This window comes from Emydura macquarii, unplaced genomic scaffold (genome assembly GCF_026122565.2).
Source record: "Emydura macquarii macquarii isolate MOO-44397 ecotype Brisbane River unplaced genomic scaffold, CSIRO-AGI_Emac_v2 contig_2834, whole genome shotgun sequence".
Lineage (NCBI taxonomy): Eukaryota > Metazoa > Chordata > Testudines > Chelidae > Emydura > Emydura macquarii.
Window position 1 is genome coordinate 748947 of NW_027132971.1, and position 72089 is coordinate 821035.

Genomic DNA, 72089 nt, shown 5'->3' on the forward strand with positions numbered 1-72089 from the left:
TTGGGCCTATTCATTTCTAGTCCAACTCCATTGACTTCTGTAGTGCTGCATCAGCAATGAATTTGTTTCCCTTAACTGGAAAATCTTGTGAATACAAACACTCCACGTTATCCAGTCAGACCTCATATAACCAAACCATTTCACATAGCCCAATTCCCAGTCATCTTGGATGCAGGTTGCATATTCCTATTCCTGGGGGCACAATTAAGTTATTTCAGAAACACGTACATTTATAAAACAGCAGAGTCCTCTCAAATAGATACCAGTTTAGAAACAGTTATGCTTAAAAACAATAACAACATATCCACATAGTGGGTATGACTCTGCTATTAATTACACTGATTTTTCAGTTGCATTAACTACCACAAAGTTACTCCTGATTTTCCCTGATGTGTACATTGGTAGTATGAGAGTCAATGTTTTTGTACTGCTTACATAGAGTCTGAATCTTGTCTCCAACCAGTGAAAATTAAATGTAAAACCACTAAAGCCAGAAGAATTACAATGGTGTAAAATGAGCATGGGGGGAGAAACACATGAACAGATAAGAAACAAAAGAGAGGTTTAGAATGATGTAAACCTTGAGACAGGGTGTAATGATTAGTTTAGATATGACTTGCCAAGAAAATGTCCACCATCTGCTGCTACCCACAGGTGCCCTGAATATATATCCAGTCTGCTAGTATTTGCTGAAACCAGAACTAGATTATGCTTTCAATTTCGTTTTGTAAGGGAGTCACATAATTTTGTGTGAGATCCAGTCTGCATAGAATTGCAGGTCCTGAAGTCTGAAAGGTTTCACATTCAAACCAAACTATTTTTCCCTATACATTTTCTTATAAACCAATAGACAAAATTTAGCACTGCTAGCTTCATGCCATTTGGCATTCATGCTGGTTTACTGAATCCAGAGAGGACTGAAATAACTGATGGAACAAGTCTGACCTCAAGGCAACCATTTTTTCCATGTAAAATTAGGATATAATTATTTTTAAAATATAAAGAATAATTACCCAATAAGTGGGGAATTTCAGGAATATATAGTGCTCTGTTAGGATTACACTGGGGCTGTGCCTTTAAGGGCTGAACTTCCCAGCCAGACAGTCTGTGTGGAGCACTGCAAAGTTCTTGATGTAATGCACAGTCAATTGGTGCCAGATACAGAATATACCAGATTTCTTGCAAGCATCTTAGGCAGATTGATCATTGAACACCACATACACAGAAAATATCCCTCAGTAAGAAGTGGAGCATCATAAAGATATTGTCATACAGCTTACTGAAGTGAGTGGAGTTACACTTGAAAGGAATGACCTAGAAAAAGTAGATTAGGCAATGCCATTAATCCTTTCTTATAGTACAAGAGCTAAGACACATTACATGAAATTGAAAGTGAGAAATTTTAAAACTAATTGAAGGAAATCACAGCATGGAAATTCCTATGTTCCTATGAATTCTGATACAGCAATAAGATTGTAACCTCACATAAGTATTTCCTTCTAAAATGAGCATATGATTCAAAATATAAAATAGTGGCTAAGTACCAATAACCAGAGAAACCACAGAAGATATTAAGATATTAGGCCACTGCCAGAACTAGACGCATGCAAAATTTAGAAGAATTTTTTTTTCTGACTTTTCCAGTTTGTATCAGATCTCCATTAAAATTAAAACTTGCTCTCAAAGACATCAAATGAAAATGGCTTTTGCTGAGTTCATTTACTCTTTCTTGATCACATGGGATAAATTCAGGCAGGAATGTGGGATACAGCAAGACTATTAGATTACCTGTCCAGGAAGGAGGGAAGAGGTCTAGCTGACCCTCATCTGTAGCTTCATACAGACAGGGCTTTGAGGGTACACAATACAAGCAGCACCAAAAGGTTTCATCTTCACAGACTGAAGAGCACCTATAATGTCAGCAGTTCCAGAATATGTGGTGTTGTGAGACTGACTGAGAGGTATTGTAAGGGGAATAATTGAGTAGAGGGGTGATAATGGGCAGGTCCTGGCAGCACTTTAAAAGCCTTAGACAGCAGTGACATCAGGACATATTTGCAAAATTCACTTTCTGCTTCCTGGCACCTGATGCCTGCAGGGATGTACCTCTCTTTCTTTAGCAGCACCAGAGTGAGTGAGAGAACATTTAGAACCTTGGTGGACTCAAGTAGTACCTGCTATGAGAGGGCTCTGATTCTGATGAGGGACTTTGGGTGCTACTGTAACAGTAATAATAATAAATATAATATAACAAAAGGGTGGTCCTGGGATTACACTGCCAAAGTCCATTAGGACAGAGGAGCTTAGCTGTAATTGTTATGTATGACAGGATCCAGCTAAATGTATCTAGGACTCCTATGTGTGACTCAAGATGCAGGTGACTTGAACTGATTTCCATGCCAACCTGAATAGTTACAGATCTAGCACATTCTCCTGGATTTCAGTGCAGCATTCCTGTTTCCCACCAAGCACAATTAGAAACTGAGTAGGAGTAGTTTAAAAAAAAGAATTATTCTGTGGGCTGTGTGATAAAGTCTACTTAAATGTTATAATATCTACTTAATTGCCAACCCAAAGCAACACTGCTGGCATTATAAGAGATTTAAATGCAAACAGTGAAGGTGTAAGACATGGTATCAGGAAATCTCGTATCCATTTCTTTCTCTGGCACAGGCTTCCTATTTGACCTATTGTGCAAATCATGGATATATGCCCCAGTTTATCAATCTGCAAAATAAATATTATACCTATTTTTCAAGGATAGTGTGAGACTTAATTTATTAATTTTGTGAAAGTGCCTTGAGAGTTTTTGATTGAAGATGCTGTATAGTTGGAAAATATTATTATAAGAAGAATAACAGTAATAGAAACTGCACACATATTTTCCACCTTGTCACACTAGAAATCTAGCCCCATGTGTAAACAAGCAGTCACAATGAGTCACATACGGAAGCCACCTTTTAATGTATATTGTATTGGGAGCTCCCATGCTTAAGGGAGTAGAATAGCGGAACTTTCCTGCAACTCCCTTTCCTACCTTGCTGACTCATTTACTGTCAGACACACAAGGTTTCTCAACTCTCTTGGGATCAGTGTGGAAAATACTGCAGATCATACTCAAGGAAGACACAGCAGTTGCCAGTAGCAGCACCAGGAAGAGGATGCAGTAGCAGCAGAAGGAGAAGGATGGAATAACTGCTATGATTTTTAGTTTCTTTCTTTGTCTCCTCCCTCCCCTCCACCTTCTAACTTTCAAGGCCTTTGTTCTGCTGCTAATGGAGTGAAATAATCCATGAATTTGACAACGCTTCTGAGGTGTGATCTTAACTCTATTTTTACTTTGTTGCCTTTAGTGGAGTTACTCCTGATCTGTGTTGACAGAAGTGAGATGAGAATCAAACCTTCTGAAAGCCTCTTGTGGGAATCAATACAGATACAAAAGCACCTAAATTCACATAATGGTATATAATTTAGGTGCACAGTTAGAATTATAACATATACAAGGATGAGTATGTAACCTGATTTATCGAGAATTCACTATAACATATTCCAGATTCTGCCTTTGCCCTGTAGTTAATACGTATAAGGCTGTTCTAATACTTCATAGCTGTGTAGTCAAAGAATAGTGTAATACATTTATCATTACATCACTCAAGTGGAATCATCAAAAGAAAGCTTGGGATCCTAACCTCACAAGTTGTATAAATGATAAATGTATTATAATACTCCCTACCATTATGTATTCCTCCTTGATATGTGCTGTGTAAGAAGACCAGTTTCTTAAGATCTCTCCTAAGACATTCTATAAGATAGTTTAAAGTTACATGGATTATTGAATTATACTTTTCAATATGTTCAGTGAATCAACATAGTAAATGAAGATGCCCAAATAATCTTTGCTTACCTTCAAGTTGCACTGCATCATTACAGTATCATTTGATGTGCCCAGGCCTGATAATATTTCTTGTTTGGAATCTGCAGCCATCAGACTTGAAAACAAAACAATTAAAATTAAATTACACCTCAGTGTCTAAAAACTAAGGAGACAGATAAAAATAGCTGTGTGAGAGGGAGGTCAATACAGGGAGATTTGTTTACAGCGTTATGAAGACCTCAAAGGGATTTGTACATACCGTCTGCCTGCAGTGATGTGTGTGAGAAATTCCATGTCAGACTGTTTAGTTTCGCAAACAGAATTCCAAGTAATAATTTCTGAAAAATGTGGGCACCCAGGGGTATAGAGCATTTGCCAATAACTGGAACCATTCTGACAGAAACTTGGCCTTTTTTTTTTTTTTTTCTTTCCAGTCTGTAATATTTTTTGTAGTGTATAAGATGTAGTACTCAATATATTGAGGGAGACTGTATGACCTTTTAACACAGCTGCCCGTCAGTTCATATATATATATCTCCTAAAAGGCTTGCCACTTTTTTCGGATGGTGACGAGCAAACCTCATCCCGTCATTTCGCGTCACAGCTTCTTTTTGTTTTCCTTTTCCGTTTTGTTTTGTTTATGAATGTCCTCAGTAGTAAGTGACTATAGCTCAAAAGCACAAGAGCCTGAGTTTTATCCCCACTGATTGCTGTGATACACAAACACTTCCAGTGTGCTGTATAGCTGGTGTCCGTGAAATCTCTCGCAGCCATGGAATCATTACAAACAACCAGAAATTCCCATCTCAGGGTAGGCCATTTTCTTTCAGTCTTTCTCTGTATTTTCATGTCTATTTATTGGTGCACAGTGTTTCTCGAGAAGAAGCTGACTGGGGTGATGTATGAAAAACCAGGGACGAATTTAAAAAAGGAAAGCATGATGTGCCAGGTGGTCTTTTCCTGTATTTAATATGCCGTATGTTCTTGTTATCTCTAAGGCCATCAGTCTGTGGCAATCTATCTATTTCTCACCACTCTGCAGCTCCTGCACTGCAGCTGGAAAAGGACACACCGAGTCTTATAGCCTTTATACGCATACAGGGCTTCTAATCTCTTTGCCCATCTTGCTAAAAGTGCAGGGTATATAGATGTGACAGGGAAAAAGAGGGTGGTCTGCCATAATTTAACAGCACAGATGGAGAGCAGAAAAATAGTCATTTAATGGAAGCACTCATGTTGGAATTTCTGGTTATAAAAAAATTCAAGTGGCAATTGATGTCACTGTTTCAGAAGTATGCTAGATGGACTAAAAATTCATTCTACCTATGCAACCTATGAAGTATCTTTGTTCAAAGGTACCTGATGTTTGTCAAGCTACATCAGCTCAAATCCTATAAATATTACTGAAGATGTGTTAAGGTACCAGAGGCCAGATTTTGAGAGGTCCCTCACTGGGTGTAAGGTGAGGGGTTGTGCACGGAAAGAGGAGGACAATTCACTGTTGTTTTGTGGCCTCTGTGCAAGCTAGGCTGTTCAGCCACTGCAAAGAAGTGTACGGCAGACATAAAGTATCTTTTCTCCCCCACCTTTGTACAGCTTCTCCTGGAGCTCCTGGTGCGTAGTCTGGGGGTGAAATAGGAGTGTGCAAAAGGAAGGAAATGGAGGGGAAGTTTCCATTTAAAACACCTGATAACATCTGGTATTTAGTTTTTGGAATGCAGAAAGAATTCGGTTGATTTTTGATGATGCAAAAAGGTTTGTGCTTATTTATGATTCTTCTGAGCTGATTCACTCACCTCTTAAACTGATGCCTGCAAATGAGTTTTGTGTGGAATTTTTAGGTGCAGTATTTGTATTTGAAGATGTAGATGGTATTTTATTGTTTGACAATTTCTCCAATTGATCTTTAGCAAGAATTATTATTGCAGGGTTAGCTGCTATATTAACTTGATTTTTGTTGTTTTGTCTTGTTTTAGTTATAAATTACAGCGTCACAGTTTCTATGAGCTGTAGCCATCTTCAGGAACTATGCCTGCCTATCTTGCACCTGATAGCTTTGTGGTTAAGGTACAGGACTGCAAGTCAAGACATTTGGTGCCAGAGTCAAAACTGGCATAAATCAGCAAATCTCCTTTGCCTCCCATGGAACTGTACCAATTTACATCAGATGAGGATCTGGTCCTTGCATTCTGTTTCCTAGGTCTTCCACAGATATTCCTGCATGATCTTGAACAAGACATCTATCTGCACTGTGACTCAGTTTCATCCTTTGTAATATAGAAATATTAATAATTACATACTTCATTGGGGCAATGTAAGGTTAAAATTCATTAATGTGCAAAAAAGGCTTTGAGATCCTTAGATAGAAACCGCTATAAAAATAGAAAATATCATATCTACCTATCTAGTCAGGAAAAAACAAAACAGGAAAACAAAATATAACCACAGCTTACAGAAGCAATTTGACTTTGATTATAACAGCAAAGTCCAATTTTGTTTTCCTATAGTTTGTCAATTTTCACCCTATCTACAAACTTCTCCCTCCACCCAAGCTTTTATTATTGTTATGTTAACCATCTAATTTAGATTACAAAATCTTTGGGGCTAGATTTTTTCCCCTCCTCATTTCCTGTACAACACTGTGCATATTGAAGGGGCAACATAAATAGGAATATGGTATGTTACTTACCATGTGCAAACTCATCCAGATGTAAATTTACTGTGCGGCTTTTGGTTTTACTTGGTATACTATTGTAGAAATCAGAGGTTATTTCAGTGCTAAAAATTGGTGATGCTGTCTTTCATTGTACTGAGCATGGGTTGTTTTTCATGCAGTGCAGTGGCTAAGAAAGGTGAGAGAGCTGTCTATTTTGTAAAGAAAAAAGCTGAGATCGTCCATTTCATGTCACTTAGGACCAATTACAGCAGAATAATTTCATCATTTAGAATTTTAGATTAAAGTATAAATAGTCTAAAGCTACACTGCATCCCAGAGGTGAGAGGATGGATTCTATTTGCCATCATAATGCCAGATGTTTAGCCCCTGCTATGAACCAAAAATAAATAAATAACTAAAGCTGCTAACCGGGAATATGTGGAGTCCTGGTACAGGTAAAAAAAATGCTGCTCCATAACAATATGCAATGGTGAAATTAACACGTCTATTATCACTGCTTGCAACTCGGCAGGAAGTTAATGGAAAGTAGCTTAATCTTTTTCATACTCCTCTAAAAGGAGAAATGTAAGATTTCACCTTTGTGATTGCGAATTTTCCCTCCTCTCTTATTTCCTGGCCAAATTCTTATTGCATAGCAGCTTCTATTATTTAGTATCTCAATACAGACTGAGTAACTAACTGTAGTTATCAAGGAGACAATCGTTTATTTTTAGTAAGCGATGTCTTTGGTGATCCATTGTGTTAATGGTTAGAAAGGGAGAGGATGCAGTGTTAATACTGCCTCTCTTGAATCAGTTTCAGGTAGTTCTGTTTCCAAAGCAATTGAAGAAAAAGCATTAATTATACATTTCCATTATGACAGAGCCAACATCAGCAGTGACTAAAACATAATTTGTTTAGGTGGTAGTGCAGGCTGTTCTCTGATCAAATTTTGTTTCCCACAGGGAGGCATCAGTCTTAAATTACACAGCAAGAAGGCAAGAAAAAGGAAGCAAACAATAAAACACTTCCCAGAGGGATGAAGAATGAGGCTCTGTCTCTAAATATCCTATTAAATAAATAAAATATACATTTCTGTCAGTTATTTTTTTAAAAATCAGCAAAGGAGTTCAGTTTTAATTAAAGGAGATTTTTATTTTCTTCTATGCTTTAGAATTATATTCTTGAGATTTCCATTGATGTTTTATTTTTAATGCACATATAACTTAATCTTAGGTTAAAACTTCTACAAAGAAGGGGAGGGGGGGAATCTTTGAGAAATGCCCAGAGAATTAGAAAAAGCAGATGTTTTATTTCCTTGCCTCTTCAGAATCCTCAACATTAAAATACATTAGCAACTTAAAGTATTTTGAGTATCATTTGATTTGGCCTATTTTGGGAAAGTATGCATATGTGTGCATGCTCATATATGCAGGCATGTGCACCTTTCCTGGGTGTCTAGCTGGTGGGTCTTGCTGTCATGCTTGGGGTTCAACTGATTGCTATATTTGGGACCAGGAAGGAGTTTTCTCCCACATCAGATTGGCAGAGACCCTGGGTTTTCACCTTCCTCTGAAGCATGGGGTACAGGTCACTTGCAGGTTTAAACTAGTGTAAATAGTGGATTTTCTGAACTTGAAGTCTTTAAATTATGATTTGAGGACTTCAGTAAGTCAGCCAGAGGTTATGGGTCTATTACAGGAGTGGATGGCCTGCAATGTGCAGGAGGTCAGACTAGAATCTGAGTCTAAACACATGTGTGTTCACCTAGGCACTGATTCAATAAGGTATTAAACACATACTTAACTTTACTTTTGACTTCAGTGGGACTACTCATGTGCTTAAAATTAGGTACATGATTAAGGACCATAGAAATCAGGGCCCCAGAGGAATGTTTTTTATTTGCATTTAATTTTTTAACTGCAACAAACTGTTGTTTGTGATTTCCTACTGTAATTTGGCTTTTAATATCATTTCCCTGGACTATTTCAACCCTCACTGTATGCAGAGTGCACAAAGTTAAAAATAAATATAAGCTAATTTCTTATTATCTCAAACACCTTAAGGAGAAACAGTAAAAACAAGAATGTGCCACTTGCCATTTAAAGCTTCTTCTTGTTATACCATTCCATTTCATCCCACTTCCCTGATTATTTACCCAGTGGAATTTAATGGCAATTTCAGACTAAAAGATATTCATATAAATTCTAAAATGCATATTATTTACCCCACAGACAGCAATTACTCCTTTGAAGTTGTTATAGTCTGTTGTATACATGCACAATTAGATTCTTCTAAAAAACAATGAAAGACATATGTATAACAAAATTCCTTATGGAGAATGCTTAGTGAATGCACTCAGCAGGTACCTTTAAAAGTGAAACAGTTAATGTTTCCTTTATTTTTTAAACCTCTTGATCCTCACCTGCCAAAAGGATTAAATAATGTAAACTGATCCCCTGCCAAATGTTATTTTGATAAGGAAATACGAGTGAGAGCTGTTTTAAATTATATAAATATCAACCTTTTCTTCCCACCATATTTTTATATGATTAAACTTTTTTTGCTTTGTTTGGGTTGTTTTTGTTTTTTTTATAATTTAAAATTGGCTAAATGAATTTTTTCACCTCCTTTGGAAAATGTGTATCATGTCCAGATAAGTGGTCTGAGAGCATGTAAGTCATATATTTCTTCCAAACACATGTAGATGGCTAAGGCACATTATCAGCTAACTAGTGTTTCTGATGAAAATGCAGACAAAATCTTAGATAGTGCTATGAAAATGTCAAGAGAGTAAATGTAATAAATCTGGTTTCAGCTGACCTCAATCTTCTACATGTGTTCTTAGTTTCATTGTTCATAACTGAAGCGATGATCAGAGGATTAATATGGCCTGGTGACCTCAGATTACATCACCGTGAGCCAGAATTGTCGCTCATTATTGAAGTGGCCGAGGCCGCAGGTGCTGTTGATACATTATCTGTATGTAATCTATGGGGAGGTGTATGGGTTACCCTATGCTTGGACACCCTCTTCTGGCTAATCAAGGAGTAGAATTTCGAAAATTGCTTGGATAGTTGGACAGAAACTGCATACCCAACACTGCTATTTCTTACATGTAGATCGCTACATTAAATTATCCGTAGGTCTTTTGGTTAATATTGAAATTGCCTTTTCAAAGTGGCATATATACAATTTCTAAAACAGATGAACTGCTGACAGCCAACCAGATGAATTGCCGATAGCCAGCAATTTTCTTCTGAACATTTGAAGACAGTCAGGAGACATTGAATTTGGGATGTCTAACAGATACGCCATTCCACACTTCCATGAAGGACTCCTGAATTAGTGCACTGATTCTTTATCATTGGTGTGTCAATATAAGTATAGAAATGTAGATATAGATACATACATAGTATATAATATTTCCACACATACTTACTAGAGAGAGAGAGAGAGAGAGAGAGAGAGAGAGAGATTAATATTGGTACATAGATACAAAGATGTGAGAAAGGCAACCCTGGGAATAAAACCTGCGAAAATGAGACAAAAGCTTGAGGGAATCCAACTGTCATTAGGCAGGATTCAGTCTAATTAGTGATTTCACCTCATGGAAATTGGATGTGTACAGAGTGCATCATAGTTAGAACCAGGATATTCATGGCATCAGATCCAATGAATGACATTTAGAACTGCATCTGCTCTATATGATGTATCTTTCTAAATCTTCTCATGCAAAAACAGAATATCAAATCAGTGAAAGTTTATAAAGTCTGATGCTAAGCTTTGCATTTATAAACAATGATTATCTCTAAGGGGCTCATCAATGAGAAGGGTAGCAGCTAAGGCAAAAGGCCATTTAAACAGAAATGGAAATCATGGAGAAGAATAGGTTTTCTTTCTTTGCTTTTTGCTTCACCCTCTGTAAGTGAGGCCATGGGAAAAGGAAACATTTCACCTGGCATCACTCCAGTACAAGAATTCCATTGGATCTTGTTCAAATAAAGGAAGTCTTCTCTTCTATCCTCTAACATTCCAGTTCATAAAAAGAAGTTTTCGCTCTCTAATCCACATCATTAAACACCCCAAACTGCTCCTATTTTCTCCCTTCCCACCACATTTAAATAGAAAATAAAAGTCACTGGTGAAACAAGGCCAATTAATAAGTCCTGTTTTACAGATAGCAACAACGTGGTATCATGAAAGCCTGAACACTGAAATTTAAATCAAGGCCTTCACAGTTAATCTTTCCATTTAGTGAAAAGAACCTTTTTATTGTCCCCTCTATCATTCAGCCTCCTAGGTGAACAGATATTCTGCCTACTAGACAACGTCCAATGAGTGATTTTATTTCACACAGTGCAAAAAGTTATTCACTGGATCAGGTGTGTAATATATTTGCCCCATAAAAAAGAAATAGAAAATATACATGACAGCCTGGGTTTATGGCATAAATATGAGCACAATAACAATAATAATAGATAAATGGGACAAACAAAACATAATATACTGGTTAAATCCTTGTCCTATTGAAGTCAGTGGAAAACCTGTTAAATCATCTAGGTTTTTTTTTTCACCCACGATTGTTCCATGTTTTAGGGATGTTCTTAAACCAATATCTTGGATTAGAATACACCTAAACTTTATATAAATTCACATCACAAACCAGTTCAGGCCCATATACAGTTTATGTTGAAGTGCTATCTCCAGTCTTTCCAAATATGTCCAAGGAATAAGGTTTTCACCACTTCCCTTGAGAAACTATTACAAAGTATAATACAGTTAACCTCAATATCAATAACTTCTCCCTCATGAAATTGCCTCTGTAGAACAAGTGTGGGCGAGGAGCAAGATGTTGTGAGGCACAGACACATTCAAAACAGTATATCATTAGAGCGTGTGCACTCATAACCACAATTATAAAAGACCTACCCCACTCACAGTCTTCTTGCACCAGCTGGAAACATAGCAATCACATAGCTATTGCCTGTGCCATTTGATTAATCTTCTTGTAGTTTGGTTAGTTTAAAACCAAGAACTACTAAAACTACTGTAGCTCTTTAAAAAAAATAATTCTTTATAGTTCTACTAAGTTTTGAGGATAGCTAGTTGAAAAAATTAAAGAAAACTTCAGAAACATTGCTTTCAAAATTTCATATGACAACATTTTGGTTTTTAAGGAAAACCAAAGCCATAAACCAGTTAACATTTGGATAAAAACTGATAATTTTATGGAAATATATTTTGGGTTTGATTTCAGATTTTTCTCAAAAATGATGAAAACACATGTATGTGAAAAATCACCTTTTTATTTAAAACCCAAAAAAACCTAAAAATATTTTGATAAAAATTGTGTTTGAACCAGTTAATGTTTTAGAGTAGTTTAAAATTTATCAATAATGCTGATTATCAAATTGTCACAATAGCAACTGCAAGTCTGAATAATAGATCAAGATACCATAGCAGTCTCTAAAATGCCTAGGTGAAGATCACTTTTCCGAGATATTAAGTCTGCGCAGCCTTTAGAACCTGGGCTACAAGCAAGCAGGAGCCAACACTAAGGCTGATCCTAATTTAGGAGAAGCCTTCTCTGTAAAACCTCCTAAATCTTCACTCACATCATGGAGAAATCAGTGCAGATAACTCCAGATTAAAATAGTGCAATTTTCTACCTAAATCTCTGGGGCAACCTGTTTCTTCCTTTTGTAAGAGGCAATTATTTATGGAATTGATGTATCCAGAATGAAGTGTTCCCATCAGCAGGCTTCCTGGCTGGCATAAAGGATATCAAACAACCTGAATTATAGCTGCTGGGACCTACACAAATATTTTCTGAAGACCTCAGCAGCAAACTTAGTTTCCTGCAAATGTCATTGACAAGAGGAAGACTCCTTTGTGAAGAAAGACAACAACAATTGCCCACAATTTTGTTCAAAACCTGACAGGAACTCAAAATCAATAACCTAGTGTTTTATTTTTCACTGAGGAAAGAGCATCACATATACTTTCTCTTCATTTTGTCTTCTCTTAAAAGTCATGAGACAGTTTAATTAGACAAGGCCATGAATAATTCTTATAACCTTGGTGTGAACTCATTGGGTGAATTCCACTGAAGTCCACGACAGAACTCCTATTGACAGATCTGGGATTTCACCCATTGTCTTTAATATTTGGACTTACTAGCCCTTTCAGAAAAAAACTCTGAACCCTCCTTTCATTAATTTCCTTTGATTAATATTATCTTTTCCTTACAATGGCTTTACTAATAGCCACGACCTTATTCTACAAAAGAGAGATTAAGGTGTTCATGGCTGATTTTACTGATATTCTTTTTCACAAGGATAATATGATATTGAGCCCATGTTCTTTTAAATTATTTTTTTTAAATTAAAAAAGCACTGTGAGAATTTCATTTGAATCAATCTATTTCACTTCTAGTGTTCTTCTTGTAAACTTCATGTCTTCCTAGAAGATGCCAAACTGAAATGAGATGGATGTGAAAAGGGTCATTTTAGGTATTTCCATACAGAACCTAAATTAGAGTTTATTGAGTCTAAGGCCACAAAAAAGGACAAAGTCCTAGTTATTTCTTCAAGGACTGTTAAAGTAGACTAAGCTTTGTACCCAGCTCTGTTGTGAATAGATTGGTGTTCCAGAAAAAGAAGAAGTAAGAAGTTATTGTACTAGTGGCGGTATCCTGATGGTTGTCTCTGTAGAGTGTGATCTTGAAATTTGAATGTCTGCCACTCTACATTGGATGTTTATTTCACAAAGGCAGGCACTCCTCCATTCTATTTAACTAGCACTCCTCAACAGGATTTATTCTGCTTAATAATCACTCATGAGAAAGAAGAAAAGTTGCTAATCAATACGGCTGGTCAAAATTTTTCAATTTCAATAAAAAATGTAGAGAATTTTTTGCAAAATAATGTTTCCCTACTAGTTCTACTTACAATAGCAGGAGCTCTCAGAAGATGTTTCTGCAGAGCCATATATCCCCTGTCTTCTTTGTTGGGTTTCTTTAAATATCCTACATTGATATAGAGAAACTGATGAGAAACACCATGGTTTGGGTCAGTAGGATCCATAATTAATGTTAATGTATCTGCTAATTGTATTGAACTAAATTCTTCTATACCTTTAAAGGATTGTGGATCTGCAAAGTCAATATAGGAGTAAATTATCTTTTTTTCCTAATATTCAGCCAAATAGATAGTATCTGTTGTGTAGAGTGAATAGATCTGAAAAAGTAATTGTAAATGAGGAAACGTCTTCTAACAGAGGTATTTCAGTGGTGTTCCACATGGATCTGTTCTTGGCCCAATGTTATCTAATATCTTTATCAATGATCTGATCTTTCTGAAGTCTATGGCAAAATTTGCTTTGTCCTCATTGGGAGCAGGATTTGGTTCTACAAACTTAATTGGTCTATGAAGCTTTCTACAGGCAACCACACTGACAGACAATGTAAAATCATTGCTGATAAAGTTTGCCAATGACTCAAAATTAATGAAGTGATAAATATTGATCTGGACAGGTCAATTCCATAGTGTTCACTGGATCACATGGTAAGCTGGGCCCAACTGGACAACATGTGTTTTAATAAATGCAAGATCATGACTCCAAGGAGTTCTGTGTGACATGGAGGAACAGATCCCTTAAGCTCCAGAGCCATTTGCTAATACCCATTTCCATCTGGAGTCCAGGGCCCTGACATCCCATCCCCAATAAAGGAACAAGTACCCCAAAATCTCTGGAATGTCAGCAGGCAAAGATTTTTCTACTGGGAACTCTAAAAGTGGCCAACAAACAAGGATAACAGAGGCTCCCCAGGCATTGAATAAAATGGTTGCTGATGAGGATACTGTGTCTATGATAGCCCTGCTGGAGAAAGACACAATAGATATCAAGGCCATAACAGCAACAAAAGCATTGACTATTAACTCAATTAAGTCTTCTATGCAAGCACTGACAGGACTGGTGAATGAAGCAGGAATGTGGTGGACTTTGTCTTTTAATCAAGACAGAATTTCTTTCTAAGGGATATGCTCTAGTTCAACCAAAAGTTTTGAGTTTGTTATAGAAATCACTTGATGAAATTCTATGGCCTGTGTTATGCAGGAATTAAAATTGGATGGTCATAATAATCCCATCTGGCTTTAACATTTATTAATCTATTACTCTTCCCATCAGGTTCTCTCACAGTTCAAATTTCTCTCTTTTAAGATAAACATTTTGTATCCTGATTTAATTTTTTTTTAATTTCATTTCTATATTAAATTTAAATCAGTTTATCCATCCTGGATCAAAACATCGAACCTGTGTCAAATACAAAAGGCATCTATGAAGCCACACTCTGAAAAGTAAAAAGACAACAAAAAAGGACAAGCAAACAGATTTCTTTCTTTCTTTCTTTCTTTCTTTCTTTCTTTCTTTCTTTCTTTCTTTCTTTCTTTCAGCATTAGCACTTCAATTGCAGCAGAACATTTGGCATAAGAGTAAGAGACCATTTCAAAAATATTTCAAACCATAGATTTTCCACCTTCACTGTGGGATTGAAGATTATTATTTCCCTCATTAGGACAATTCATTGAAGGAAGACTGAAAAGCCTTAGAATATTTTGACGTGTGCCTGAACAAGGAGGAGGTACTATGTTACAAAGACTTCAGGGAACTAATGTTCTTTACCAGCCCTCTATAATTTAGAATTCAGAATATATTCAGATATTCAAATATATTAATTAAAGGCTAGATTGCTACTGGACTATATATGTCCATGCAGGGGATTAAAGAAAATAATGTACCACCCGTCAACACACCTGAATTATAATGCAGGACTTATCCAGAGTGCGACTGCAGCCATAGGGAATGGAGTAGCCTCTTTAAGGCTGCTACTGCTTACTCCAAGCCTATGGGGTAGGAATGGAAAACGGTAGGGAGAGAGCAGAGCTTGCCCCTCCTACTGTCCCCAAATGTGCTGTCCAGTGGAACTGAGCAAGAGGAGAAACAAGCTGCACCTCCCTCCCTCTCAATCTCCACCCCTCTGGAAGCAATAGGGAAACCAGGGAATGAATTGTACCTCAGAGAGACACGATTCATTCTTCCTGGTGATGCTGAGCCACATGCCACTCAATTCACACTGCTAAGAGGAAACTCCCAAATGTATCCCAAATGAGAAAAGGTGATGACACTTTACTATCTCAGACAAAATGTTTTGTGTGAAAATTACCCACAGTTTAAAATACAGCATGAATGTTCTCATCAAGATCTACAGATCATTTTAACACTGTAGATTAACTGAGTTTATATTTGTTTTGAAATTAAGTGTGAAAAAGAAAAGACACAGTAAGAAATGAAAAACATTCTTTCTATATGTTAAAAAATGTGTACCAGAAATCACACCCAAGTATGGGTATTATTTATAGAAGGCAGAATCTGAAAAGGCATGCTAAGAGATGTCAAAACTGATTGAAACGCTCCACCTTGACAGCTCTGAAATTTGCAGTTTGAATACCTGCCACAATTTGTGCATGATCCTCTATATTTTTCAGCCAGTAGGTTTCACTATCAGGGTAATATAAATGGATGAAGGAAATCAAGAAACTATAAGACCTTCGCTAGTTCTATTTTCCCCAGCCTTGTAAAATGTATATTATTCACCACTGTGATACAGTTGGAAGGCTAGGACTAATGTGGATTACTGAAAGACTTCTTTCTTTCTTTCTTTTTAGTGCACCGAGTACAATTTTAAACACACTTCAGAAAGATCAAATTAGACAGACTTCTTATGCAAAGTTGATTCTATTATAGCCAGATGATTCCATCCTTATTATGATAGCCAAAAAACAGTTAAATTCCTGTTTTTTTTTACTTATTTCTCCATAAGCAAAGTTATTCAGGAAGGAAACACCATGTGGGAACTATGAGCAATAGTGCTGATTCTGATCTATTACATGAATGCAAATCTGAAGTAATTTTACTGAAATCAGTGAAATTATACTTGTATAAAAATGGTGTAATTGAGAAGATAATCAGGTGCAGTGTGTTTTCATTAAAGTAATGGAGCATCTGTAGCTATATAGCACCTTCTATCACATGGTGTCAAAATACCTTAAATGCATTAATGAAATAAGCCCACCTATCCATGGAAGTAAGTATTATTAATATTGTTACAATTTGAGAGATAGGGAAACTGAGTCACATAAAGGTACCCCACTGAAGTATATGGAAAATGTGCCTTATTCTCGAATAGGAGCAGGATTTGACCATATAGACTTAAGTGGACTATCGAGCCTTGTATGGGCCACCACTCTGGAGTGTTTTCCATTTTTTAGTAGAAAAAAGCATGGTTGGAAACCTCTGTTAAAATCTGATGATAAATTTCTTATTGACAAATCTCTGAGTCTGAGAGTTCAGATTTTTTCTTTACTAATTTTTCTGCCAGTTTTATCTGATATGTCTTGTAGAAATCTTGATACCATAATATTAGATATAAAAATGGATTTTCTTTTTTTTGCTTCCCCATAACTATGTGTTCTCAACCTGAGACTTTTTCACTAAAGGATTAATTAGACTTAAGCAAGTTTTCTGGTAAGTTTTCTTTATGCATGACCTTTGATAGAATTAACTGTATTTGTTAACCACTCTGCAGGCATCTACTACTTCATAAACAGATATGTAATATTTAGAACAACTACATTTTTCCCCTGTAGCAAAGCAGATAAAAATGGGTAGCCATACACTTGATTAGGTACTCTCTATTAAATATAAGTCCATTACTAAAGTCTGATGTATAGAACAGTAGATCACATGTAGGTATAGTGCAGTTCTGAATAAAAAGTAACAAAAACATCCTTGAAAATTCATCAGATTTGTTTTCAGATGTTGTAGTCAATTTTTTTTAGGTGTTTTTTGTTTTTTTTTTGAGGGGAGGAGGGCTGTTTGTGTTTTATATTATTTTATTTTATATTATATTATTATATTTTATATTATTGATCCAGTTGAAAATCTTATAAAATCAACAGAGCCCTTAGTATTGTTAAGTCTCATTTTTTTACAAACTTTTCCATTTCTTAATACATTTCTGCCTACTTTATTCATATGCAGTAAAGGAAGAGTTTACAAGCCTCTTCTATCTCCTCAGAGAGCAAACTAGAGCTGTGAAATACTAGTTGGTTTTAGTCTGCAAAGAACTGAGAAAATGTTTTCTTTTGTATTGTTTCAGGTGGGTTTGATTTAGGATTATGGATTCTTAATCAGATTCTGCCACCCTTTGTCAGGCTGAAATGTCCTACTGATTTCAGTGTAAATGAGGTAGTACTCAAAAGAGTGGAATAATTGGATCCAGAAATATTTGGGTTTATATTTTATTAAAATATCCATTTGAAGCTGAATGTTTAGGAGAGGGTTAGCTCCCCGTCCATGGTACCTGTATCATGGGTCACTCAGCCATTTTTCTCTCCTCCTCCTTATACCACTTCTGCTGGTGGCTGTTGGTATGACATTTATGTAGATGCCAATTAAAGATGAGTTTGATATGAAATAGCCAATGACAGAGTAGAAGGTATTTTAATTATGATAGCAGAAATATGGATATGGTAAAAACAGACAATGCTAAATAATTCAAGGTGTTGTTATAATTGATTAGAAAAAAGGTAGCAGGCTAATTTTAGATTAGGCACACCTACATACCATCAAGGTAACCTTAGAGAAAGGATTATACCCATTCTTCCCAATCAAGGAGTTATCAACCCCAGATCCATCATTTTGAACGTGAACAAGAAAAAAACTGCTAAAAAAGTTTGCAATAGATGCATTTTTTCCACTCATGAAAGAAAAGATGTAACAGCACTATGCTACTCCATGTATTGTTTGCTGTCCTCTATGTAGGGCTCAGTTTTGCTCACCATCCTTTCTTTTCCCATTCTGAGTCCATTTTACACATGAAGGACAAAAGAAGATTTTTTCATTATTCCCATATTTCCTGTGTTTGATAATTTTCTTCATTAACATTTTTTCTTAATGGAGTTGAATAATTAATTGTGTTTCAGCCTTCCAGCTTTGTAGTACAGGCTGATGGATCATTATAGATCTTTCAGTGTTACCTTTAGGGAAAGGGGGGGACTAGCTTAAAAAACCTCCAATTACAGGTAAGCAATTTGGTTTCCTTTTCCCATAAAACATTCTTTTTTAGAATATAAAATTAAAAGAGATTCCTTGACATTTACCTACCCCTCAGAAAGAAAATGTAACAGAAAGACACTTCTTTTATGTTTTCTTTACTAAAGCTTTACATGTCTCTGCAAAGTTAGAGGCATTCAAGCGTTACCTCAATAAATAAATAAATAAACAGATTGCCTCTGAACCACTGTGGGACTGAATTTCCTTCTTTGCCACTTATGCTGAGATGTTCCAGGTTGGAAATGTCAGGTTGACAATATCTATATAAGCCTCTGAACATAAGGCTCTTGACAATTGGGACCTTCCTCTGAAATATTACTCTGTCTTTGTTTGAACCATACATTATATACAATTCTGAAATATCTGAGCTTAATTTATTTGTGGGAACTCAACATGAACTATATGAAGATATTTAAGCTTTGAAGTCAATAGCAAAACTTCTATTGACTTCAGTTGTGTCAGGATTGCAATCTCTATATTTCTGAATTGCATTATTGGCTCTTTTGCTCATTTTACGTTATGAATTCATTAACTTTGCTCATAGTTACCTTTGTTTTTTTATAATGGTCATGATTAGATTAAAATAACTATATTCACAATATTCATATTTCTCTTGTTTTATATTTTTTCCCTGTAAATGTCAATGTAACAACCACAGACAAATGACATTTTAATATAGACATATACATCACAAGCTGATTCTCATGTTCACTTGATTTACATCCTTTAACTAAAACTAACATAATTTTGCATATCATTATTCAATCCAGTCATAATGTTATGGAAGCATGCTATTTAATTCATTGTAAGAATTGTGTCCAGCCCTCCATAATATGTCCTATTTTCCTAACAGCGTACTGGAGCAACCAATATCCTGATCTTGTAATAAGATCAACTTGATGCATGTCAAGAATGTGTACATTTCACATAGATGTAGCTTCATGAATTTAGGATTAAAGTGTGTTATATGCTAAATAATCAACATTTACCTATTTTTTCATGAAATTCCAAATGGCAGGTTTTCATGAAATTTCAGCACACTTTTTTTGATCAGAACAATAGTTTTATAACTCAAAAATTAACGTATTGATAGAGATCTGTAGAAACTCAAACATAAAAGCACATTTCATAGACAGTGCATTGAAAGACTGGCAGAATATCATAGAAATATACCCACATTTTTGTTTTGTTTTTTACAATGGTAAAAAAATACTGAAAACATTATACAATTTAAAATGCATACAATTTACATATCTTGTCATTTGTACTTTCCAACTCATTTGTTACCTATAACAGATTTTATTCTTTCAGTGAATACTATTTACTTTATAATCACATAATTTAAATTTAAATTTGTGCTACTTTGAAGGTCTGTTCAGTTTAAAGTATAACTTGCAAAATGAAGGTTTTAGAAAATAGTACTCAAGTTATGGTTTATATAAGATCAGGCCCTATCTATGAAGGAAACTAGTAATAGTAGAAGATTGGAGGGTAGTGGTGTTACAGGACAGAGTTAAGTTAGTTTGTGTGTTATTCCAGCAAAAAACTTCAGTTCATGGTGTGTATTAACGATTAGCATGTTAAGCATGCATGTTTAAACTCAGTTGTTATTTTCCATAGTTCAAATGTTTGTTGGAGGAGATTTTTAATTAGATATGTAATGGTTCAGGTTTTTTAGAGTGATATAGAAAAAAATGATAACTGTTACTTAGCAAAGTTTGTTTTGGAATCAAATAATGAAAGATACCAAATCTAGATATGAATAAGAGATATGAAGGAACAGAGCCTTCTGTTTACATTCAGGTCAAAAAACTTTCACTCCAATTTTGCCCAATATCAGGTAAATAACATTATGTTACAATTTTTATAGTGTTTAAGTAAAGATAGCTAATCTGTTCAGACACAATAAGAATCAGTCCAAACCTTAACTAATCACTCCTTGACTAACAGTCTACATTTGCTAAAATTCAGTTTAGAGTCTCAGCAGGTCTTGCAATCTATGCTTTTTTCCAGACTTGTGAATTCCAGAGCTTCCAAGGAGAGAACCAAAAATCTGAACTCCTTTGAATTTCAATAGAGTTACAAAAGAATAAATTTTACCCCATATTCCCATTGGCAGGACTCTATAACCAAAACTACAAGATTGGCCAAATGAAATCCATGCCAGGTTTTGCCCATTGCTGTGTCAAAAGAATTAGAAAGAAGCAATGTATTTCAAACTATTTCTAAGAGGAGGAACTACAGTATGTGACATTTGAATTGAATATCTGGCCAGCACCCAATAGGGAGTACTAGAAGGATAAACCATGACTCTCTCAGTGCTATGATTGAATGAGTCTCTTTAGGGTCAAAAGAGTGGGTTTTGGTGTGGTACTATTGTTTCCTTGCTTTCCTCCTTCTTCTCTTTTTCAGGTTCTTGCTGTTAAATCACTGATCATCTACAGCAATTACATACTGAACAGTCTGTTGGAATTTTGATATTCTAGTTTGTTCACTGTAGAAACCTTTACAGGAAGTTATATTCCCTCTCTACATGTATGTCCCAGAAGTGATGGTTTTGAGGTGGTTGATACCACAGAGAAAGTTTAGAAATAAAGACATTTGATTGTGAAGAATTTACAGGATATTCATAGATGTGAGTTGTAATATTTTTAAAGAAGGATACTTACTGCAGGAGTTCATTTAAATACAGCTGAAATAGGCTACATAAATTTTGAGAATTACAACTAACTGAGTTCTAGGCATACACAATTTTAATTCTGGTGCAGTCAAAATGTTCAGAGTAAGTATATCACAGACTCAGAGCAGGAAGGGAATGCAATGTGTATGTTTCTGCAGAATACTACAACGCTTGATCCTAGTTTCTGTCACTTGAAGAAAATGTTATTTGGGGGCAGAAAACTTATATTGGAAACTGCAATAGCCCTCAGGCGGTTAGTGCCAATGTTTGTCTGTCAAATTTCTGACCACACTGTACATGATAAATAATTAAATACCATTTATTTGAAAAGTCAGTCATTTCATTTGATTGAGTCTCAATTAGTTTTTTTTACCACCATCTGCCATCCTAATCAACAATATTGCTACTAGGTTGAATCTGAGCAAGTACACATCTTTCCATTACTGGCAAAACTGACAAATTCAATTTTATTTTATTAAATAAAAACTTGCTGTTGCAGCATCCTACAAGAAATGCTAGATATGATTATTATCCTTTGAAAAACTTTCAGCATGGGTGTTTGGAAAATAATCAGTCACCTTTTTCCGTAGTATGACAGGTTGATGCATTTTAGTTTAACACATCAGTTATAGCTTCATACAGTTCTTCAACAGCCCATTTAAATCTAGAGAACCAAATCCTGAGCTGCATTAGGACAGTTTTGTGCTGCTCTGCCAGAACAAAGGTTGTATTGCCAGGGCATCTCCATACCTTGGTGATCCCTGGCTGCTGAAAGGACCCCTTGGGTCCATATGTAGCTAGCACAAACCAGCCGACAGACTCTTCTTAGCTGGGCCAGGGAGACTAGCCCAGTTCAGATCACCACACGATCAGGAGAATATGAAAGTGGCTTGAGGCTGCCAATACACTTCTGACTTGAGAACTATGCCAGTTAGGCCTAAACTATAGCTCAAGATCTGGCCGATCATTTCAATTCTCTGCAAAGATTAAGCATCAGAAGCCGTATTGTGGTTGTCTGACAAGCAATTCCACTGATCTCAGATTAACTGCTAGCAAGCAAATAGGATCAAGCCCTAATTATCTAGATCCCCAATTCTGCCACAGTTGAACTCAGTGGAAGTTTTGCTGTAGATTTCCATGGGAACAGGATATGTCTTTTATTTATCATACACATATGAAAAATCCTGTGACAGTTGCTGAAAGGAAAAAGACCCACTGACATGCCTTTAAATTACAGAGGGAAAATTGTGTATTAGAATAATTATGCCTCTGCGTAAATGTGCAAGTATGATGATACTGAAACTTGGCTTCTTTTCAAAATGAACCAGTTCGTGGCAGTTTGATATCGAAAAGCTAAAGATGTACAAATTAATATATATATTTGTCTTCCATATAAAAGCTCTAGAAGAAATGTCAAGGTGGAGCAAAGGACACATTTATTTCATTTCCAGTAGGAAAGAAAAGAAGACCTTAACATTCTTAGTTTAAAAAAACATCCTACTGACTATCTTTCTAGGAATATGTTTATACCATTAAAACATCCTTTGTGCATCAACTATAATTTAAACTATAGATTAATGACTTTTTTTTTAATAAAAAGCAGAAATCTGTTAAAACAGCCTACTTCTCAATGTATTTAGTGTGCACAAGAAGAGCTTACAGTACTATATTACTGAAATATTATTTCATTTCTTGAAAGAAAATAATCTTCTTTTATGGACAAATTCCAGTCTTCGATACTTATATATAACTCTCATCTACAACACTGGAAGCTCTTCACATGAATCCAAGGTCAAAATTTGGCCTTTAATGTGATGGTAAGTAATTAAATGCTAGTCTAGGTAATAATGGAATTTGTGCTAAATATGCATGAGTCCTGAATAAATGTATTCACTCCCCCAGAAAGATCTAAATCTCACATGCCAGTAAGTCAATTACACGTAATAGCTGCATTTTCCTAACTTCTCTAGTGAGATCCATTTTACAAATGATATATCTCACTTTGTTTGTCACATCCATTTATTTCCTTTGATGTCTATCTCCTCCCCACCATAGTATGTATTCAAACTATTCTGCATAATGTTTAATCTTGTACAAATTGAGCAAGAAGCAGGAACAAAAAGCACAACCATAGGGCATGAAGTTTCCTTGTGTTACCAGTTGCCAGATCGATCCTGTAGAAGGCGTTAAACTTGAGGGGAAATGTATTTTTCAAATACCAGAAAGTGTTTGTAAATCATTTGTCAGTATGTGTTATGTGTCCCCCTCTCTGCCTGATACACACAAGATACAAATCTGTTATAGCTCTCAGTTAAGAACCTGGTTCTTTATATCATGCTGTAGAGATTCATACATATAGTACTGGAAATCCTGGGTTTTCTCCTTAGTAAGAGACTGGGTGCCATAAGTGTAATAGGTTGTTCTCTCTCTGATTTTGGGACCCATGGAATTGGGAGGAGCAAAGTAATTCTGTTAAGTTTTATTTAGAGTACATTTTACTAAATATTTTCCATCCAATTTTAATTTTGGTTTATATATGAAATAAAAATTCTGTACAGGTTGCTTTGGAATGCTGCAAGTTTGGTTTTGAAACCGCCATCGATAATTAAATCCATAATAAATTCAGCCATAATTTACATCTAGGTCTGTAGTCCCTTTCTCTGTTTTTAGTGTTTTGCTTATTATTTATTTTTAATCTGCCCAGTAATAAGTTATTCCTGTTCTTGTGCAGATTTATTTGGTTTTATAGGTGTTATCCAAGTGTGACCACATTTAATTCTTGCTGCTTCCCTGGGATCAAGTGACTTCTTTGCTAAGATTCTGATATCTCTCCATTCCTGAAGCAGGGACAGCAAGATAATACTTGCATGACTTATTATTATTCATGTCACACTGTGGAGGGATGGCTCATACAACGATAGTCTGACCAAAACATAAATACTGATCTACTCGGGATGAGACTCAGATCTGGAAAGGCTCAATGGTCTCCACTCTGTTCCATATGTATGAGAATTTTTTTTAAAGAATGTCTTCTATGGTCTTTCTGCAGCAATTTGAGGGGGGAAAAAAATAACAAGTGAATTCCCAACTGAGGGTTGCCTAAAAAATAAGGCACCAAATTATTTGAATTTAGACACCTGCAGCAAATCCAAAAAACAGCTGCTATTCACATATTAAAACATTTTCCCCTCAGCTTTCCAGCACTGCTTCAGTATGGTATGCAACTTCAGACATACTGATGCCCTGAGCAGGAAAACAAGCTCAATTTGATATTTTTGAGCTAAATGCAAATATTCATGAATATTGATTTGAAGTCACCAATCCATGTATTAACCAGTTTTTCAGCCTTATGTTGCAAAAGACAGCCTCCGCTCAATTGAACACGTGGGAAAATTTGGTGTTTACTGAGGTTAAAACTAGTAATATTACATTTCATGCTTAAAATATATACTTGTGTAGTATGAAACTCCCCTCATCCTCCACATTTTCAGTTTTAGTTTTGGATTTCAAAACTCCCCTTTTATGGAGCTAATGATGCTTTAAGTGAATTAGGGCCCAAGTGACCCAGAATGACCCTGTGGGCTACACCTGGGAGCAACCAGGTGCTCCAGATGATGATTATTTACTTAGTAAATAAGCAGCTGTGCTAGAAAGAGGATGCTAGAATAGTATTCAGGAAAAGTTGCTTAGAAGGAAGGGGAGAGAAAAGGAGTCATCTCTAGAAAAGTGCTTTTTCTGTAGACTGGAAGGAGCCCATAGGAGGTGGAAGAAATGTCTGTGATGGCAAATCCTGAGTGAGGGATTCGAGTTGACAGGAAGATCCCCAAGCAAACTATCTGAGTCCTGGGAAAGAGACAATGGTGGAGATCCTCTCATTAGGCTCTGGTAAAAGAGCTCATGTAGGCCTCCAGACTAGAATCCTACTGGTGGAATCTGACTCCTCAGAAGTAAGACAGAGAAGAAACCCATGGGGAAGCGAACACTCCTGGGGCGAACCCCTGAATTAGAGCTTACAGTGTATAGAAGAATCCCACAAGGGGTAGGATAGGTTTCTGTGGGAGAAGTCCTGAGACAGGGCTTGTAAGAAGGCACAGGGAGAAACCAGAGGTAAAATAACCAGATCTAGTGGGGAGAGGTAGCATGGAGAATCCTACTTGAGATGAAGTTATTAGTTTGGCCTGAGAGAGGATGAAGAAGAATGATTACTTTGGATTTTTTAGGATTTTTGTTCGGACATTTTTTGTTATCTCAAGAAGGAGTTTGGACTTTGTAACTTGGCCAGAGGACTCAGCCACAAAACGCTGGGTGAGAGGCAGATGCTGGCAGCAGGAACTGGGATGAGGCCCCTCCCTTGCAGCATTGTGGGATGAGGCCCCTTCCCTGCACCCCGACAGAAGAGGGTGCTATGGGTGGTGAGTACCCTACCTTAAAAACCTACAACTGAAAGTTTACACAGCCACTTCCACTATGTGTTGAACTGAAAGAGCAAGTTTTGTATAGTCATAATGCAAGCCCATGCATCAGTTCAGGCATATGAGAAAATGTGCCTAGCTTTGCCATTTGTAAATCCACCTCACTGGGTGTTCCAGCAAACCTGGTTTGGGTCCATATTGTTTGGGTTTCCTTGTGACTGTCTCAAACCACTCCAAGCATACAAAATGTAGTCCACTCGTATCTAATAAAAAATGTTATTCAGCTCCCATTAGGACCTTTTGCATTATTTATCATTGTTCCTCTGGCTCCTGGTTACTAACCCAGCTACCTTTACAATAAATTGCAATTTGAGTCCTACTTAGTATTTCATCTCTAAAATAATTACGGTGTGAAATGTTATTCCAAAAAGAGGCTTTTAAATGCTCTCATACAACTGCAAATAATTTCATCACATACTTCTTTAAAGCTTTTGCATATTGAAATCAGCTGTTTCCAGCTCACTAAGATCTTGAGCAGTACACGTTTTAATAGGTATACCACATTAACACCATAATAGTGCAAATTCAATCTTAGTAAGAAGAACCATCTGTATTGTTTTAAATTTTACTTTATCCTACAGAGTGCACACTGAAATATGTCATGTCTGAAAAGTCTGTGGTTATAAACGCATTTGGCCCAAATTCTGCTTGACATAGGAGAATGTGGAAAATTAGTAATGTGCCCTTCTCACCCTGCAAAAATGGTGAAGTGTAGAGAGGAAGGATCCCATGCTCAGAGATGAGGGTGGTGAGAACAGGGGGCAGCTTGAGGAATGAGGAGATGTGGTGTTCAGAGTTCATGTCTGCCAAAGTTTTGCAAACCTGGACTGATGTTTGAATTTTCAATACAACCCTGAACCCACCTTAAATTCAGGTGGCCTTTTGTGGTATTTTATTAATTCTTTGCCTAGTCCCAGTCCACAATTCAATATTACCTCTTGACACAATGTCATGGCACAAATACCATGACAAGACATCAGTGTATTACTTTTTTACCCCATTCAACATACTATCTATTTTTCCTCTCTTATCCTTTTCATAGGGAAGAAGACATTTCTCATTTCTCTCTCTCTCGTTCCATTTCCCAGCTACTCAGAGAAAAGTTGGCTCCCTTATTCCTTCTCTGATCACTTCCTTATTCCATGGGTGGATAGGGCAGAATCATAGCATCCCCTGTTTTGCTCAGCACCTTCTGCTCAGTCTGCTTCCTGTTTGCTCAGCTTTTATTTATTTTGATTCTTAACACTGGGTGAATTTTTTTCTGCTGAAATGATTTTTGGCTAAAAAATGCAGATTTAGGTTGACCAAAATATGACGTGAATTTGGGTCTAAATTGCTGAATTATTTTCTGTTAAAAATTATGGTTTTTATTCAAAATGCCTTTTTGTCTTTAATTTTCATGCTGTAAAAAAATTAAACAAAATGAAATGTTTTGTTTCAAGTCAAACAAAATATTTTTTCAACCCAAATTGATATTTTCTTGACTTTTTCAATTCACCAAGAAAACCAAAGTTTTGGGTCAACCCAAAACTTTTTTCCCATTTTTTAATTTGGTGACTGAACCAAAAAAGCAGTTACTCACACAGCACGGATTTAAATGATGACACAAGGCGCGGTGCAGTTGGGAACTGGGTCTAGAGTTTCTGCCTAGTTCTGACTTATCTCCTGTGAAATTATCATAATGAGACAGATTATGAATCTTAAAACGTATATTGTTCCTTAAAATCCTAAAATATTAGAGTGTGAGATTGTCCAGTCAAGTAGTAAACACTAGATTTTCAAGGCTAGAGAAGATCACTAGTCAGTGTCTACTGTTTATGTAAAGTATATTTCTCTCTGAGTTGCAAAAGAATGAAAAGCACTGGAACTACAGTTCATAGTAGAGTTGTAAAAGGAGGGCCTGTCATTTATTCATTATTCTTTCATACTTTCTTTGTTATCGCAGAAACGGCTTCCAGTTATTTCAAGTTTCTGAGATAAACTCAGGATAAAGGTAGAACAATAAAACTACTTTTTAGAGTAGTCTCAATGTTTCTGGTGAATGGGTTCACACATCACAAAATCCTCTATCACCACAGCTGTCACTATTTGTCATTCTTCTGGGGTGTAATGTAGATTTAGAATCTGCAATTGAAAATGTGGCCATTTATAACCTTGATTTATATGCAGACAATTCAACAATCCCAAAATGTTCAGGATGGTCGCATCACCCCTCAACCTCTTGGAAATATAGGTGCAATAAATGAGGTAGAGGAAATGAGACTCATGTCCCACACAAGTTTTTCTAGTCTGATGATGGCCCAAAACTCCCTTTTTTCAACATCTACTGTGTTGCTGTAAGTGAGGTAGCAATCAGCATCAAGCTTGGTTCAGTATTTAGGAGACAGCCAGGAAGACATGGCTAGTCTCCAAGCCATCCAGCAGATGACTCAACCTCCACGTAGCCCATCTTTTACCGATGCATGTGCCAATAAGTCAAAATGGAGCACTACATTCAAAATCCCTTTTCTTCTGCCTCCTTCTCTCTGAAGGGCCCAGGAACCTCAGGGAAGAACTGTACCTATTGTGGTTGCCAAGAGACAAGGGAAAGGAAGTGACAATCAGCAAAAAATAAGGAAAGCTTCTGTTCTTCTCCACTCCCTTTCCCATCCTCCCAAAGAGGAGTTCCCACTGTTGGAGTTGATGCAAATGGAGAACTTGGCCAGAAAACAACCCTCATTACACTGCTGGTCCTACCATCTACCTACAGCCTTTTCTTCATATGACCCCAGTTATTATTGTCCAATTGTAGTGGCAACTCTGCTTGAGGCTATACACACACCCTCACAACCTCTCCTTTTCTACTTTTAAGTCAGAAAGAGTTACCTCTCTTCCTGCTGTTTAGAGCAAGATGGAGCTTTAGGAAAGAAAGGAAGCAGCAGTGATCCAAAAGATCAAAATGGGATCCAAATTTAGACTGTGGGGATTAGGAGGTTCTAGAGTAGAAAACTGGCATAAGCAAGAGCAGCCTACTTTGCCTTGCTTTATTAGGGATGGAATAATATTTATGCTGGGAATGTGCAGGATTGAAATATTTCAGAAACCATGAGATAACTGGGAGATCATAGAACGTGTGAGAATCCTGGCATGAGGCCTGACCCAAAGCCACTGTGGTCAGTGTAGTTTCCATTGACGTTAGTGGGCTTTGGCTCAGACCATGGGATATAACAGAGGAAAGAAAGCAAACCCTGGTGTTACAGAATTTTGTTGCTGTCCACCATGTATGCAGAAAATGTTTATGGTAGACAATCTAGAGAGAATATTTTAGACTAATCCTTAAGAAAATTACTCACTGGAAGGAAAGATCAGTTTTTGAAGGGTAGTAGTTACAATGCTGATAGAAAAAAGAATTACTCAGAAATAAATTACTGAAAAACAGAGGGGGGAGAGTGCTGTTTAGTCCTTTATAGTAAACTTCTTTGGTAACTATTTGTCTCTTTTACTTAGAAATAATGGACAATCCTCTGCAGCTAGAATGTGTTTTGAAGCTGAGATAGAGCTAACAGAGGGACTATGGACTTATTGCCCTTCTTAACTCCTTCCTCTGATCCTCCGACTCCATGATTCTCTGTCCTCAGGAATAGACTAGACCAAAATATTTAAAAATTCTTGGAAATCTCTAAGACATTGTGACGTTCCCCAGGACTGGTATATCACTGTGTCACCCCAATCTCTCACTCCTGGAGCCTGTCTTGCATTTGTCCTGCTGTGTGAACCACCCACTCCTGAGTCAGCTAATTCACAGCCTCCTTCAATCATGCAGATCTTACCTTTGTGAATGAGGAATTATGCAATGGTGTGACTCCCAGCCAATATCCCCAGTCCCAGATGCAACCCTAGAAATTGCCATCTTACAGAGTTCAGTGCTGCCCACTGGACTCTGCAAGCTCATTGGTTGGTCAATTTATCAAAGAAATTGATATGCAACAGCTCTGTCACTCTAAATGAAGTCTCTACACACACCCAAACCACATGCACTGCTTTAAATAAAACAAACAATTAAGTTTATTAAGTACAAAAAGATTTTAAGTGATTATAAACCAGAATAATATAAAGCAGATTTGGTCAGGAAGAAGTAAAAAGGTAAATTGCATTCTAAACTAAACTTAACACTTCAGTAGCCTTGCAGTCTTTGATGTCATCTTACCACTGGCTGGTTGGTAGGCCCCCAACGAGGCTCGCTCCCTGTGGGCAGTTTGTCTTGATGTTGTCTTGTAGGTGTATTGCAAGAGAGAGCTCTAGAGACCAAAATGCCTCTCATTTTAATAGATTTCCCTGCCACCCCTTGGGGTCAGGTGACCGGAAATGCTCGGGATGGCTTCCTCTACTTCAGTCAAATGTGCATCACCTTCTCAGATGCTCAGGCCAGTCCACTGTTCCTGTATGCATGCCTCACCGAGGTGTGAACTCTCACTTTGCTTTGTGTTTGTGTGGGTCTGTTCAAGCCATGAGAGACCCAGACACACATTTGGGAATAGTACATAGCAGAGTTTCATAATCACGCATGTGACATTGCAAGAAGCATACTATCATAAAAATAATGTTCAGTATGTCCTGAGAATTCCAAAAACACCTTATATGACATTCTTTTCATTAAACAATACACAGTTACACTATAAGGGTGAACATGAATGATACACAAATCAGACCCTAAGGCTGTACATGGGGTACAGCATGTTACAGAGTGTTATGAAATAAATAAGTTCAAAACAATAGCCCTGTTTCCTGAAAGCATAAAACTAAAACCTCTACAACATGGATTGATTCCAAAGAGCAGATATAACTTATACACACAGGTTGCCCTTACATAGCAAAGCTGAGGTGAAAACAGACAAAAGTAGCCTCTACCAAAAGCCAGCACTTGACCTAATCATGTATCACACATGTAGGGGAGAAAATGTATCTCTACATATCACATTATTAAAATGATGATAAATAGTAAGCAACTAATAATTACTCCTAATAAATGCAGTGATTCTCAGACTATGCTCTGTGGAGTCCCAGTAATCCATTGATTTATCTCTTCTAGGGCACAACATTTGCAAGTTTGAGAATTAAGCAGTATGGAGAGGTTGGAGGCTAAGAACCTGATAAATACCTTGTCTAGATCTTCTCTGAACATTATGGAATATTGCCATTGAGTGTGCATTAGAAGAGCGGTATTCTGAATGTCAGAAAATGTATTGCTGTATTCATAGGCACTGCTATTTTTACTAGTCAAATTCACAGTACTCAGACACTGGATATGCAGAATATGGCCTCTCAGGCCATGTCTACACTAACATGGCTACAGCTGCACAGCTATAGTGCTACTGTAATATAGACGCTTCCTACATTGATGTAAAGGAGCTTTCTGTTGATGTAGGTAATCTGTCTCTCTGGGAGGTAGTAGCTAGGTTCACAGAAGAATTTTTCCATTGACCCACTGATCGAACTCTCTAATATGCACAGGCTATGAAATTTTTCAAAGCCCTAAGTGATGTAGCTAGGTAAATCTAATTTTTCAGTGTAGATCATACCCTACGTTACGCTAGTAGCTTATTATGAATGAAACACATTATGACTTTACCAAAAGTCACATGTAGTAGAAAGGGGCTATATTTTATTATACTACATATCACAGGACTTATAACTTGGTAACTTTGTACAGAATGTCTCCAGTTCCATATTTTCTATTGTATTATGTTTGTTTATATAAATTTTGTAAGGAGGAAATCGCCTTGTTTGTTCCATATAAAGATCAAATACATAGACAAAAAGCCGTGTTAAGAAATTAAGGTAGAATTTACTTTTTATAACAAGAATAGGGCTGGAATATCCATCCTTTTTGTTGTACACCAAGGCCTATAATGCATATTCATTGGCATAACTCGCAAGATTACTAACAGGCATTATAGGCACATAGCAACAACAGGATAGACTCCCTGTAGAGAAAAGGTTCTGTAAAGAAGAAATGTATCATGAAAATATTCGAGAGCTGAAACTTTTGGAAATTTTGGTGTATAATAGAAGTGATCTCAGATCCTAGCTCTTCAGCAATTGCCATAAAACAAGACCATGGGTCCTATGGCTAACTGAACATGGAGCAAAAAAGTAGGAGCCAGAAAGCTCTGAGTTCTAATTCCAGTTCTGTCACTGTCTTATTGTATAAGACCATCATTTAACCTCCACATGTATAAAATTACACTTAGGTATATTACAATATGGTGCTGTGAGAGTTGGTTAATGTCAGTGCACAGTTTTGACAATTCTAAAGACTATGTCTCATTATATGAAATTTAATAGGGGCAATACAGTAACTCTGTAAGAAAATATGGCAGCCATCATGTATTCGGTAGCAGCTCACACAGATCAGCAAATTAGAACTCAAAGAAGAAATGCTGGCAGTGGTGTTTACTGCTATTTTAAACACAAAGTTTCATAGTCCAGAATATGGATAGAAAGGACATTGATTCAAAGAACCTTCCAATGTACAACATTTTTCTTCTACTCCACACTGCTATATTAGTATATTGTAAGAACTTTAAGTGTTGGTAGTAATAAACATTCCTATAGGTAGGGACCTTGTTGTTCATTACTTTTATTCAATCTATCTTTCCAAATTACCAGAAAATCCTGATATCCCTAAGGCTAAAGCTTTGCTAGAAGATAACAGAGATTATTACCTGCACAGCATGGATAAAGAATTCATGCCTTTAATTATTTGACACTACTTTTTAGATTCCAGCAATGTGCACATTTATACTTTGCATAAGCTGGGTGCTAACTAAAAATGTGATTCCTAATGTATTAGCTACAGCAGAAACTACCTTACTTCCTTGGGTTTTTCCTGTGCTGGAAAGCTTTACATATCATAACCCAAACTGTGTTACAGATTCTTTTTACAAGCCATTTAACAATAACATAAGCTCCATTTGAGCCCTTTTATGGTAGATATAAGGTGTTCTACATAATCTTCTTTGCAGCTTTGCATGCACTGCCTTATACAGACAGAATAATAATAGTTACATAGACTTCCTTGCCAAGAAAAAAAAATGTTATCACTTTAAGTGTTCTTCTAAACAATTATTTAATTAACAAAACAAGATACAGTAGCTGTTGGTCAATTAGACGTAATAATTATTCCCAACTAGCTGATTAGAATGTGATAAGTAGGCAATTAACATAAACCAAAGTATGAGTAAAATCACTTAAAACAGCAACTAAAATATGCCATAAAGTTATGCTTTTTACTCTTTTTTCTGTTGTCTACTGGTTTACAGAAAGAACTGGAGCAAATTGAAATAAGAAGTGGGTTATTTATTTCCATATTAAGATTTCTGTGAAGAAAACAGATTAAAGATTGTTGTCTGCATGTAGATCAGTCTCTGGGACTACTTTTAACTTCTGTCAAGGGCTGAGTAAACCATCGATTCAGCCCCAAATCCCGGAGATGAAAAAATGACACAAAGCTACCTTACACTCCCACTCTAGGGATGTTTCATGTGACACATTACACAGACTCTGGCACTACAAGTAACCAATCCAGACTAGTGTCTCCTGCAATGTCCTTATGTAAAAGCCTTCTTATCAAAGTTATTTATTTCAATATTAACAAAGGTATTGATTTGAAGTTTAGTACTTTTGTTATAAATCTATATACATATATAATGTTATAAATATAATCAAATCTTGTTTTTAATAATGGATAAACTTTTAGACCAAGTATGGTAAAGAGATGGGATGTAATACTGCTGTCGTCACTATGCTGAATTCATAGTGGACACTTATATGTTTCTTAAGATTAATACAATGATTGCATTCTTCTTGAAAGATGATCATCAGCTAATTTTCTTTCATTATTCTTGGTTTAATTTAATTAGGTGTACAGCATTGTTGTTCATAATGATTAAAAAATGGGCACTATGCCTATTTAATGATATCTGATGTGTTTGAATTTTTGAATTTCACTTCCTAAAGAGCATATTACAACTTTCAAATGATGGTTGCTTCGTTCTTTGCTGTGTCTAGTTATTAATTATTATTGATGCCTAGGGTCCCAGCCTCATTGTGCTAATTAGCAATCTTTATAATCTTATTTAAACTATTATACTTAAAGTGTGAGCTAAAGTGAGCGAGGGATATATTATCCACCCAGACAGGAGACTCTCCTGTTTTTGCATTAGGTTCAATGATCACAAGAGACAAAACCCCACACTAGGAACTTAGGGAGTTCCCATGTTATTAAAGGAAAGCTTCAGGGGGAAAAAAAAGAGGTTAAGAGGAACTCATCCAAGACAGCAAGCAGCATGGGTGTGGCTTACCACCTGGCGAGTCCATGCCAAGCAGGTCATTCCAGAGTACAGGAAGCAGTTGCAAGGATACTGGCACCAGGCTGATCTGCACTTCATATCCTATTCAGCAGCTGGCATGGAGTTATCAGTAACTTGAAGACAAGGGATAGAGAGACTCAGGGTGACAGACATGGAAATGGGCGAAGAAAAGAGAACCTTGGGGAATAAGAAAAAGAGGAGGGAATGAGAGAAAGAAAACAGCAAAGAAATGGAAAAGAGAAAAATCAGGAAAGACATAAAAATGCTAAGATTAATAAGGGCATCTTTAATTCATTCATGGTGTTTCACTTTATTTTCCTAGAAGAAAATGGATATTGAAGGTGGAAACAAGATCTCATTATTATGGGTGGTGAGAAGGAAGAAACTTTGTGCTGATTGTGAACCTGGTGGAAGAAGCACACATATTATCAATCACTGCTTTGGGAGAGTATTCCCAAATTCACTTTTTACTATGTATTTGTTTAATTTTCCTTGGCCTGTAAATCTTATAGGGTCGGGCTTTTTCATAAGATTCCTTGCATTACCAAGAGCATTTCAATAGCCTTGATCTCACAGTATTTCTGTAGTTTTGCTTCATTTTCCATCTGAAACAAAGAATTCAGGAAAAAACAAGTTAATTGAACAATTTTGAATTACTGCCAGGTTCAGGTTCTGTTGAGCTTTATGATGAGACTTGATTCTGGAGTGTAATCAGAAATTCATTGCATGATTGCTCAGTCCAGACCCACTGTATAGTAACAGGCATTATAGGCTGTTAGTTTGACTTGGAGTTAGAAAAGAATGGAGGGCTCCTACCTCTTCATCTGTGTCCATTAGTCTGACCTAATCAGCTGAACATGAGCTCCCCTTCGATGCAGTGGCCAAATGGGTTAAAGTGATCCTGGGATGTATAATCAGGGAAATATTGAGAAACAGGGAGGTTACATAACCTCTGCATTTGGCATTGGTGCCAAAAAGCAACTAGTGAAAGCAGAATGTGGCCTCCAAGTTTCAACTTTCCATGCCAAGCAGGTCATTCCAGAGTACACGAAGCAGTTGCAAGGATAATGGAATCAGGCTGAACTGCACTTCATGTTCTATACAGCAGCTGGCATGGATTATCAGTAACTTGCAAACAAAATGATAGAGACTCAGGGTGACAGACACGGAAGAGGGTGAAGAAAAGAGAACTTTGGGGAATATGAAAAATCTTTCTATACGCTACCCTACCCAGGAAGTGCTGGACCTACAGTATTTTATGCCTACTGTTTCCAGCCTGCTTGTTGAAACAAGGCGCTTATATAGGCTGAAATGATCACCTTTAAAAAAGGGGAAGCAGAAGTAGATTTCCACTGGTGCAACCACTGGTGGAATACTGTGTTCAGTTCTAGAGTTAACATCCTTTTCTGAAAAGTTAACAAACTGGAGAGAGTTCAGAGAAAATCTATGAGAATGATTAAAGGGCTGGAAAAAAGTGCCTTATAGTGATGAACTCCAGGACCTCAGACTGTTTAACTTAACAAGAGATAGCTAAGTGATGATTTGATCATAGTTTAAGCTCCTACATGAGGAAGAGACATTTGATAATAGAGGGCTCTTTAGTCTATCAGACAAAGATATATAACAAGATCCAATGGCTGGAAACTGAAGCTAGACAAGTTCAGACTAGAAATAATACATATTTTAACAGTGAAGATAACAATGAGGGTAAACAATTTACCAAGGGTTGTGGTGAATTCTCCATCACTAGCGATTTTTTTAAAATCAAGATTGAATGATTTTCTAAAAGATTTGCTCTAGTTCAAATAGGAATTAATTCAGAGAAGTTCTATTGTCTGTATTATACATGAAATCAGACTAGATGGTGGCAATGATTCTTGATGGCTTTATAATCTGAGCGTATGAATCTATGCAGTGGGATACTCTTTTGTCTCTTCTTCATGAGAAGACTGCTGGATTGGTTCTTATGTTATCCTAACTAGTTTTCCCATCCATAACTGCAAGTATCAAAAATATAATAACCTGATATTTTCAAAGATCTTCTGCTTGGCTTGTCATGTTGTCCCCCGAAAATTGAGGATATAACTTTGCCAGTTCAAAACATTGTGGGTTCCGATTATGTTAGTTAGATATCTACTAAATTTTAACACCACAAATTACAAAATCATATATGCACCTACAAATATTTGCACCTACATTATTTATGAGAGCAAAATTGGAGGCCATTTCTGAAAATTAGACCGTAAATGTACATAGCATAAAGACAAATGGTTTTGACCCTGGGCTGCACTCTGATTGATTGCCTTATACTGCTCCACCAGTGTAAAAAGTGCAGTGATCTGCTTTCAAAGAGTAGAGGAATCTGGCCCAGTATATATATGGGTCTGAGAAAAATGATCCATTATTCAGCAAAAAAAGCAAATTAAAAGAGATTTCAATCATAAGGTATACTTGTTTAACCCATTTACTGCCAAAAGATGTCCCAAGGAATGCCAGAATTCTGAATATTCATGGAAAAAGATATAATTTGTTAATGTAACTTTGGAGAAACCTGGCATCAGAAGAAATTAAAGCAATTTTAAAATTCTAGGTATGTAGTTCATACCTAGGAATCTTTAGCCTAATGGAAATTGGAGCTCCTAGGAAGACAGATGGGAAAATGGCAGGGAAATAATGAAGAGGTATAAATTTAATTTCTAGGAGCCCAGCCATTTAAAAAGACATTGGAACACAAATAAAGCTGTCCACAGTTCCTAAAGCAGCTCCAACAAAATCCAATGTAACAGTCCACTGAAAACCAACTTTAAGTTGTTCAACTTCACTTCCCTTAAAAAAAAAATCCTGACATTTATATATTGCCATAATTGTAGCAAGGTTAATATGGCAGAAGGGATATACTGGGTCTAATGATGCACTAAGTGATATAAAGCACAGTCATTTTGCATTTTCTGATTAAGTCAATAAGTGTATTACCATGTAAGCAATTTTCTTGACAGAAACTCAATAATTCTTTGTTTAACCTGGATTTCTAACAACAAAGGTGTCCAAACCATAAAGCGTGTCTAGCGCAATGTCATAGCACAACTGAATCCACAGTCACCTTTCTTATTATTAGAAATGGGTCACACAGGGCATATACACAATTGTATAGCCACTAGTATCTAAGAAATAAGCTGCTTACTTGTGAGAGTCATGTGATATTGTATTCCTCAGTTTCTGATGTTTATTTTCAGAAGTGGCATGTAGAGTATCACTTTCTAGGAAATATAGGAACCCTTTCCTCTCTTGTTTCAATTTAGTGAAGAGGAGCCTTCCTTATCAATTTAAAGGCCAGATCCTCAACTCATGTAGATTGTTTTAACTCCTGACTGCAGTGGAGCCACACTGATTTGCACCTATAGAAAATCAGGCCCCAAAGTCAGACTAGATCATACAAGATATAATAACTTCTCTTTGGAGCATCCGTATGCTTTCTTCTATGGCTGCAATAGAACACAAAGACATGTTTTGGTGGACAAAGCAGCTTGACCCTTCATCTAATATTTGAAACAGTATTCACTACAAATATAAACTTACAACACTGATGTAAATTCCGCTCACTCATATGCTGGTTTGAGGAGAGGCAGACATTTTGGCTAATGCTGACTTGCTGTTATGTTGTGATTCCCAAGAACTTTCATTTAAAACATGAGTTTCTGGAATGATGATGCAATATGACAGCTGCAGAATGTTCTTGGATTTTTTTTTTTTAAAGGAGTACCTGCCAGCAGTCAGACAGGTTGGAATATTTCACAAGCTGTCCATCTTTAGGGCAGAGAACTCAGGAAGCTGTAATGATAGATGTGGATGATTAGGAAAGAGCAACCTACTCTGCAGTGTTCTGGCACTGATATTTGATCATGAGGAGAAACATTTCTCCCCAATTGTCCTGCTGTTTTCAAGAAATCAGAAACCGATAAATGAGACAATCCACAAAGTAGGCATTACATCACTTTTTGTTGTGAAAATACACACTAATCACACCCCCAAAATGTAACTGCTTTATGGACTTTCAAAGCTGAGTTCTAATGCACTGAAATTCCAGTGAGGTAATACTAATAACATAAAATTCATTCATAGTCCTTTACAGAACATCATACAAAGGTCTATAAATATCATTTCACCCATCTTACAGATGGGGCAACAGAGGTAAAATGAAAAGCCCAAGGTCAAAAAGTAAATGAGTGGCCAAAATGGGAGGGTAAATCAGTTTTCCTGATTGGAGGAATTCAAAGAGGAATTCTTTTGGGCACGTTCTGTAGCCTGTGTTATGCAGAATGTAAATCTAGATGATCACAGTGGTGCATTCTGGCCTTAGAATATATAAATCAATCATCTGTACTTGATAACTTTTTAGGATTTGTTTCTTTAAAATTATCATATATGTATGAATGTCATTGTGGAGTCAATTAATGGATGGAACCTAAAGTTCTGTGTCACAGGCAACTGCTTTTTCATTTATTTTTTTAACTGTAGGCTAAAAGCTAAAAGTCGATAAATCTTTGATGTTTAAATGATTCAGAGATACAATATTTTCATAAGTGACTAGTAACTTTAAATGCCTTCATTTTTGAGTGACTAACTTAGAAATCTTAGGGATCTGATTTTCAGTCTGTGGGTGTTCAGAATTTTCTGAAAATCAGGCCCCTTAAAGGTGTCTTATGTTGGGCACCCAAAGTTGAAGCACTAGTCATTTTTTTAAAATCTAAGCCAATATTTTTTTACAGTAAAGAACAAAGTTATTGTTGTATTTGTTTCTATGTGGTGTTTTGCAAATGTCTCTGATCTTTGGATTTTGATTTGATTTTGAATATTACAATTTAATTGCTAAATTTAATTCTTTTCACATTTTCTACGTAGCTTGATTGAAATGGATTTTATATAAACATTCTGTCATAAGAACTATTGATATGTTAATTGGTAATCCAATTAAAAGCTAAATAAAGAAGAGAGCAGTAACATTTAGGTTATGTTTTTTCAAAATGAACAATAGGAAACAATGAAAATATCACTTAAATCCTTGAATTTTAGGTCATGCTTGTTAAATGCTTACAGCAATAAACATTGTCATTGAGCATAGTTTGTTTTGACACTGAAGTACTCTTCCATTCTCCACAGGCTTGTATATAAATACAGAAAATCTATACTGACAAGATAAAGAAATGCATTGTTTCCTAGTTAGAACCTTTTTACAAGCCCATGCTCTCTTACATCTGGGAGCTATGAAATTGCTGCAACACCTTTTGCATATCATACACAAACTGATATGGGGAAAAATATGTAATTTTAACACACAAAAATGCTACTGGTAGTAAATGATCCTCTATTATGCAATTTAAATTTAAACTATGCAAACACAGATTTATAGAATTAAGGTCTAAAAGGAGTCCTTAGCCTATCTATCTGATCTCCTGTACATCAAAGGCCTTAAAATTTCATCCAGTTTTCCCCTGTATTGAGACTTGGTTTGCTTAAAACATATCTTTCAGAATAACAATTAGTTTTGATCTGAAGACAAAAATGGAGAATTCACCATTTCCCTTAAATATCCCTTTAAAACCTCTATATTTTCTTCCCATGAAGGTATTTATACACTGTAATCAAGTCACCTCTAACTCTTCATTTCGTTAACTAAATGGATTAAGCTCTTTTTAAGTCTCTCACTGTAAGGCATTTTTCCAGCCCATGAATCATTTTTGTGGCTATTCTCTACATCCCCTCTAGTTTTTTTTTGTTTTTTGTAACCTATGGTCCCAAAGTACCATTATAGCCATCAGGGATTGCCAGAGTGCAGAGTGGCTATACATGACCAAGGGATTCCACTGTACCATTGGAAACCCCAGCTGGCCACTTAGGCTAGCTTTGAGGCTGCTTTGTACCACTGGAGCACGGCAAAAAAGCCTTTTTGAGGCTGGATTTGGATGAGACTGTTTGTTTTCTCTCAAGAGTATATTATTAAATGTCCAATCCTCTCTACATGTAAAGCATGTTATCAGACCCTGTTTAGTATCTTCATGTGATGCAGTCTTAGTCTTTTTTCTATGCTAAAAGCTTTCAGCAAACCAAATCCCTATGTGCATACTTCTAGATAACTACACACATAAGCAAAATGTAGGTGGAGTAGTACCAGAAAGTGACCTTTTGTTTGTTTGTTTGTTTTGCTCCAGGCATTTCTGGCTTTATCAACCACTTTAAGCAATAAATTTTCTGTTCTCCAAACAGAGAGATGCACAATAGTTTAAGTAAAGGAGAAAGAAGTGATGGCAGCATCATTTCCCACAGTGCTTCAAGTTTCACTACACAAGCTTTGTTTCTCAATGGCAGTGCCTAGGGGACACCCAGGGATAAGAATATTATTATCTCAGTAATTCAGATCACATAAGACTGACCTGGCTGTCCTAGTTTTAAAGTTTATTGTAGTTTTATGTAAATCCATGACTGCCATTCACAAAAAAAATAAAATAAAATAAAACCTGCATGCTATGCTTTGCATTTTATTTTATACTGGAATACATCATGCACTTTTAGATATGAATCAACGCATTTCTATGTTTCTTGGTGGATCCAGCTTGCCACCTCAAATGAAAGGTTTAGAAATGTTTAGCATTTTTTTCTAATTATAAACCACATACTCCTAATATTTTCCCCAACATTTTGTGTTCATGAAGCAATTTTAAAAAGTACCTCCAAATACATACAGGGGAAAGATCCTGGTTTGGTTGTACCTATAAAATGAATTAGAATACACAGAGCTGGGCAAAATATTCACACAGCATGGGTTTAGACTGTGTACTCCCTGCTCACATTAGTGAAGAGTAACACTCAGAAGTAATCCCAGTCATTTCATTAGGACTGCTCATGTGCTCATGTGAGGATGTCACTGTCTGTTTTTCTTCCTTACTGTTTTCAAATTCTTCATTTTTAACAAAGGTTTTTTATTAAATAAAATGTTACAGTTGTTCCAAACTTTATCTCAATTGGTATTAACTCTGGTTTCCTGATTGTCTAAACCCCCTCAATGAAGTCAGAAGCGATAACAAAGCCACTTTTATTCCTTTTCCTCAAAGGGAATGGCTACTGATTTTGGCCTCCAGGGGAGCCATGCTGAGATAGCTTAAACAGGGCAAACTGCAAAGAATGGGGTAGGCAAAGCCCTAAATACTGATGTTTTTTTCTTCCATAAGATATACCAAGCCAGCCACAAACAGGTTCTGAATAGCTCACTGGTCATTCAGTAGGCAAAATACAGTTCCCTTAAAACTATCCAGCCCTTTGGCTAGCACCCAGACAGCCAAGTCAAATACGATGGGTTTACTGAAAATCTTTATCCATCATATGTAAAAAAGTTCTATCAATTCCAAAGGATTGGACACATTACCAAACAAGTCAATGAATAGTTCAGATCTTACCCAAATACACGGTTAAAGCCGATGCCTATTAACTAAACTAACATTTTTTTTTTTTTTAAAAGAAAGAGAGTAATGGTTAAAAGGTTAGTATACATACACAGATGAAAACAAAGCTCTTAGGTCAGTTTCAAAGTAGAGATGATAACTGAATTGCAAAGGTTTTAAATTGCAAAGTTTTTTAAATTACCCAAACAGCTTGGAGGTCATCTGTCTTTGTTTAGAGCTTCTTTGTAAGAAATCCAGTCCAGAGAAATGAAGACTAAATAGTCCATGTGCAGAGTTTGTTCAAATTCTCCCATGAGAATTAGCAGAGTGATTCCAGGCTGGAACTGGGATCTGAATCTTGTGATCCAAACTTTCCCTAACAAGCGTGGGCAGATTTGAGATAAAAAGGATCTGTCCACTAGTCTTTTATAGATCCATGCAGGCTGACTGATAATATCTTGACAGCAGGTGCTTTCTTGAACAATTAATAGATTATTACTTGAGACTTTGAAGTATCATCTCCTATGTCCTGTGCACACCCTTAACTAGTTACATTAGCAAAGGTAATTGGCCTTTTACAACCATTTATAAGTATTTACTACTTAAATTTCAAAGAGAAATACAAACAATAGTATTGTTACATTCAAAAGTTCCATCCATATGTTCATATATTCCTTTTGAACTCTTAATCAATAGAACAGTGATAGATAGGAAAGCGGTTTATTTACACTGCTAACCTCTAACAAGTGATATGTAAACAATGTCAAATAACTAACAACAATACACTTGCATATCAAAGCTCTAGTCTACTTATGAGGAATGGCCCTCACTACCATTGTATTTTCCTATAATATATCTTTAAAGTTCAGATTTGGGCCATGCAATTTGTAAAGTTGTTTGGCTTTCTTGGGCCTAGCATCACAGCTACATTTTGTGTTCTGTCTTACAGCCTACGAGAGGGAGTTGGGCAAGGACAGAAAAATAGCAGCTAGAGAATCTGGCTTTGTTCTGCTTCATAATTGCAATTTCTAGGAAGGGGTACAAAATTTACTGATTATTAAATATTCGAGGTGTGCATTGACCATGCCTGGACTACTGTCAACTAGTATATGAGGATACCAAAGTAGGTCATGGGATAAGAGGGGAGGTCTTCTCATGGATCAGTAACCGAGAAAAAGACAGGAAACAAAAGGTAGGAATAAAGAGTCAGTTTTCACAGTGGCGATAGATATATAGCAGGATCCCCCACGGATTTGTATGGGGACCAATGCTGTTCATAAATGATCTGGAAAAAACAGTAAACAGTGAGGTGGACGTATTTGCAGATGATACACAATTACTCAAGATAGTTAAGTCCAAAGCTAACTGTTAAAGAGTTACAAAAGGGTCTCAGAGAACTGGGTGACTGGGCAACAAAACAGCAGATGATATTCAGTGTTGATAAATGCAAAGTAATACACACTGCAAAATGTAATCTCCACTATATACAGAAAATAATGGGATCTAAATTAGCTATTACCACTCAGAAAAAGAGATCTTACAGTCATCATCGATAATTCTCCGTAAACATCTGCTCCATATACAGTGGCGGTCAAAACCAGAATGTTAGGAACCATTAGAAAAAGGATAAGTAATAAGACAGAAAATATCATAATGCCATTAAACAAAGACATGGCACTCTCACCTTGAATACTGCATGCAGTTCTGGTCACCCCATCTCAAAGAAATATTAATTAGGATTGGCAGAAATACAGAGAAGGGCAACAAAAATGATTACAGTCATGGAAAAACTTCCATGTGAGGAAAGATTAAAAGGACTGGGACTGTTCAGGTTAGCAAAGAGATGACTAAAGGGGTCTATAAAATCACGAATGGTGTGGAGAAAGTGAATAAAGTAGTGTCATTTACCCCTTCACGTAACACATGAACTATGGATCACCCAATGACATTTATAGGCAGCAGGTTTAAAACAAACATAAGGAAGTACTTCTTTACACAACTCACAGTCAACCTGTGGAACTCATTGACGGGGGATGTTGTGAAGGCCAAAACTATAATGGGGTTCAAAAAATAAATAGATAAATTTGTGGAGGATAGGTCCATCAATGGCTATTAGCCAAGATAATCAGGGATGCAACCATATGCTCGGTGTTCCCTAAATCTCTGATTGCCAGAAGCTGGGACTGGAGGAGGGGGGATAGATCATTCAATAATCACCCTGTTCTCTTCATTCCTCTGTAATCATCTGGCACAGGCCACTGTTGTAAGACAAGATACTGGGCTATATGCACCATTGGCCTAAGCCAGTATGTCCATTCTTATATAAGTACAACATTGTCTCTCAACTGTCCCGAAGCCCACGGTCGCTTAGGATGGGCTACCAGCTCTGCACTTACTTTCACTTTGAATGACATTCAAACTTTTAGTCCTTCTTTCCTTTCACACATTGTCTCTGATTAGGAAAGTAGTGATAATGAAGCCCTGACAACAGTATCATCAGATTAATCTTTCATCTATAGCTGTTGATCCCAGACTATTTTTAAAGTTCTTTTTAATTTAACTCTCATGCTGATTTTATTCATTGGCATTGTTTCATGCTAGGCAAAGCTCAGTCAGTAGATGAAAAAAAACTTGGAGCACAACAAACATCACAGAGACTATCAGTTAGTACCTCATTAATAGAGAAAACAACAAAATGAACAAATAAACAAACAAAACAAGGAAAACAGGCTCAATGAAAAGGTGTTAATTGTGGGACATCTGAAATTCTTGCAAGATCTAAACTTAAAGAAATTAAAGAACTGGTGAGAGCGTTCTTGAAATAAGTGCACCGACTGGTAGGTATGAGCAACTGGTGCTGCTGCTTCAATCTTATACATGCTGTATCATTAATGACAGAATATATAGGATGCAGAGTTGGTGTTGCTGTGTTGGTAATATGATATCAGAGAGAGACAATGTGGGTGAGTTAATATCTTTTATTGGACCAACTTTTACTGGCGAGAGAGGCAAGCCTTTGAGTTTACACAAACCTGAAGAAGAGCTCTGTATAAGCTTGAAAACTTGTCTTTCTCACCAACAGAACATATAGTGGCATAAGGGGAATAAATACAACTGGTGAAAGAGACTGGGTGGACAGACAAGTTTCTCATTACTGCCTCAGGTGTGCCTGTTTGGCACAGTCCATTCCAGTATAAGTATGGAGCTGAACCCCTCACTGGATATTTTAGGTGAAGGAAGGCATAGTTCTTCCCACATCAGGCAAAGGGACTGTAGCTTTTATGCTTGTGTGCACTCCAACTGCCTGTTGTACTGGCTCATACAGAGGAAGGTGTGTCCTTGCCAGTGGGTCTTTCACTCTTATCTGTCACTTCTAGGGTTGCCTGTTCCCATAGAACATAGCAACAAGCAATTCTTACACCAACTAGAGGATTTCAGTTGTGACTGACTCACATGTAAATACAGAAGAAGGTAGAGGTAGAATCTCCTTACACCATTTCCATCTTTGCTTAAACAGATGCCAGACATCATCTAGTGCTGGGCATGAATGCCTACCATTTTCACCGCCAAGGCTGCATAGGCAATTTTCCATGAACCTGTGGACTGTATATAGAGTACTTTTTCATATAGCTATACACCCACAATTTTTATCTAAAACCAATACACATAGTTACAGAATGATTTTATATATAAAGTATATCTTCTGGGGTAGGTACTTATGGTTCCCCAGTCAGTAGAGGTCAGGGAGAGGAAACAGGGTCTCTACTAGATAAATCAACTAGATTTTTCACCTAAATAAATAAAATAAATTCAATCATTTTTATTCATAAATTTTCAAAACAAAGATTTTTTTCCCCAAAAATGTCAGTTTCTGATCATTTTCAGTGTTTTTTTTTTCAATTCCCCCTTTTCTCTCCTTTTTCCTGCCCTTTTTTCATTTTGCTGCTGAAAAATGGGAGGGCAAAAGCATTTTTTTAAAAGAGAAGAACCCCCCCTTTCCCCTCCGGAATCAAGATTGTTTTTTTTATTTACAAATTTCATTTAAAAAAATAATTTAAAACATTTTTATGGAAAATGTATTTATATAATATATATCAATTCTATTCGTCAACTACCTGAAGGGAATGAAGAAGAGAGAATCAGCATTTCTTTCGTTTCCACTTCAGGAGAAGATTTCTTCAACAGGACGGAAGGGTGATAGTTACATATAAAAGGTGTAATTTAGTGATAGAATCTAGGATACGTCCCAGGTTAGTGCATAACCACTTGCAAGGTAGCATTTGGAATCCAATCTAGCACATACTTTTATTTAAACAACACTATGAAAAATATTTATAAACATCTCAGCCATTGGGAATTTTATATTATTCTGTTACCTGCTAAACACCCTAAACCTTATGTGTAAAGATTAGACAAATATGAATAAGAAGGTGATTAGCAAAATTTTTATTATGAAAAGGAATAGTAGGCTCAGATAATTTATAGTGGAGTGTAGAAACTGTTATATCTGGGTCACAGGTTAGTGGTGACCAAAACTGATTCCCATTCCCATTAAATGAGTTGATATGAGATTGGACAACTGTCTACATTACAAAAACCACCTTCACAATTGGTGCTGACTGGAACCTCTGTTGGTAGTCCCCATAGAAGTTAAGGGCATTAAATGGAATTATCTCATGAGCTAGTCTCTATGGGTCAGGTATGAGGCATCTTGGCAGAGCAGTAAGGGAAAGCTTGGGCCAGCTCTACAATACAGACTTTTATCCACACCCCTGAGCAATGTAGTGATACCAACTTAATCCCCCATGTAGACAGCGCTATGTCAGTTGGTGAGCTTCTCCCACTGACATAGCTACACCTCTTGTGGAGGTGGATTAACTATGCTGATGGAGAAGCTCTTCCATTGGTGTAGTAGCATCTTCACTAAAGTATTACAAATGCTTTAAAGCACTGGAGAAGTATCATCAATACTGATTCTTCACATTAAATGGGCTGATAGACATACTAACATCAGTGTCCTCACACAAGCTGATATCACGAGAATCAAGGCAATGATTATCTATCATCAACTTCATTGGACAAGTCATGTTGTTCAGATGTCTGATTCCAGACTGCCAAAACAAGTTTTCTTTTCTCAACTCAGCCAAGACAATCACGCTACAGGAGGGCAGAAAAAGTGCTAGAGAGATGTCCTCAAAGTTAATAGGAGAAAATGCAACACTGGCATCAACTCATGGGAATATATAGATCAGGACCGACAACAATGGAAGAATTACTTGAGGCAGGGAACTCAGAACTTTGAGAACCAGATGCAACAACATGTAACGGAAAAATGGGAGCAACAGAAAGAATGCACCATGGCTCGAACCAACATCCCAGGTTCACAAAGCCTACTCAGAAATACGTGACTGCAATGTGGCAGAGTCTGTGACTCTAGAATAGGCTTCATCAGCCATCAGCATACTCACAGATAACTTGGAATGGACAGTCCATGAAAGACAATCATCCTCGACTTTGAGGGATTGCCGATCATGACAGTGTAGTGTGTATGTGAAGAAAAGCCCTTGCACTTCCACTGTCCATACTATACCTCTTCTGGTGTTTTTTATTTTTAATGGTTTGTCAATTCAAGTCCTTTTATGAACACAAAATTCGCTACATTAAAAAAAAATCTTCATTAACTTCAGTGAATAAAATACAACAAACAAACTATTTTCCAAGACTAATTTATTTTGTGTGCCATGTATGCAAGCTATCAGAAGCTGTAAATTACTGGTCACCTCAGGCATTAGAAACAACAGTTCCCATTGAGTCAGTCTTTTTCATCTTTGCTAATTAACACATTTTTACCATTGCCCTATAGTAAATAATTGAAGCTATCATGTAGGACATGATCCAAAAAGAGAGAGAGACTATTTTAAAGTTGCTGCTATCTTCAAAGAGATCCTTATCTGATTGGCCTTTTCAGAAAAACTCTGAATAATGAGCAGAAACACCATTTTCAGGCTTTAAAAAGTCTTTGAAAATCTGTATGAGCTAAACAGTGTGTGTACAGTACATGTCTTAATAGAACTAGTGGAGTTCCTCAAGGATTGGTCTTGGGACAAATGTTAGTCAATATTTTTATTAATGACCTTGGCACAAAAAGTAGGAGTGTGCTAATCAGATTTGCTGATTATTCAAAACTGGGAGGCATCATTAGTACAGGGAGGATTGGAATATTATACAGAAAGATCTGTATGACCTTGAAGACTTGAGTAACAGAAATGGGATAAAATTCAATAGTACACAGTGTAAGGTCATAAACTTAGGGTCTAATAATAAGAATTCTTGCTATAAGCTAGGAGCTCATCTCTTGAAAGTGACAGAGGAGGAGACACCTCATAGAATGAAAATGAGCCACCAATGTGATGTGGCTGCGAAAAAGGCAAATGCAGTCTTCAGATATATAAGGTGAGGCATTTCCAGGAAAGATAGAGAAGTGTCAATGCTGTTGTAGCAGGCAGTGATAAAACCTCATCTGGAATATTGTGTATAATTCTGGTCACCCAGGTTGAAGAAAGGTTAACAAGTGCAGAAAAGAGCTACTAGGATGAGAAAGGGAATGGAGAGCCTATCTTAAGGGAGGAGACTGGAAGAGCTTGACTTGTAGGAAAAAGAAGACTGAAAGGTGATCTGATTACTGCCTAAATATCCATTGTGGGAGAGGGGTAAACACCAGGAAGGGTGAAGAGCTATTTAAGATAACGGACAATGTTGGCATAAGGACAAATGTGTATAAATTGGCCATGAATAAAGTCAGGTTGGAAATCAGAGTTTCTAATCATGGGAGGAATGAGGTGCTAGTAACTGTGAACAGTTCCATAGTAGGAGTTGTGGGAGCAAAACACGTCATTAGCTTTGAGAAAGAGATAGAGCAATTTATGAGTGGGATTGTATAATGGGGTTGCTTGTGATGTTAGGGGGGACAGGGCTCTGCATCGTTGGGGGGTCTCTTCTAGTTTATGTCTTACATTCATAAAGTTCATGGTTCATGGCTTCAGCCAGTTATCTGCAGGGGACGAGAATAGGTTCCACCTCATCACCCTATTGGATTCTGGGGTTTTTTCATTACCTACTTCTGAAGCATCAGATATGGACATGGCTAGAGTTGGGACATTGGATAAAGTGAGCCAGTGCTCTGAGGTGACACTGAGCATTCTCTCTCTCTCTCTCTCTCTCATGTGCTTGGCTGTCTGATTCTTGCTCATATGCTCAGGGTCTAACTGATCACCATCTGTGAGGTCAAAAACACATTTTCCCATAGGTCAAATTGGCAGTGATTTTGATTTGTTTTTGTTTTTAACCTTCCTCTGCAGTATGGAGAACAAGGAGTATCTGGGTATATCTCAGTCAATTTCCTGCCATTGCAGCGGCCTTGGCCACTGGTGTACCTTGGTCCTTTCTGTTCTCTTACTGTGGCACATAATTGTTTAGTCTCTTGAGGGCTGTAATACTTTGGTCTAATTTTTGTTGTTGTTGGGTTTAGTGAGGGGTGCTGTGTGGTGTTGCTCTATGATATAAAGGAGGTCAGGCTAGATGATCTGGAGGTCCCTTTTAGCCTTAAATTCTATGACTATGACACTATGAACTGAAAAAAAGCAGCCAGAGCGTTAATTCCACAAGAAATCTAGATGAACTACAAGCCACATAAGTGTAGTAGAAGGTGGTTGGATTAGTGGTTCTTCACTATTCTCACAAGAAAGCTAACCACATTAAATCACATTCTTCTAACGCCTAAGAGGAAACTTTTGCTACAACACAGGAAGTATTATTCTTAAAGATACTCTCTCCCCTCTCCCTTCTTTACTGCCTTGGAATTTCTTCAATTTTAAAGGAATGGCATGTATATCTTTGTAGCAGTCTCTTCCACTATTGATTAGCCTAGGCATAAACTCAGGGATACCCTATGTGGTGACATTATGCTGAACAACAAGCATTTAGTTAATCTATGAACTAGGGAGACAGAGACAGAGAGAATTATAGGGTTGTGTCTATACTTTTAGTAGCCTTAAAAAAAGAAATCTACCCTTTATATTAATTACAAGTAGAGCTGGGTGCTTTGGGGAGGGGGGGAGAGGGAACAAATAGTTTATTCAATGAAAAATGCAGTTTTGGGTTGACTGACTGGAACTGGTTGCATATTTGGGGCAAATTCCACATATAGTTTTGGCTGAACAAACAAAATGTTTTGACTGACCCCAAATTATTTTTTTCAGTCTCTCATTTCAGCCATCAAACTAAACAAATCAGTTCTTCACCTAGCTCAAATTATAAGTGAGCCTTGTCTCTTCATTACCACAAGGGTCATTATTCTTTTGGGGGAAGTTCTATGACCTGTGTTATACAAGAGTACAGATTAGATTATCACAATAGTCCCTTCCAGCCTTGGAATCTAGGAATCTATTAGATGTTTTCATATTCAGAAATCCATTCTACACAAAATAAATTATTACAATTCCACCTCTCAACTCTATTCCTAACCAAATGTGTGATAATTAAACAAAAACCTGAATGCACCTAATTTATTTTAAAAAATTGTAAGAAGAAATTTCTGAAATATTGCAACCGATAGTATAAAATCTTATTTGATTAAGCTGTGATAGGCAAATGATGTGTGCAGCAGCCTGACATCAGGGTTGGCCCACTGAGCCTTAGAGATGGAATGCTGTATGAATAAATATAATTAAAGAGCAGGAAAATCTAAAGGTAATTTGATAATCCTCTGCAGAATTAAGCAAAGAATCTCAGAATGAAATGTTGATGTTTCTATGGTTACTTTACATGTAAAAGGCGTACCTTTTACAAAAAGCAAAGCACTTATTAACATTCCTCAAAGGTGACTTCAGTGTTCTTCATTAGCTAAGTTTCAATTGCCCATGTCAAGCTTGTCGTCCTGGCAAAGGTCTCTGTCAACTGTGAAATCCACTTAAGATAATTAGTATTCTGTTAGAATTAGCAGAGAGCCTATGAAATAGTAATATAACTAAAGTCAGGCTTGTTTGTCTGTTTTCAAACAAGGGAGTACCCAATTTCTTTGGCTGCTACTGATATGAATCTGAACAATTCATATTTAGGCACACACACAGCTTAGCTTGCTGTCTCATATTTGTTTTATTAAATATACCTATCCTTTTCCCTAAGTGCCTGACTGATATATAAAAAAGATAACATTAATTGACAGTCATGCTCAATTCATCCAATTTATCCAATCCATCCTATGAAACAAAACATAAGAGAACAGAGAAGCCTCATCCTGATGGTCAACTCACAGGCTCCATCTGACTAAGGAGAGACTGACCTGAAGAGGAACTTAATGTAAGCATGAAAGCTTGTCTCTCTCTCATCAACAGAAGTTGGTCCAATAAAATATATTACCTCACCCCCTTCTAGAGAGAGGATATAATTTCAGTCAATGTCCTTCATCCAAAACATGCTCCTATTACCTTCCTCTCAGTTAAATTTGGGGACTACGAGTTTATCATAACTGCTGTGTAATCACAGAGGGAGAGAAGCAGTCTTTAATGTAGAAATGATTCATACTATTTAGAGCTTTATAGATTATCAATACCTCAAACTGCACCCAGAAAAGAAATCAACAGAGAGAGTGACAGTGGAAGAGGAGGACCACAAGAGATGATAAAGGAAATTCCAGTAAGGTCAGAAGAGAACCAAGGAGGACAGGATCACAAGAAATCAACAAAGTGTAGATGAATAAGGGAATGATAAATAATGCACATGAGTATAACTATGGCTGTCATGCTGATGTTTTTATGCATGTTCTAGTTTACATAACAAATGTTATATTGCAATCTTTTTAATATTATTCCACAGTAGTCCCGGGATCATGGGAAACGTTTAAAAGAGAAAATAATTAATTTAGCTAAGAGTCACAAATGAGAAGGAGAAACTTTGAAAGACTTGCAAATGACATTATTTTTCAATAAGATGCCTCTGCTAGCACTATCTTTATAAATGGCAACCTTATTTAAAAACTTTTAAAATATAGCATCTCACCATTTATATGTGATTCCTGCTTATTACTTACTTGTCAAACTTCCATACCACTGGACTGAGCAATACATTTTTTCCAAATATCAAAAATATACAGACACTAGTTTTGATAATATTTTAATCTCCTATGAATGTCTAGGTAATAAATGGATACTTTACAAAACAAGAATCATGTAGACCCAGCAAAATAGAGAATATGCCACTGTCTATGCAGCAGACACTCACCTATGTACTATAAATAATGACAAATGAACCAGATGGCTGACTGATATTTCTCAATTTAACTTGCATTAATGTAAACCAATAAAGATATATGGCCAAGATTTTCAGAAGTGACAAGTGATTTAGGGTGCTAGCTATCACCTAAGAGGATTTAACTACGCAATTGAGCAAATGAATTGGGTAATGAACTTCTCAAAGTAAGGATATCTGGATAGATTGTCTTTTTGCCTCTCCTTAGTGAAAATCGGGATTATGAACATCTTTCTGTAATGCAGCCATATACTCTATGTATATTTAGAACATTGTAAACCATGGGGGCTGGAGTGGGACACTGTTCCATGAACTGAAGAAGTATTCAAACCTACATGTTTCTAGAATAATCATTCACCAGCCTTTCTAAAAGTGTCATGAACATTATTGGTTATGTATTCATAACCTTTATACAGGATGCAAGAACATTGTGAGCCTAATTTGCACTTCATAGCTGGAGCTAACATCTCCCCACATACGTATGATAAAATATTTCAACAGTAGCAGATTGGCATAGATCAGAGTTTTGAGTCAGTTCCTGTAGGTGAGGCTAGAAAGCAGGATCAATCATTGGAATTTACTCTGTTTTCTGAAACAAGGCAGATGTGTTTTAGTTTTTGGGATAACATTTGGAAGACTAAGATGGAGAACTCATTGTTACATCTACCTGTGCCTTTCTTGGCAGGACCACATGTTCTCTGTTTTCTTGATGTATTGTCTCCTGTCATTTAGAACTGTTTTGTTGGCAGCTAAGTTAAATGATTTTCCAGGTTTTTGTGAGCAAGCAACTCTAATTCATTTATAGCTTGGAAGTTGCAAAGTACTTGCACTGTTGGATCAGTTGTGAATGAGTTGACCACAATATAACTCACTGAACATTTCATACCATACCAAAGTATATTCCTATAGTGTTTGTCTACAGTATTTTTGCTATAGAGTGTTTCAACAAGTTCTGAAAATGAAGTCTTGAAGAGTCTTGTAACATCCTATAATTCTGTTTATTTTGCTAGAGTTTTGCCTCCTTATTTCCAGTCAAATTTAAATTGTGCAGACTCGAGCATTTCACAGGTCTGACAGTTCTAATTTTCCTTCTTCCCCTCTCCTCAATCCCCCTTTTTTATTCCCAAACATCAAAACATATTCACAAATGTAGTGCTGTCACCAAATTGATTGCACTGCAATCAAAGGGTTATATTTTCAAATGTGACTTCAGTTGTGGGCATGCAATTTTGAATGTGGATAAACCGGAATGAGGTACATATTTTGAGTGCTAAAATCTAGATGTGCATTATTCAGTCTTTCAGATGACATGCACATCTGAGAACATATATGCCAAGGAGCCCACGACACATTTTGTAGAAGTGGGATTATCTACCCTGGGTGTCCTGGTCAAGTTTGCTCTTGTAATACCAGAATGCGTACTTAAAATCTCTATGAGATTTCAGTTGGACACAATGATTCTCTGAACCACAGAGTTGCATATGATATAAGCCTATGTGACTCTCCAGTCCTTTGGCTGGGCTCTGCCACCTTGATCCCAATCAAGTCAGAGCATTATGAAAGCTACTCTGTGTTACAGATGGCTGCATATGTTCCCCAGGGCCATTCTGGCAGCTAGGGATCACAGGGTACGTGAACCCATGCCAACTTGTCCCTGAGTATACCCTGAAGAATGGTAAGTGATGCGCTATAGAGTTAGCTACAGCAGCCCCATTCCACTAGAAGATTTTCCTATGTAGGGGGAATCATCCCAGCGCTATATAAAATGGGGTTACAGCTAATTATGCTGCCAGTGAGGCACCAAGTATCTGTGGGGCACTGGTGAATAGACCCTATTATTTTTCTCAACGTCCTGTTCTAAATTACCATGTAGCATTGCTATGTGCTGTCACTACTAATCTGGACTGGCTTCAGCCTGTCAATCAAGAGGTAAAAGGCTGCATCTCTCATTACCAATCCCCTGGGTCATTCAGGCTTCCAACTCTTTAAAAATTGATTTTCTTTTTCATGCTTATATGGCCTTATTGAGAAAGTTGTTGGAGTTTTACTGAATCTCATTATTATTTTTCTGCAAAAATCATCCTATATATGCAGATTTCAGTGTTTATTTTTTTTTATAAATTAGATGACTATTTACTAATAGTCTATTAAACAGTGCAAAGAAAAGCTGGCTTCTATAACTGCATGATGTGGGTTCCTCTTAACAAAATAATCACAGTCTAATTCAGGGATCATGCACCGGTGTGACTAATCAAGTCATGCTAGACAGAGGAAGTCTGTGTATGCTAAGAAAAGGTGTTATTAGCTGATTTTCATTCCAGGACCAAAAACAAATAAAGCAAGAGCTGAAAACAAACAAAAATGTATTAAGCTGACTAAAAGTCTCCACTGGGAAATAGAAGACGACTAGAAACAATGATAATAACATTTTGATGAGCTTTCATAAGTTGTGCAATTTGTGGATGGGCTAAAGAATTAAAAATATTTCAAATTGCTGGGTATGTGCCATAATTGCTGGTTTTACAAATAAGTCATATCCTTTACATTCAGCCTCCCTTTTACCTGTTGCAAAAAACTGGTGATCAGATGCTCTCCATTTAAACTGCAAGAAAAAAACTAGTGCAATCACAAATAGTTTTACTTTCCAGCATTTTACTGCTTAGACTACTCAAGCACAGTGGAGCTCCAATGTTTATTAATAAATAACAGTAAGCACCATGTTGCTCTTCATTATATCAGCACATAGCCTAGCTCAATGTAAAACTGTTGGTGACCTGGAACAACAATTAAAAGGGACATTTTCAAGGACACTAGAACTAAACTGCAGCCTACTTCTTATTTTGAATATATTTTGCAAAGTGTATGTTAATATCAATCATGAATATTTTAGTATCTTGATATTATTTTATATACACATAAAATCAAAATCAGTGGTTTAGCACCTGTGAGCTACTCTGTAATAACAAAACAGTTTTATCACACAATAGGTTAACAACCATTTTGATACTTTTTTTTTCTCTTTACATTTTTTGGGTAAATTTGTGTGCTGATGAAAGGTGATAGATTGACAGCTCTGGAGACTGAGATCTTCTCTTCATCTATAGCACAGGTACAGCAGGGGCAGAGGCAACTGAATTCACTGCATTCCCACGGTTCACCTGGAGGGACAACCTCTAGAGGTCAGAAAGCAGTGCCTATTCAGTTCTTGTCCTTTCTGCATGTTCAAGATCCCCAGGGATGGTACCTTGAATCAAGACCAGGCATGAGACAGTCAGCTCACGGAGGTAAGAGCTAGTCTGATATGTTAGCTAATGCCAGATTCTTAGCTGCATTCAGGTTAGAGGATGCTCTACTCTAAAACAGCTCCAAAGAAACATTGGCCTAGTGAGAATAGCCAGCAAGCAGTAGTACTTTGTCTATACCACTTTTCCAGTTCTGTCATGCCACTATGCCATCACCAGCAGAATAGGTGGTTTAGGAGCTAGTTATTCCAATTGTATGACAGCTAAGGAATTATCCATGCTGGAAAAATTCAAAGCTGGAAGATGCAGCTAATTTTCAGCTCATTTCAGTCATGAGAATGGCCCCCAAAGAGCCCATTGTCCTCATACAGCAAATTATAAAGTGTTTGTCTGTGTGTGAACCTTTCTAGCATTAATGGGAATTTTAAACTATGCATTGAAAAAAGTATATAACAATAATTATTCTCATTCTTTTGCGACACCGTAGATGTACATTGAAGAATACACTGCATTATGACTGAGTAAACATTATCTATGAAACATGCATGAGGAATGATTTTAATTGGAAAATATTGCTCATTTGGGGTTTTAGAAAATGGAGCAGAGTATGAAAACAAAGATTTTGTTTGGGTTTGTTTGTGATAGGTTTCAAAAAGAAAGCTGAAGAAAAATGTGAATATAGTTATTTTATTGTGCCACAATCTTGCTATTCCTGCAGATATTGTTCATAAAGTGTCTTTTTTTTTAGCACATAGTTTAAAATAATAAAAAAATACTGTATTAAAATGTATATTGTTGAGTTAGGGATATCTTTCAAAACCTCCATTGCCTCCCATTTCATCCTTTTGGCACCTTTTGCTATGTGACATAATTTGTTTATTTTAAATGAGTTCCAAATGCAGATACAGGTACACTACACAGTCAGGTGACAGCTTTCCTATACTCAGTATATGTCTGGGATGACACCACAACATATAATATTATAAAGACTACAGGCAAAGTTTTAAACCGAGGCATGATGGTTCAGAACTGAAGCACCACTGGGTCTGAACTTTGAAGAAGCTTGGATATGAACTTTGTAGATAAGGCTCATCTCTAGTAATAACAATTATTTGTCAAATTACAATATTGCCTAGGCACCCCAATCATGGATCATGACCCCATTGTGCTAAGCATTGTACAAATGCAGACCGAAAACGTGGTCTCTACCCCCATAAGAATTTACAATCCAAGTATGAGACAATGGGTAGAGACAGATAGACAGATGGGAGTACAATGGAACAAAGAGACCATTTGGTCAGCATGATAAGCAGTGGTTGCAGCACACCAAGGGCTAGATCCATAAAGGAAAATAGGTTCCTAACTGCTACGTTAGAAGGCCAAATATAAAATTTAGATCCTTCACCCAGCTGCCACCTAATCTAGGTTCCTAAATTCCCTAGATGCTTATATTTCCACCAGTAAAATTTCATATCTCATAGGTTCCTAAATTAAAATCTCATAGGTTCCTAAATTTCTGCCAGTAGGCATATGAACGGCCACTTATCTCCTGGTGCTGCTGAGTCTCCAAGGGGATTCTCAAACTAGGTGTTTCCCCCACCTGTCTTACCCAAACCAGTAGGTATTCTCAGAGGCTGCCTGGGGAAAAAAAAAAAATAACAGAAGCAGTGGTGTCCCAACACCTGCAAGTTCAGTGGTTACAGTTCTCACCCAGATATGAAAAACGCATGTTCAAGCCCCCACATTGTGTGATGTGACACAGGGGTTGAACTCAAATTTTCAATCTCCTGGATGAGTGCTCTCGCTACTGGGCTATAGGGGATTGTGAGGTAAAGCATTCTCAGTCTTTCCAGTTGAAGCTGTACCACTTTTTATAAATTACTTACATATTCATGAGAATAGAGAAAGAAACTCTATATCTCAGTGGTTAGGGCACTCAGCTGGGATGGGAGAAACTTAAATTCAAATCCTTGCACTAATGAACATTTAAATATTTTATACAACATTAGGCACTCTAATACCGAGTCTATGTCCCCTTTGTGGATCTAGCCTCAGCTGTTCAACTGTTGTCAAATATTTTGTAGACAAAATAAGGAGGGGCAAATTTATTACACACGTGAAAATAATACAAAAATCTGACATTTTCATGAGCAAAAACGGTTTAGTGAAGAAAGTCACAGTTTGGGTCTTAATGTCTTCTCTTTACATTAGATGAGCAAATTCTGTCCTATATCTAGGGAATGGGATAGTCAGTGTGGTTGGGATGGAAATAAGGAAAGTAGAAAATGTAAAAGGGAAAATATAGTGTGTGAGAGTGAGTGTGAATGATGGGACATTCATTTCACACCAGCCCTGAAGGGGTTAAGCTGGCTCAGAAGCAGCCAAGTAACTTTATAGGCCTCACGTGGAGGAGTCAGGCTTGATTGAACCAATGTGAATGTACAACTTTTGTGAAAATGGAATATCAGTCTAAGGCAACATTTGTACAGTTAACTTAGTAGTGTATGAACAATTTTCTGGGCACCAGAAAGAATGAGACTTTCAATCTTCACTTTGAATGTGGAAAGCAGCAAAGAAGTCTTCCCTTCCATATTAAGAACAGCACTCATAACATTAACCTATGTATGAACTCAGAACATATTCTATATATGACAATTAATCTGTGTAACAAGGTGCATATATTAATTGTAAAGAGGCACAACTTTTTATGCATAGTTTGGATACAGCACTTTGAAAACACAGATGATCAAATGTGAGTAGGTAGATGAATTACTTCAGCTTTCTGATGGAATAAAATCTTATCTTTAAAAAGTAGTTAAAACAAATAACTTATTCTGGAATCATTCCAAAATCAGGAAGATATTACTTCTTCTCCCGTGATCTTTATGGTACTTATAGCTTCTGTTGGCTTGTAGAACTTTCTTCAGAATAGGTTAGTGAGTTATGGATCTGAGATCCAGAGCCTTCTGTGGTGTTTGAAACTGGATTATGACTGGATAAATCCTGCAACTGGAAATATGTACATTAGGAAGTGCCATGAAATATTTTTTTTGAAAATCAGATTGTAATTGAAACAATTAAAACAAAATTTTAAATCTTTAAAAGTGCCTAGTGACTTCAGATAACCAATTTGAGACACCGAAAAGCAGCCTGCCTTTCAAACGATAGGTGCTCAATGTTGTTAAATTTAGACCCCAGGAAAATCTTGGCCAATGTCTTATTTCAGGTATTGGTTTGAATGTACAGTGACACTAATAATGAGCTCAGATATAGTGAAATTGTCTATACACAAAATAAAATTCCCAAATTGTTTCAATGACTTGCCATGTGAAAATTGCCATTTCAATTTATTGTCTTAGAATCACATTTATTTAGTCTCTTGGGGAAGGGAGGGGAATACTTCTTTACAAGAGGGTTCCATAGTATTTTTAATAGCTTAGCGTATTGTCAGTGGATGATCTGCACAGCTGTTCTGGTGATGTGCTAGGAGACAGATTCCTTAGTGGGCAGTACACAAAAGATATAGGTATCCTTTTATGTTGACATTTTTATTATATATGCTTTCCTTTTTATGTACAAAAAATTAACAACAGCAGCTGCACTGTGGAATTTTCTGCAGGAAGATGTGTAAAACTTGAGCAAGCTTTCATCTGGGACTTACTGAACACATCCTAGAAGGCAACTATAGCTTAAAATGGATTTCACACTCCTAGCAGAGCTTTTTTGGAAGTTTAGAACATTAAGCATGCAGAACCACTAAAGTCAGGTCTTTGTAGCAGTAGCCCTGTTTAATTTAAGAGCTTCCTTGACACAGCACAGTCACTGCTCTTCTTTCAGTGAGTGCAGATATTGAGATAACACTTGCGGTTTTATTAATATAGATACTCTCTTTAAACACTCTCACAACTTCAGTTCCAAAAAGAGGAACCATAGTGTGCTTTGATTAGTATTACCAATTTTAATCTTTGATAGTTGATGTATACTGTTTAGTTAGACTATTCAGTGATGTCGGGATAGCTTAAATTCAATTAGGTGGACTTGTGTTTTGCATATTGTAGTGCTCCTTAGATAGTTCGTCCCTGTTTGGCTAGAACATCCCCAGCTTCTTACACCCAGATACAGGTACTCTGCTGTCCTGTCAATGTCCCCAGTAGCTGCCTGAGCAATTATTTTTATTTTGTCAGGATGTATTATGTTCACTAGATGGTGCTGTGCAGAGCAACTGGACACTGCTCCCTGACATTCTGGGCACTCAGACGCAAGCAGGAGAGGCTGAGGAATTAGAGGAGATGGTGACTGCTTGCTGACAGTTCTGAACAGCAGCAGGATCAATGCTTTCTTCATTTTCTTCCCTCTGGTCAGCATAGCCTCCCCTGTGTTATAGTACAAGAGAAAATGGGAGTGGAAGAGGGACTGTGTAACTGGGGAGCTAACCCCTTTAAACAAAATTAGGCTCAGATCAGGTGCATCCTAGTTTGATGTAATGAGGAGAATGGGTCTTCCCCTAAGAGTTTTAAATGAGTTCAAATCCCAGAGTCCAGAATCCTGACAGAGGTGAGGGAGAGTTAGAAAGGGAGACAGTCCAGAGTCCTGAATAAAAAAGCTCAGAGGAAAAGCAGAGCAGAGCTTTGGGAGGGGATGTCCCGGAAGGAGGGAACATTGAGGGGTTCCCTGGTTGAACAGTGGAGCCAGATCAGGCTGGTGAAAGTAGGAGGCAGGATGGCAGCCAAGGGGTCACGTACAAACTTCCCCAGGTCAGAGAGCTCTTGTGACACAGACCCATTGGTGCCAGCTGATAAAGGGCTCACTGTTTTGTAACAGCAACTCCTAATTGACCTGACAAACGAACACAACTAGCATGCTGCTTTCATAGTATTTACCCATAAAGAATATCCATAAGATTTTAAATGAAAGCTAGGATCATGCCAATCATTAATATTGGGGCAAAATGTATGTGCTGATTCTGTATAAATTATGTACGTACAATGAAAACATGTTCCTAAAGGCTGAATCAAGGCAGGGTTAACAAACAGGTTTCTGCCAGACAAGGGATGTATATTCACCTGTGCCTCAGTTCCTTAGTGCTTACTCCACATATTAACACAATGGGGATTCATTTACATATGTAGTCCACAGGAAAGAAGAACGGGGGGAAGGAAACAAGGCTTTTGGGTTACCCTGGCTGTGTGCAAAGACAATGAACTTTTAGCGTAAGTAGAAGGCAAGGAAACACCTCTTTATCCCGCACTGACAACGTAAACCATCAGCACGATTACATTCATGAAAACGGCATCCCAACCAGCCTTGGTTGGAAAAACTGCAAAGACATTTGGCATGAGACAAGCTTCTTTAGACAGATGGTTAGCCTGTTAAAGTTAAGTTTAGTCTCTAGGAATTGTTTCCCCTCATATGTAACCCTTCTGTTTCTACCATCTTTACTCACTATCATTTAAATCTTAATCTTTGATAATAAACTTTTTTGTCTTCACAATAAATCTCTCATTTCTGCAGTGTTATATAAGGATGATTCAATTTGGGATCAGCTCCAAGCTAATGAACACTGTTCCTTTGGGGACAGCAGACCTGATATTACTGAATGATCAGTGGATAAGGGGCTAAATATTACAGGGGACTGCTTCAAAGGGGTTTAGTGAGTGTGCTGCACCTACTGTTAATTTGCAACACTACAGTCTGGCATAGCCCAGAGAAGAGTACTTGAGGGGGTAACGGGAGGCATCACAGAGCTGACATCAGTTAATCACAAAAGAGTCTGTCTCAGTGGAGGCAGCGGGTAACAAGATGACTCTCCGTCATGGCACCTTGAGGATTATTACAGGGCTGAAAGCTGAAAGCAGCAGAGGGAGATGCCTGTTTGGCTCGGAGACAGAGAGCTGAAGACTGGGGAATAGTGGAGGGATATCTGCTGATATCTCCAGGCAAGAGTTGGAATTCCTACCTGGGAAGGGAACAGGGCTGGGCAATTCCCCAGCTAGAGGGATGTGGGGAGATGAGGGGAGAGAGGCTGGACCTGTATTTAGTTGGACTGTTGGGATGAATGTACTGTTTGGACTAAACTAGGGCAATTCCGGTTCATGGTAATGGGACTTCTGGTAATCAATCCTGCAAGATGGGCTATCTATATACACAAAGGCTGTAATGAGTTTGAGTAATCAAGGGGGAAACTGGGGTGAGGGATCACTTGCAAGGCTACCCTGAAGCCATGAGGGGGCGCTCATGAGGATGGCATACATTTACAAACTGAATGGGGGGAATTGGAAGGGAACACAAGAGAGCAATGCAGAAGGCACACGCTGCAAGGGGGACAGAGAAAAGAGGCAAATATTGGAGGAGAGGGGACACCAATGTGTGGATCGGGAGGCAGGCAGACTTACAGTTGTCAGAATGAGGGACACAAAAGGTGTAGGATGGAGAAAGATATTCAAGAGCAGAAAAATGGGAGGAACCTGCAACATGGACATACCTGCAGTAGGAAAAGCCCCAACCAGGGGAAGAAAAAAAGAGCAAAACCTCATCACCCCTTGGCGGGGAGAAACCTAGCACTCCTTAAGAGAAGGAACTGACTGGGGAGCACAGACCTTATCTTCCCCTTAGAATGACAGGGGTGTTCTGTCCCATAAACACACCCACCACGAATACGCTTGCAGGTAGGGGAAACTTGTTATGGGATGGCATTCATGGAGGGGGGAGATTGTGAGGGTTCCAGACTTCTGGAATAATCAAACTTCTGGATCTTTATATAGCTGTCCCCCACCTCGTTGCTGCTCTGAATTAGGGTATTCATATTAAACTTCACCTAGAATTCATCTGACTATTTATACAACTCCCTGGTGGCCTGGGGACTAGTAACTACTTGGGTTACTTGGACACTTGTCCACAGTGCATAGTGGTTTCCACCATACTCTCCCCACAGAATCAATGACAATCATAGCCACTGTTTTTAACATGTCACCCATAGGGAGCAGACAAAGGTCTGCATAACAAAAATTTAAACCCCATCCCTTGCTCATTTGCAAGCGAGAGCTGCCATAAAATTCAGCTCAAAGGGGCAGACAACGCCTCTGCACTCCTAAATCTTGTCCCCCACACTTTCCCAAGCAACACAAACTCATAGGTTCAGTTGCTTTGTCTCATACAGAAAAGATAACTGGGTGAGCCAGGGCTTTGGAATAGGGGCATGGAGTCAGATTTTTGGTGGTATTTAGGGTCCTTAAGATGCAAATAGGTGCCTCGTGGAATTTTTTTCAAAAGCACCTAGACACTAAAATCCCATTTAGTCTTGTAAATCCCATTAGATTCCTAAATACCTTTACAAATTTGGCACATGGTATCTTTCTGTTTTCAGTTCAAGTATGTCCATTAGGTAGAAACCAAGATTATTCTATGATATCTGTACTGTGGCTGAATTGTCAATCAAATTCTCTTTGGACAATGTGTCCCCATTACAAGAGTGGTACCCTTGGTGGTGGTCTCACCAAAGCCTGTACTGAGCATGCATGGAGATTGTCCAGAAAAGTGAAATCAGTATTGATGGGGCAGTGTGGGGAAGATTTCATTGCCATTGCCCATGTCACAACTATGCATAAACAGGGAAGAAATCCCCCTATCTTATCTCTCACAACTTTCATCTATCAGGATCCCAGTTGATTTTACATTCTATATATAAGGATCAGTACATCCACCTCTAGGGTGAAATTCAGAAGTTATTTAATAGTGGCAGCAACACTGCAGAACAGTTTTAGGACATGCAGTATCAAAGAATAACTTATCTAATTGAAACAACATGGGAAATGTAGAACATGAGAACGGCATACTGAGTCAGACCAGTGGTCCATCTAGCCCACTATCCTGTCTTTCAACAGTGGCCAATGTAAGGTGCTTTAGAGGGAATGAATAGAACAGGTAATCATCAAGTGATCCATCCCATTGGCCATTCCCAGCCTCTGACAAACAACAATCCCTGCATATCCTGGCTAATAGCCATTGATGGACCTATCCTCCATGAACTTCTTATTTCTTTTTTGAACCTTGTTATAGTCTTGGCTTTCACAACATCCTCTGGCAAGGAGTTCCACAGGTGGACTGTGCACTGTGTGAAGAAATACTTCCTTTTGTTCATTTTTAAATCTTCTGCCTACTAATTGCATTTGATGACCCCTAGTTTTTGTGTTATTAGGAGAAAATAACACTTCCTTATTTACTTTCTTCACACCAATTATGATTTCATAGACCTCTATAATATCCCACCTTAGTCGTCTCTTTTCTAAGCTGAAAAGTCCCAGCCTTATTAATCTCTCCTCTTATGAAAACTTTTCCATACCCCTAATCATTTTAATTGCCCTTTTCTGTACCTTTGCCAATTCAACATATCTTTTTTGAGATGGTGTGACTAGATCTTCACACAGTATTCAAGATGTGGGTGTAGCATAGATTTATAAAGAGGCAATACAATATTTTCTGTTTTATTATTTATCCCTTTCCTAATGATTCCTAACATTGTTAACTTTTTTTATCTTCCCAGTCATCCAGTTTTGTAAGATCCCTTTGTAATTCTTCACATCTGCTTTGGACCACTATCTTGAGTAGTTTTGTATCATCTGCAAATTTTGCCTCCTCATTGTTTATCCCTTTTTCCAGATCATTTATAAATATGTTGAACAGTACTGGTTCCAGTACAGATCCCTGGGGGACACTACTATTTACTTCTCTCCAGTCTGAAAACTGACCATTTATTCCCATCCTTTGTTTCCTATCTTTTAACCAGTTACTGATCCAGGAGAGGACCTTCCCTCTTATCCCATGACAGCTTACTTTGCTTAAAAGACTTCGGTGAGGGACCTTGTATTTTAAGTAGGCAGAATGTAATTACTCATGTTGGAATTTGACTATGTAAATACTGGAACCTTTAAAGAAATGTTAATGACTACACATCTCCATGAATGTATCTTCGAATCATAATTTAAATAAGAATAGAAAAAAGGAGAAATATAGCAGCTTATATTAGGAACTATTGTGTTAACTATAGAGGACAAGAAGGAAGGTAAATATTTAATTGCATCTGTTTTTCATGGAGTAAGACTTTGATCTATCAATCCCATCTCCACTAAAGCCTTCCACTATAAAAATACAGACTCCCACACTGAAGAATGTCTCTGTTTTGCTTTTGCTATGACAACATAGGTATCACAACAAAGGAAATTCACCATAAAGCATGGACAATAAAAGATTTTGTTTAAAAATAACTTACGTCAATGATTTTCATTAGAAAAAAGTTATAAAAGTATGAGTGGAGTAGTGAGCTGAATCATAAACACTGTAGCAATTATTTTTCAAAAGTATATAGCTATAGAATCATAGGACAGGAAGGGACCCTTCTTGCATGGTCCCTTCTACTCTGGTCCCCTGCACTGAGGTAGGACTAAGTATTATATAGACCAACCCTGACTGCTGTCTGTCTAATCTGTTCTTAAAAACCTCCAGTGACAGAGTTTCCACAATCTCCCTAGGTGACTTATTCCTGTGCTTAACTACCCTTATGGTCAGGAAGTTTTTCCTAATGTCTAACTCAAACTCCCTTGCTTCAATGTAAGCCCATTACTTGTCTTGTTCTCAGTGTATAACAATGTAATACCCTCATCTTTTTAAACAATCTTTTATGTATTTGAAGCAAGTTGTCTCCCCTCAGTCTTCTCTTCTCCTGACTAAACAACCCAGGTTTTTTCAATATTTCCTCATATGTTGTGTTCTAAATGTTAAATTATTTTTGTTGTTGTCCTCTGGACTTTCTCCAATTTGTCCTCATCTTTCCCAAGTGTGTTCCTAGAACTGGACACATAACTTGAGTTAAGAACTTGTCAGTACTGAGCAGAGTGGAAGAATTACTACTTATGTATTGCTTACAATACTCCTGCTAATACATTCCAGATTGACATTCTCTGGTTTGCAGCACTATTACATTGTTGACTCCTATTTTGTTTGTGATCCACTACAACCCACAGATCCTTTTCTGTAGCACTCCTTCCTAGAAATAATTTCCCATTTTGTATTTGTGAAACTGACTATTTCTTCCTAAGCATTTAACTTTGCATTTGTCCTTGTTGAAATTCATCCTATTTATTTTTCCCATAGTTGTATTTTAGCAGTTTTTAGTGTATATTATTATTTCTGATGACAAAGAAATTGACACAGCTATAACAGCTGAGCTCTAATTTTATCTCAATGAAATTAGTCTTTATTACGTGCAGCTACTTTATTACATGCACTGGTGGTTCGCTTTGCCAGAGAGGCCAGCTTTCTCCTAGGCTCAGTCTAAAAGCCTGCACTGAAGTACTTATTATGGAACTTTTAAGGCTACTGACAGTGTGTTCATTTTAGGGTGCCTGTTTGTTTTATTAGCATTATTTTGATTGAGCACCTTTGTCCCACTGAGCTTCTCTGCAGTTGCTAGTGGTGCGTGAACCTCAAAGTGTTTTGAAATCTGTTTCAGTTTGGATGTTTATCTGAGCTTAGTCAAACTGCCTAAATCTCTTAAACCCAGTTTTTTAAAGATAGTTAGGTGTAGCTACAAATATAGGAATTTAAATGTCACTTTTCAGAAGGGGTTTAGGTACTTAGAAGGCCAAATTCCAGTGATAGTTAATGGAACTTAGACTCAAGTGCCTAAATCCCATGTGAAAATGAGATTAGGCTTCTAAATCAGTTAGGTATTGATGGGAAGCATAGCAGCACCTCAATACCTTTAAAAACATAGAACTTAGTCCTCAAAACTTAGGCAGAAACACCATAAAAACAGAATCTCATGAGACTTCTAACATATCCACCTTTATTCCCAACTGAAAACAAGACACTGTCACCATTAGACCAGTAAATGTTTGGTTGAGTTCATTTTTTAAAATTTGTGAATGTTCAGTGGATGTTTTCTTATTGTTTGAAGTAGTTCAGGCATCCATATTTTTTGTAGAAAGACTCCTGAAAGACTTATCACATCAGCACTTAAGATATTAACTCATTATCCTCCTTCAAAACTCTCCTCAAAACTCTCCTTCGTCACGATATCTACAAAAAACTTGACAATTGCAAGGTGGATGTGCTGAGACCATTTCCTATCATGCTATCCAATAATGACTTACTGTTTCCTGGTACTCCCCTGTCTGTCTCCATCTGTCTCTTGTCTGATACTTAGCTGGTAACCTCTTTGGAGTAAGGGACAGCTTTTTTTCCCCCAGCACCTAGTGTGAACACAATGGTCCATGACTAGGGCTTATAGGCACTACCTGTGATGAATTTTACACACTAGTGTAAAGTGTAAAGGTGTAAAGTGTAAGGATCACTTTATCCTTAATAAAGGCTGTTTGTGATGGGACTGCCAAGATCAAGAAACTATGCCAACCTTGAGGCAACCATAGCTTACCCTGTGTAATTCACTAGATGAAAAACTGTACAGAAAGGGAGAAAGACAAAATACTTTTCACCTATATGATGCTTTTCATCCAAGAATTTCAAAGTGCTTTACAAAGTTTAATAATTATAAGCCCATTTCCAGATGAGGAAACTGAAGCATAGAATTGTTCAGAGCCAAAGTCTTTCAGATTTACAATTGCGTAAATGAGAACAGAATTTGGCCCTAAGTGAATATGGCCTCTTTCGGTGTCACAGAGCAACTCAGTAGGCTAGCTGGGAGTAGAATCCAGGAAGGTGGTTTGGTAAATGCCAGCCCCAGCAGCATTTTTGAGCTCACTAGCATTCAACATTTAAAGCTTGGGACCAAACCTGCACCCACTACCCATTGAGTCAAGAGACTATAAAAATGAGTTTGATGCAGCTCTTACCCTTCTCCCTTTGACTTGCACTATGTGCAATTTGACCATAGGTAAGTGATAGTCCAGATACAGAAACACTACCTTCCTGCATCTGCTAGGTCTGGACAGAACTGCCATTAAAAATCTGTTTGTCAAGATTTTTTTTTTTGCATTAGCTAAGAAGAGTTGCTGTTACAGCACCCATGGCTCTGCCATCTCCATAGGAGCAGATATATTGCTTCCATAGTCTGCCACAGAATGTTTTGCCTTCTCCCTTGCTCCCAGGCCAGCTATATTCAATTGAAATATACCACCTATTTTTCATTGAGGTATGAGTCTTGCATAATAGTTTCCATTGCTGTCATAGGGACTCGTCATTTTGTATCAATCAGCACAGCTGAAAAAGAATTTCTGAAGTGGAAAACAAGTGGAAAACAAAAAAACCCTCTTAAATGAAATTCAGTCTATAACAGTAATGAGATGGTGTCCTATGGGTATTAACATTCTGTAGCCTTATTTACGCAAGTTCAGCTCCACTGATAGTAGCAAAGTTGAGAGTGCTAATGTAGACACAGCAGAGTCCACTGGCACATTATCAGATATCATGTGGTCTAGACCTCAGCTGAACTGAGGGTAGCAATGGTGGGAAATTGTAGCAAAAATATCCTAGAGTAAAGAGAACGTTTGTATGGTTGTTCTTAATGAAAATGTTCCAGGAATCTTCAAAGACCATATGTTAATACCTTCTCTGTCAAAAAGTTTAGAAATTCAACATGTTCAAATAAGCTGTCTGCATCTTATCCTATATGTTGTATATAATGTAAAACAGCTTCTAATATTTTGCTTTGCAGGTATCCTATAATCAGCTTCTCTTTAACTTCCTCCATTTTTTCCTCTGTTGGGTATTAAAACTATGGGTTTTTTTGTTTTTTTGTTTTTTAGTTTTATATATAATATAAATAGTTTTTAAAATCTTTAGTAAGTAACTTGAAATAAATTAAAACTATGGAAAAATTATTTCCCATTAGTGTGATGCATTTTTTCTTAATTTATTTAAGAACATTAAGAGGTTGCCTCTGATATCTTATCATACTAAAATAAGTACTGCTATAAAAATCAGCACACGCATCAAGCATAAAAAACCTGCAAGAGAAAATTTTGCATTGGAAAAGCTGGATGAGCAAAGTATTTTGCTCCTTGTCACTCATTCACCAAGATAGTTACATAAAGCATGGCTGAAGAAATACAATTTATAATAGACTGCTGAAGTCTTATACTGCCACAGATGTCAGACTATCATGTGCCACTACTAAGATTTACAGTTCTACATAATTATAGGTATTATTGATTTGTGCATGTCCCTGTCTTTCATTTATGAATATCTGTAATTCATCAGAGGTTTTCTATAAACATAGAACAGTTAAGTGCTTGCTAAGGATTAGTACCTAGAATGAAAAGGTCATATTGTGCATTTTTCCCAGATTCCACAGCTTTGCATGACTTTCTTTTAAATACTGAAACAGCTAAAACGCCTCCATAATCTATATTTGAGAATGGCTACATATTGTTTGTTTCAGTCCACAGTAAAATCTTCTCTTATGCACATCTGCACTACCATCTACTGGAAAGGTGAGTAACTATGTATCAGCAATCACTGTTCCTATCTCTTTTTACTAATACCAAGATACAAACATAAAAGAAAGTTATGCTTCTCCCTCAAAATTTGCATCTTTTTGAGCAGTAAGTTGCACTGACTCTTAAAAAAAAACTTTCAGAAATACTTTACAATTTAACTAGAAATTTACACTTTTCATAAGGATGTACTACAGTTTTTTTTTAGCATATACTAAATCATGTTTCTTAAAGTATTGCATATCACCATTTTTTCTGCATGTGTATTAAAGAAAGCAAGCACACAGGTATTTCTCATGCAAATAAGGGATTAACAGAACTGGATAGAGCAATGCATGGTGCAGGTAGCTACTGTGCAAGTTACTCACGTATGACTCTGCTAGTGAACCTTGGTAAATGCTTCTATTCCAGAATATCCTGGCACATGTAGGACAAACATAGTGAATTGTATTGTGGCTTAATGTGGATAAACACCTCCTGGGGTAGGATTAGAACACATATTTCATTTTAACTTGTAATTTAGTCAGCATGCAATTATTTTTAGTTAATCAGACACACATACATGTGTGCCATGAGTATGCATACAGTATATTAAAATGTTACCTACCTCTTGAGGAACCATTTGTACAGCTTCTACCCCTCTTCAATGTTATCAGCTTTCTAGACACTTATATCTATATTGGCCATAAGCTTTTGCTCAGCCTTTATTTTTCAAAAAATATGCATTTTAAAAAAAATCAGTAACTGCCAAATATGCATGGATAGCAGCAGTGAGAGATATGCTGGAGTGTAAAATGAGCTGACATGAATGAAAGGCAGAGGATGGCAGCAGTGTTGTTAGTTTCATCTGGGTAGGAGGAAAATGGCTGCTTGCTGTATACATATAAAACTGCACGTACTGTCTATAAGTTATTCTAAAGAACATCATCCTGTTCTTAAACACACCAAATAATATCACACACGCTTAAACACACATGTTAAAATAATCACCTTTTGGTAACTGATTAAGCATTAGATTAGGAATTAACATTAACATTATATTATTTTGATATACATCAGTTGATGAAATAAAAAGTAATGTAGAGAAGTTTTCCAATATGTACTTTAAATATCAGAACAAGATACCTGACACCTATATGCACAACATAACAGCTGACATGTGTCTCTATATAAACCCAACTACTTCCAATAATTTCCTTCAGCAATGAAAAGTTTCCAACAGAGAGAGAAGAGCCCCACTCTTGACCCTCACGGCATAAAGCAGAACAGTCATTCTCCTCTGCCACCAAGAACCAGTTCTGCTGCTGAATTTCCTGGGTCTGGTAGCTTTGAAGCCCTGACTCAAGAAACAGCATATCATTCGGTCTTCTTGACCCCTTTCCAGGAAGAACCAGAACAGAGCCACTCTCCCATAGTTAGGTACTGTTGTCAGATCAGGATATAGGCTAAACCACCCCTTCTTTCCTCCAAACTGGACCTTTGAAAGACTCCTATTTGCAACTCTGCCTTCTACTTACTGCTCTGGAGTTTTGCACTTTCCCACACTAAAGCAACAGCACAGGACCCAGGGTTGTCAAGCACACTTCTCCAGTGATCCTACTACCTAACCTCCTTTTTACCCCTGTCTTCACACTTATCCCTCACTTTTCTCCTGATACTCTCTCTCATAGGGTTCCTTCTCCTCCAAGTACAAGCATGCTTTGATCACCCTCTTAAAGAAATCCACCTTTGGCTCCTCCACACTCTCAAATAATAATTTGATTTCTCTTCTCCCCTTCCTCTCCAAACTTCTCAAATATGATATTTACAACCACCCTCTTGAATTACTTTTCACCAGTTTCATAACCAACTCTCTCCAAAATGGTTTCAGCTTGTGGTTTTTCATAAAACTGCACTTACCAAAGTCTATAACGAGCACTTTCTGGCAAAATGTCAGGGCTTGTTACTTCACCTTTATTCTCCTTAACCTTTCTGTGGCTTTTGATCTTCTTGACTACGCTATACTTTTTGAACGTCTATTCTCTACTAGTCATCTTGTTTCTGTCTTCTCATGGTTTTCCACTGCCTTTCTGATCACCTTTTCAGAGTCTTTTTTGGTGGGCCATTGTCTTCCTCTTCCTCTCCACTTTTTCTGTGGGCTTGTCCAAAGGCTCTATCCTTGGCCCCTTCGTCTTCTACTCCTACACCATATATCTGGGTGATCTTATCCAAAAGCATGACTTTGACCTCTATCTCTATACCATTGACTCCCAAATCTATTTGTCTCCTAGTGAGCATGCTCTCCATCTTATCCAGCATCTTAAGCTTGTTTTGACATCTATCATAAATGCCCCATAGGGCAAGCATGCCATATTATATTCACTGCTTTGCATTATATTTTGCAGTAATACAAGGACCTACAGGCCTGTATCCTGTAAGACATTAGCTTCATCAGTTAGGACAACTAGCATAAGGCTTGAGGCCTATGAACTTTGCTTGCTAAACAGATAAACAGCCCAACAGAAAACCCCAAATATTTAGAAGCTGAAAATAGAGAGTTTAAGGGGAATTTCTGACCACAGGAACATGACCCAAAAACAAGAGGGTCATGACAACAAGTTGACGTATATAACAGCTACATGAGCTACATCTGCAAATCCTTAACCACAAGAGGGCCATGGTAACGAATTGACTTATATGATAATAAGTTCAGATCATTGATAAATTAACCTATTGGAGAAGGACATTCCAACATTAGTAAGGTGATGAAATACAAATAAGGAAAAGAGGAAAAGTCCCTACTGAATAAGCATCAAATATAGTAGCGTCAGTGTATCATATTATAAAAGTCACATCCCAGTTTTGGGGCAATAGGAAAAAGAGATATAGTCCATGGGAGGTGCCAGAATGATGTCCCATGGTGATAAGGAGGAAGGTGATGGTGTTGAGGAAGATTATGGCTAAAATTTCAGGCACGATGTGAGTATATGGATGTGCAGACATACATTCTATAGTACCTCTATCTACCTTACTGAGTTGAGGTATTTGTAATGGTGCTCAATGTATTAATAAACTATGTGTAAATACAGAAGAGTTCCTGTGGTGTGAGTGTTGCAGCTGTGCACCTCAGGATTCCTAACTATATAATAAGCTGAATAATACTGTGCGTGATCTTGGGATAAGAACCTGTCAACCCTCAAAATGATAACTGGGAATTTTTAAGTAATCAATATAATTAATACATAATCCATAGATCAGGCGACACCAATCATCTCTAATGCAATATAGCTAAGATTGATCCCCTGGTCTTGCTATGCTAACCCTGCCCTCTTCCCCTTTTCTCTATCACTCTGCACAACATTACCATTTTCCCTAGACATACAAGCCAATAACCTTGGCATCAGCTTTGATCTGATCCTCTCTAGACCCATGTAATCGGGAGATGTCTTAATTTTTTATGTTCTTCCTA